The sequence below is a fragment of the Lethenteron reissneri genome, chromosome 59 (assembly GCF_015708825.2).
Source record: "Lethenteron reissneri isolate LAM-NWPU_2019-01 chromosome 59, ASM1570882v1, whole genome shotgun sequence".
Taxonomy (NCBI): domain Eukaryota; kingdom Metazoa; phylum Chordata; class Hyperoartia; order Petromyzontiformes; family Petromyzontidae; genus Lethenteron; species Lethenteron reissneri.
The window spans coordinates 208,783-280,274 of record NC_083837.1 but is presented as its reverse complement, the minus strand read 5'-3'; the positions used below and the strand labels follow the sequence as shown (position 1 = coordinate 280,274).

Here is a 71,492-nt window from a genome sequence, read left to right as displayed (position 1 = left end):
TGTATTTAATGAAAAAGACTAACATTTAAGGACTGTATTGAATTTATTTAATCTAAAATGTTGAATCAGCACTTTGATGTCGGTGGGATGTGTGCACCTTGGCAAAGCAACGTAATGAAGCTGTCCATGGGGAAAAAACACAGATTCGTGGAGATAAAAGTCCAACATGCTCAGAACGTTGCCCTCGTGACGTATTGACAGTGATAGCAAACGCAGGACGACTGATTGGAAACCGTCTTCGCTTCAAAGCAAATGGAAAATTCACATCAGACGGTGGCAGATCAATTCTGGGAATGAAGACTCCATCTGCACGAGTGGATTCCGAAATGATTTCAGCCACAGCGACATGGCGGTGCATTGCACGCACCACCAGACCGCGTGCCATTGCACAAGTCCCTTTTTGGGGGTTGAGATTTCGAATCGGCTATGACAATGGTTCCTTACAAATACAACAATTCATGAGGTGGCATTGCCAGATGGTGTTTATAGCAGCCTGGTGTAAGAAGTGAGACTGGATAATGAGTGGCGTCGCTCGGATCCACGTCGCCTTACCCAGCCAGCAGCGCTACAGTGGCAGGCGTTAGGCACGGATCACCAGAACTATCGTGTTCAAAAACACGTCGGCAGTATGAAGATGCATTTCTAGATGTATCCATATGTGGGGACGTCAGGCGTCCGTGAAGGATGCCCAGGTGCAGTGCTGAAGACGCGTCTGCATTCCACGCGAGCAGAGGGCGCGAGCTCTCTCACTCTCTCTGCCCTCACTCTCACTCTCTCTGCCCTCTCACTCTCTCTGCCCTCTCACTCTCTCTGCCCTCTCTCTCTCTCTCGCTGTCGTCGGTTGAGAAGGAGGGTGAGGATGTGGGAGAGGAAGAGCCGTTGGTTTAAGCAAGGGAACGTGAAAGCCCGGACAACGCGCACACCGGACACTGACTGTGACGCGGTGGCGATGTGTTGCGTGACGATCAATGCAGTGTATGTTGTTGCCATAAAGGCATGTACATTGATTTGAATGCACGGAAAGTTTCCAGCGCAATTGGCGCTGGTGTAATAAAGTTTTAACAAGTCAAAAAAAAGTCTCTCTCTCGCTCTCTTTCTCTGCCCTCTCTCATTCTCTCTCGCTCTCTCTCTGCCCTCTCTCTCTCTCTGATCTCGAGTGCGAGACGAGAGCTCGCGAGGCCGTGGAGAGCGCGAGGCTGCGTCCCTGTGACGCTCGCGATTCTCACCGCGAGCGTCACAGCCCAGCAAGGTCAAGGGCGAGCGACAAGAGCTGTTCATGCCACCATCACCACCATCACCACCATCACTACCATCATAATCACCACCATCACCACCATCATAATCACCACCATCTCCACCATCACCATCATCACCATCACCACCATCACCACCATCACCACCATCATAATCACCACCATCACCACCATCATAATCACCACCATCTCCACCATCACCATCATCACCATCACCACCATCACCACCATCATAATCACCACCATCTCCACCATCACCATCATCACCATCACCACCATCACCACCACCACCATCACCACCATCACCACCATCACCACCACCATCACCACCATCACCACCATCACCACCATCACCACCACCACCATCACCACCATCACCACCATCACCACCATCATAATCACCACCATCACCACCATCACCACCATCACCACCATCACTACCATCACCACCATCATAATCACCACCATCACTACCATCACCACCATCACCACCATCACTACCATCATAATTACCATCATCACCACCATCACCACCATCATAATCACCACCATCACCACCATCACCACCATCACCACCATCACTACCATCATAATCACCACCATCACTACCATCATTACCATCACTACCATCACTACCATCATAATCACCACCATCACTACCATCACCACCATCACCACCATCACTACCATCATAATCACCATCATCACTACCATCACCACCATCACCACCATCACTACCATCATAATCACCATCATCACTACCATCACCACCATCACCACCATCACTACCATCATAATCACCATCATCACTACCATCACCACCATCGCCACCATCACTACCATCATAATCACCACCATCACTACCATCATAATCACCACCATCACCACCATCACCACCATCACTACCATCATAATCACCACCATCACTACCATCATAATCACCACCATCACCACCATCACTACCATCACCACCATCACTACCATCATAATCACCACCATCACCACCATCACTACCATCACCACCATCACTACCATCACCACCATCATTACCATCATAATCACCACCATCACCACCATCACTACCATCACTACCATCACCACCATCACTACCATCACTACCATCACCACCATCACTACCATCATAATCACCACCATCACCACCATCACCACCATCACTACCATCACCACCATCACCACCATCTCCACTTGAGCTATCTGAGGAAACTGCTGAGGATCAATTGGCAGAATCCCTGACACGGAATTCCTCAGAAAGGCCAATATCCCCAGCATCCACACCTTGTTTGCGAAGGAACAGCTTAGATGGACTGGCCACGTGACCAGAATGTCCTGCGCGAGACTGCCAGAACAAGTCTTATTTGGCGAGCTGAGGAATGGCAAGCGAGCACAATGTGGCCCCAAACAGCGCTACAAGGACACCCTGAAAGTTTCCTTGAAGAGCTTTGGATTCGACCTGAAAAGCTGGGAATCCCTAGCACAGGGCCGACCTGCCTGGAAAAGAAAAGTCCAGGACGGTGCAGTCCTCTGTGAGAGCGGGAGAAGCTCCTGTGCCATCTTGAAGAGGCAGCAGCGCAAATCTACCAAGCGAGGACTTGTGGCTGCACCTCAGAGCTCTACATCCTCCCTGACCTGTCCAGTGTGCCACAGAGAATTCCGGGCTCGGATTAGCCTGTTCAGCCATCTGCGCACTCATCAAACCCAACAAAATGACAAACGTTCCATGGTCATCATCAACTATGATGGATGAACAAGAGAGAGTGTGGATGTGTGTGGGTGTGTGTGGATGTGTGTGGGTGTGTGTGTGTGGGTGTGTGGGTGCGTGTGTGGGTGGGACCTTACCATCAGCCCCACCAAAACTAAGCACCTGCCTGGGTATTTTGTACCATCGGACACTCCACCTCCACAACTCCCAATCGGTGATGGGGCAATTGTGGAGAGAGTGGAGAGTTTCCCATACCTGGGCAGTGTGCTTATGATCGGCTCCAGTCTAACAGCAGAGGTCTCACTCCGAATCAGTCGAGCGGCAATATATTTTCATCGGTTGTGTAACGATGTGTGGAAGCTACCTGGTCTGTCGCTCCGCACGAAGCTTCAGGTCTTCTCGGCCACGGTCATTCCCTCCATTCTCTACACTTGCGAAACGTGGACCCCCCTAATGGAGCATCTGCGCCGGTTAGAAACATTTAGGCTGGCCTGCCTATGATCCATCCTGGGTTTAACCAGGCTGGATTGTGTGAGGAGCTCAGAAATCCTTGAAAGATCTTGGCAAAGTCTCATTGGTGAGCTCCTCCGGCAGGCAAGGCAGCGTTGGCTGGGTCATGTATCCCGCATGCCCAGCTACCGCATGCCTAAACAGCTATTGTTCGGCCGGATCGAGGGGGCTAAACGGGCGCGGCACGGGCTAGAGAAGAGATGGAGTGATGTGGTACAGGAAGATGTGGAGCTGAGTGGACTTGCCGATGACTGGTAACCAGCGGTGTCAAGATCGGCCTCTGTGGAGGAGGCTCGTGAAGGACGCTACTGGGCAGTTGGAGGCAGTCGCCCTCCAACAACAACGGAGGGCGGAGGAGCGACGCTCACAACAACGAGCGAAGCGCCGGGTGGTAAAGCACAGCAAGTTGGCACAGTAGAGGGCACAGGTGGTGCATCAGCCACTCGTCTCGGTCATCTCAGTCAGTTGACCCGTGGCACCTGGGTCTGCCCCGTGACCTGCCAGCGGGTGTTCGACACTTCACGTGGCCTCAAGGTGCACATGGCCTGGCACAAGCGTCGTGGGGACGTCACCGCCACTTAGTGGCGAATGGCGGTTGTTGTTGCTGTTGTGTGGGTGTGTGTGTGTGTGGGTGTGCTGCTTCTGAACATCGATGGGGCGTCGTGCTACTGCTACTGCTGCTGCGTGACAGCCCCCGCCGTATGAATGCGAGGATCACGAGACCGGAGCGCACAAACATCGCCTCCGGCACCGTGGTGGCTAGGAGATGTTAACTATCTCGCCTGGTCTGCAGGAGGTCGTGGGTTCGATCCCGACCCTGACGATGCTTGCTGCTGCTGTATATTTGGAGTTGGCGTGCCTCTCTTTCTCTCTCTCCCCGTGGTCGCGTGGCGTTTTCTCCGGGTCCTCCGGTTTATCCCTCCACATATAGGTTCAACGTCACTCGTTTAGAGTATTTGGCTGCTTTACATTTCCACGCGATGATGATAAGCAACTTCGCTGTCACGTGTGGCCAGGTGGCTTCTGAAAACGACTGATGTAGCTCAGTGGGCCTGACCTGGTAAAAAAAATAGTTGAGTAAAAAGACGCGTAAGTCCGTCAGGGCGTGCCGGGCGGGACGGGATGCCCGGCACGCACTGCAAGTGTCTGTCACGTGGCTCTGTTGCTACGTGGGCTCACGTGCACTTAAATCGAGATAGAACATCGACAAGCAGACGGATGTCACGGACTGTATTATTTATACAAGAGGCACCACGCTGGTGTGACGTGTGCAGAAGGTCGGGGATTCCATCCCGACCCTGGCGCCTCTTGTATATTGGGAGTTTGCGTGTCTCTCTTTCTCTCTCTCCCCGTGGTCGCGTGGATTTTTATCTCCCGGGTCCTCCGGTTTTTTGCCTCCACATTTATCAACACGCATTGAGACAAATTTAGATTATTTTGGCTGCTATGAATGTCCAAGTAATGGGCCACTTTGTTGAGCTATCATTTGTGGCCAGGTCGTTTCTGAAAAATAAGTTAATACCTGAGTGGCCTTTGCCTCGTGGGATGGGGTTAATTGTATTTGTGTGTTTGGGTGATGTGTTTACCTTTCTTATACTTGCACGCCTGTTGTGTTTGTGTACTGTTTGTTGTTCTGACGTTCTTACCCCGTGCCCCTCCTGGACGTGTATGAAAAATATTTTTATAGCTCATCGGATTCCTCCACTATAAATACAATTCGGATTTATCTCACTAATTATTGCTTGTGTGCCTGGTGCTCTAACAGTGGAAAAAAAGTGTCACGTGTAAAAGTATTCGCTACAAAAAAATCGCATTCCACACCGCAGCGAAACTCAGCAGCAGAGCGAGCGGCTCCCAGTCAGAGACGACGCGAGTTCAAGTCCGGGTCCGGGGCTGTTCACTCAGCCCATCACCCTCCGCGGACGACCAAATGGGCACTGCTTCGTGGGGATGTCGGTGGGTTTTACCCTATGGATGGACTCGCCCCCGTCATAGGAACGTGGGAATTTCCACCACCGGAATGAAGTAAACTGTTGAAACGACGGAGCTGAGAATGCGTTTGGGATTTTTATTTTCTTTCCAAAGACGAAGCGAAGCAACTGCCGCTGACCACACCACTCACCTGGGGTCGAACTTGTCGGTGTCAGTCCGCAGGTGGAACTTGAGACGATCACGGCCAACCTCGTCACCAGGTTTCTCCTCCTCCTCCTCCTCCTGCTGCTGCTGCTGCTCTCTGGGAGCTGTGCCACGAGGCGTCTGGCGATGCACGCTCACCCCTCCTCTGCTCTCTGATCTTCCTTCTCTCCCTCTCTCTCTCCTCTCTGCCCTCACTCCACCTTCTCCTGTCCTCTCCCTTGCTCTCCCCTGCTCTCGTCTGTTTTTAGGGTCAGCAAAACGTCGGTTTTACCTTTGTGAACTTTGCTTGTATTCCCCTTTGTGAACTTTGGGTTTATCCCCTCTCCCTCCTCTCCTCTCTCAAGTACCACGAACTCTCCCTCCTCTCCTCCCCCATCATCTTTTTTCATCTCCCCATCCTCTCCACTCACTCCACTCTCAAGCACCACTCACTCTCTCCCACTCCTCCCCGCCTCCCTCTCTCTCTGGCTGTCTCTATGGTTTCGGGTTGAGCGTCGGTGGTGTCACGACCGATGAGGCAACATGCGTGTGTGTGTGTACGTGTTCGCCACTAAGTGGAGGTGACGTCACCACGACGCTTGTGCCAGGCCATGTGCACCTTGAGGACACGTGAAGTGTCGAACGCCCGTTGGCAGGAGGTCACGGGGCAGACCCAGGTGCCACGGGTCGACTGACTGAGATGACCGAGATGACTGGCTGATGCACCACCTGTGCCCCCTACTGTGCCAACTTGCTGTGCTTTAGTCACCCGGCGCTCCACTCGTTGTTGTGAGCGTCGCTCCTCCGCCCTCCGTTGTTGTTGGAGGGCGACTGCCTCCGACTGCCCAGTAGCGTCCTTCACGAGCCTCCTCCACTGAGGCCGATCTTGACACCGCTGGTACCAGTCATCGGCAAGTCCACTCAGCTCCTTGTCCTCCTATACCACATCACTTCATCTCTTCTCTAGCCCGTGCCGCGCCCGTTTAGCCCCCTCGATCCGGCTGAACAAAAGCTGTTTAGACATGCGGTGGCTGGGCGTGCGGGCTACATGACCCAGCCAACGCAGTCTTGCCTGCCACAGGAGCTCACCGATGGTACTTTGCCCAGATCTTTCAAGGATTTGTGAGCTCCTCACACAATCCAGCCTGGTTAAACCCAGGATGGATCGTAGGCAGGCCAGCCTAAATGTTTCTAACCGGCGAAGATGCTCCATTAGGGGGGTCCACGTTTCGCAAGCGTAGAGAAGGAGGGAATGACCGTGGCCGAGAAGACCTAAAGCTTCCACACAGCGTTACGCAACCGATGAAAAGATATTGCCGCTCGACTGATTCGGAGTGAGACAATAAACAACACACACACAATCATAAACAACACTCACACACAATCATAAACACACTCACACACACAACACAAACCAACCATTCATTCGCGTCGTGGTGGACACTCCAGGTACCACTAAACACGCCTTCCACAAACATCTCTTCCTCGACGGAGTCGAACAACAGCACACATTTCGCACATCCCATCAGCGCCACGGCCTTTCTGGGAGTCTTCGGCAGCGATGGCTCAGCACGACCGAGGTGTGGCCCAGTGTCGCCATGCAGCGTCTCGTCATCTCTCCAACCACGCGAAGGAGTCCCAGGGCCCTGGCCCATCCACCCTGGCAGGTCGCCAGCATTGCTTCAAGCAAGTCGCGTTTGGCTGACAAGACACCGATTGTCGAAACTGATCCAGAGTTGTGCTCGTCTTGAATGCTTGGGTCGTGTGTTGAACCGGGTTCGCACCGTGCATAGCCAACCGTGCTGATCGGATGTTGGTATTAGCTGATGGGATGCGTGAAGCAATATGTGTATGTACTCTACTGTATATACTTACGGAGAGAGAGGAAAGTGATGCGCATTGTGCGCGCATGTTGCTGTTTAACAGATATGCACGCGCGTGTGTGTACTGTATTGTTTAACCAGACTGGATTGTGTCAGGAGCTCACAGATCCTTCAAAGATCTGGACACAGTTCCCATCAGAGTGCCTCCGGCAGGCGAGGCTGCGTTGGCTGGGTCACGTAGCCCGCATGCCCGGCCACCACGTGCCCAAGCAGCTTCTGTTTGACCGGGCGCGGTACGGGCTAGAGAGGAGATGGAGTGATGTGGTACAGGAGGATGGGGAGCCGAGTGGACTTGTCGATGACCGGTACCACCGGTGTCAAGATCGGCCTCTATGGAGGAGGCTCGTGAAGGACGCTACTGGGTAGTTGGAGGCAGTCGCCCTCCTGCAACAACGGAGGGCGGAGGAGCGACGCTCACAACAACGAGCAGAGCGCCCAGCGGCTAAAACGCAGCGAGTCGGTACAACGTTGGTGCACAGGTGGTGCATCAGCCAGCCATCTGTCAGTCAACCTGTGGTACCGTGCTGGGTCAGCTCCGTGGCCTGCCAGCAGCGAGCCTTGGACATCTCACGTGACGGCCTCAAAGTGCACCTAGCCTGGCACAACAAGCGCCGTGGTGAACGGGCTGCGGCTGCTGCTGCTGTTGTTGTTGTTGTGTTCACGCCGCTGTCAATCTCCAATCTCCGCGCCCTCGCGAGGCGCGCGCTCCGCTTGGGTCCTCGGGCGTCGCGGATTTCCCCTCCGGGCCGGCAGCAGCCCCCCCCCCCCCCCCCCCACTGCGACTCTGTGTGCACTTTACCCCCCTCCACCCAAACATTTGTTTTGATCTTCTTCGCTTGAAAGGACAAAATAGCGATTAATGCGCGGCTGCTTCTGTGTTTTACGACTCGTTCCGTGGCTTTGGGGACATTTTCTCGGTGTCTTACTTTGTCCTCAAAGACACTTTGGGAAGCTGAAAAATGCGCGTCTCATATTCTTTGGGTCACGTAGTCGATGGTTCAAAGAAAATAACCAAAAACTACGACGTTTCGATCACAACACAAGCGATCGTCATCAGGATGACGACGTTTCGATCACAACACAAGCGGTCGTGTTGTGATCGAAACAAGCCATCATCGTCATCATCACGTTTCGATCACCACACAAGCGGTCGACGATCGCTTGTGTTGTGATCGAAACGTCGTCATCCTGATGACGATCGCTTGTGTTGTGATCGAAACGTCGTAGTTTTTTTATTATTTTTTTAACCATCTACGTGACTTTGCCGAAAGACCCAAAGAATATAAATTCCTGCAGTCACGAAAGCTTAAAGTCGAGATTTAATGCGCGTCGCCTTTTTATGGACAGGGCTGAGTGACAGGCCGGGTTTACTGCCTGCGCGGTACACGCATTGTGACGTCTGTCCGTGCACGTGGCCATGCGTCAGAGTTCGTCTGTGCGTGTGTGCGTGTGTCTGTGGGTCTGTCTGTGTGTACGTGTGTCTGTGGGTCTGTCTGTGTGTACGTGTGTATGTGTGTACGTGTGTCTGTCTGTGTGTACGTGTGTCTGTGGGTCTGTCTGTGTGTACGTGTATCTGTGGGTCTGTCTGTGTGTACGTGTGTCTGTGGCTCTGTCTGTGTGTACGTGTGTCTGTACGTGTGTCTGTGTGTACGTGTGTCTGTGGCTCTGTCTGTGTGTACGTGTGTCTGTACGTGTGTCTGTGTGCACGTGAGTCTGTGGGTCTGTCCGTGTGTACGGGTGTCTGTAGGTCTGGCCGTGTGTATGGGTGTTTGTAGGTCTGGCCGTGTGTCTGTGGGTCTGTCTGTGTGTACGTGTGTCTGTGTGTACGTGTGTCTGTGTGTACGTGTGTCTGTGGGTGTCTGTCCGTCTGTCTGTGCGCGTCTTTCTGACTTTGATTAAAATTGGTTCTCAAGTGTAATGATCTAATTGGCTCAGCTCGCTCACCAACAACTTGCTCAACGTTTATATAAAACGCTGCCTTTTCGCCGCTTAACTGTGCTAACTTCCAGCTCTGAGAGTTGACCAAAAGGACGATCATCAGTTCGCTGTCTCGCGAAGTTCATTAACAAACCGCCCTCTGGCAGGGCGCCTGAACAGTGCAACTGGCGCCTGGGATCGGGAGCGACTTTCCCAGCCGAATGCTTTTCGATGTCGCCTGCTGGCCAAGTCGCCCTTGACAAAGCTCAGCGGCGTGGGGCTTCTCCCCTCGGGGAACTCAACTCCGCGATCCTGGAGGGAGGCAGCGACGCGCAGCGAGCGGCTTTGCTGCGACGCTGCGACAGCGCCCTCTGCTGCTGCCGCTGGGCAGCGGTCGCGATCGCAGCCGGGAGCGGCTGCCGCGGTTGCCACCTGTCCCGGATTGTCCAGTTGAGTGAGGTTGGCCGTCTTGGGAAACCCGTGAGTGAGTGCGTGAGAGGGTGAGTGAGGGGGTGAGTAAGAGTGTCAGTGAGTGAGTGAGTGCGTGAGAGGGTGAGTGAGTGGGTGAGTGAGTGGGTGGGTGAGTGAGTGGGTGAGAGGGTGAGTGAGAGGGTGAGTAAGAGTGTCAGTGAGTGAGTGCGTGAAAGGGTGAGTGAGTGCGTGAGAGGGTGAGTGAGTGGGTGAGTAAGAGTGTCAGTGAGTGAGTGAGTGCGTGAGAGGGTGAGTGAGTGGGTGGGTGAGTGAGTGGGTGAGGGGGTGAGTGAGAGGGTGAGTAAGAGTGTCAGTGAGTGAGTGAGTTGCGTGAGAGGGTGAGTGAGTGGGTGAGTGAGAGGGTGAGTGAGTGCGTGAGAGGGTGAGTGAGTGAGAGGGTGAGTGAGAGGGTGAGTGCGTGAGAGGGTGAGTGGGTGAGCGAGTGAGTGCGTGAAAGGGTGAGTGAGTGGGTGAGTGAGTGCGTGAGTGAGAGGGTGCGTGAGTGGGTGAGTGAGTGCGTGAGTGAGTGCGTGAGAGGGTGAGTGAGTGGGTGAGTAAGAGTGTCAGTGAGTGAGTGAGTGCCTGAGAGGGTGAGTGAGTGGGTGAGTAAGAGTGTTAGTGAGTAAGTGCGTGAGAGGGTGAGTGAGGGGGTGAGTGAGTGGGTGGGTGAGTGAGTGGGTGAGAGGGTGAGTGAGAGGGTGAGTAAGAGTGTCAGTGAGTGAGTGCGTGAAAGGGTGAGTGAGTGCGTGAGAGGGTGAGTGAGGGGGTGAGTAAGAGTGTCAGTGAGTGAGTGAGTGCGTGAGAGGGTGAGTGAGTGGGTGGGTGAGTGAGTGGGTGAGAGGGTGAGTGAGAGGGTGAGTAAGAGTGTCAGTGAGTGAGTGAGTTGCGTGAGAGGGTGAGTGAGTGGGTGAGTGAGAGGGTGAGTGAGTGCGTGAGAGGGTGAGTGAGTGAGAGGGTGAGTGAGAGGGTGAGTGCGTGAGAGGGTGAGTGGGTGAGCGAGTGAGTGCGTGAAAGGGTGAGTGAGTGGGTGAGTGAGTGCGTGAGTGAGAGGGTGCGTGAGTGGGTGAGTGAGTGCGTGAGTGAGTGCGTGAGAGGGTGAGTGAGTGGGTGAGTAAGAGTGTCAGTGAGTGAGTGAGTGCCTGAGAGGGTGAGTGAGTGGGTGAGTAAGAGTGTTAGTGAGTAAGTGCGTGAGAGGGTGAGTGAGGGGGTGAGTAAGAGTGTCGGTGAGTGAGTGAGTGCGTGAGAGGGTGAGTGAGTGGGTGAGTGAGTGGGTGGGTGAGTGAGTGGGTGAGAGGGTGAGTGAGAGGGTGAGTAAGAGTGTCAGTGAGTGAGTGCGTGAAAGGGTGAGTGAGTGCGTGAGAGGGTGAGTGAGGGGGTGAGTAAGAGTGTCAGTGAGTGAGTGAGTGCGTGAGAGGGTGAGTGAGTGGGTGGGTGAGTGAGTGGGTGAGAGGGTGAGTGAGAGGGTGAGTAAGAGTGTCAGTGAGTGAGTGAGTTGCGTGAGAGGGTGAGTGAGTGGGTGAGTGAGAGGGTGAGTGAGTGCGTGAGAGGGTGAGTGAGAGGGTGAGTGAGAGGGTGAGTGCGTGAGAGGGTGAGTGGGTGAGCGAGTGAGTGCGTGAAAGGGTGAGTGAGTGGGTGAGTGAGTGCGTGAGTGAGAGGGTGCGTGAGTGGGTGAGTGAGTGCGTGAGTGAGTGCGTGAGAGGGTGAGTGAGTGGGTGAGTAAGAGTGTCAGTGAGTGAGTGAGTGCCTGAGAGGGTGAGTGAGTGGGTGAGTAAGAGTGTTAGTGAGTAAGTGCGTGAGAGGGTGAGTGAGGGGGTGAGTAAGAGTGTCGGTGAGTGAGTGAGTGCGTGAGAGGGTGAGTGAGTGAGTGGGTGAGTGAGTGGGTGAGTGAGTGGGTGAGAGGGTGAGTGAGTGGGTGAGTGAGTGAGAGGGTGGGTGAGTGGGTGAGTGTCGGTCACTTTGCGGTGAGGCTGACATGAACCAGTCAGTCCGGACGTACCGACTCCTCGACGTGGGTAGAGAACTCAATTGAGTTGTAGCGATAAGGAGCGACGGGCTTGAGGCAGCGACAGACATTCCACATTCCTACGGTATGAATCAGTCGCATCTCTCTTTAACCACCACCAAAGACAAATACCACTCACTCACCTACCACTCACTCACTCACCTACCACTCACTCACTCACCTACCACTCACTCACCTACTACTCACTCACCTACCACTCACTCACTCACCTACTACTCACTCACCTACCACTCACTCACCTATCACTCACCTACCACTCACTCACCTACCACCCACTCACTCACCTACCACTCACTCACCTACCACTCACTCACTCACCTACCACTCACTCACTCACCTACCACTCACTCACCTACCACTCACTCACTCACCTACCACTCACTCACTCACCTACCACTCACTCACCTACCACTCACTCACTCACCTACCACTCACTCACTCACCTACCACTCACTCACTCACCTATCACTCACCTACCACTCACTCACCTACCACTCACTCACCTACCACTCACCCACTCACCTACCACTCACTCACCCACTGACCACTCACCTACCACTCACTCACCTACCACTCATTCACTCACCTACAACTCACCAAGACAAAGACCCCCGTATAGCATCAACAGACTGTTGGGGCAAGTGCTGTTAGCGAGCAGCACCTATGAAGACTGGCACGGTACACGAGGGGGTGTGTGGCCAGCACCACGCCCGGCCACCTTTGTCTCCCTAGTGGCAATTTTCTTTACACATCGCACCAGGTACTAATTTGAGGCCGAGTCGACCTAGAAAAGGCCCAGGACCGGTTCAGATCATCGTCACTGGTGAGGTCCACTGGGCCTCAAAGTCGGCGACCACCAAAGGTGGCGACAGCCGCCCCCCCTCGCACGGCCAACTCGTTCCCCGTCCCGTGCAGCGGTTGTCACATCACAGACTCGCGATCGATTCGTGACAACCGTTTGCTCTCGATTGGAGCGCCCAATATGCCGGCACATTCTAGGAGCGGCCGCTGTTACATGGCAACCCGTCATCTTAACGCGAGTCCCAGTTGGCAGCCGTGTCCCTGTGCGTCACGTGTCCCTGTGCGCCACATGACGCTCCTGCCCGCATCCTCCTCCGTGCGCACCGCGTCTGTGTCGCTCGCTCGTTCTCTCTCCGAGCCCCTCTTCACTGGAACAAACTTCCCCTGGACGTCAGACAATCGCCCTCTCTCGCGACCTCCCCCTCTCCTCTTAAACCCCCACCTCGTTCTAAATTTCCCCCGCCTTTCCCCCCCTGTTGGCGGTCTCCCCACTCGCACTACCGCCGCCTTCCCTGTCCCCCAACTCCCCATGGCCACTCATCACCAAACCCCTCGTCTCATTTCCACCTTCGCCTATTCCACGCGTTGTCACCACCACCTCGTTTCACGCAAAATCCCATCCACCCATCTCGCTTCGTCTCGCCAACCACCCTGTACCATCGTTAGTTCACTCGACAACGCCTTGGTTAAGGCGGTACACCACAGGCGGCGTGTGATAAGTTGACACGGCACCTCGGCCTGCACACGGACATCGGTCCGCCAGTGGGGGGGAGCTTCTGGTTCCTCGCGGAGGAGACGCGGGGGGTGCCGCCTGCGGGCACGACGATCCCAGAGCCACGCGTGGCAGCCGCGGGCGATGGTGGACGGCACTGGCGACACTGATGATGAGTCCCAATAAGAGACGCCCACAACCCTCCAACCCTGGGTCTGACCTACCGAGGAATATCCTCCTCGAGTCGAACTCCGTGGACCATGTGTGGACAATGTGTGGACCATGTGTGGACCATGTGTGGACAATGTGTGGACCATGTGTGGACCATGTGTGGACATTGTGTGGACAATGTGTGGACAATGTGTGGACCATGTGTGGACCATGTGTGGACAATGTGTGGACAATGTGTGGACAATGTGTGGACCATGTGTGGGACATTGTGTGGACCATGCGTGGACCATGCGTGGACCATGCGTGGACCATGTGTGGACCATGCGTGGACCATGCGTGGACCATGTGTGGGACATTCTCCACGAATGGGAATGAACGAGTGACCCGTTCGTGGCTGTGGTGGCGTTGCGACATCTCGTAAACGGACTGCCCCAATCGGATCATTCAACGGCGATCTGAAAGAAAAATCCACGCGGCTACTCCTGAAGCAGTCGGATGGAGATTTCAAATCACGACATCAATTTGCAATCTGTTGCAATCCCCAAATGCCATACGGGACAAGTAGAAGAAGATGACGAAGCAGCAGAAGCAGCAGAAGTAGAGCAACAAGTCGAAGAAGATGAAGGGCGACACTGGCTCCCACCGCTGCCTGCCTGGCATCGTGCAGTCACATTCACTCAATTTATTGACGGCGACTCGACGCAAGATGACCAACAATGCGCAGTTCTTCAGGAAGCGGTGGTTTTGCACGGTGCGCGAGGCTGAGAGAGCCTTTGTTCGGGTCTGTGCGATGTTTATCCTTGTTGCTCTATACATCACATATTATTATCAGACTCATGAATGATTCTTGTTAGAATCAGTAATTATAATAATTAAAATCACATTCTGGTCGAGCGGCCGCGCAGTGTTGAGCACGCAGTGATGTGAAGCCGGCGAACGGAGTTCGACTCCAGGCTCGGGCGAGCCTCAGTGGCGAGTGACATCGGAGCTGCTCAGCGCCGCTGGCTCCGCGTCTCCGACTCGGCGGCCCTCGTGAGCCGCACGGCCTGGCGCTGGCTGCCTCTGGGATGTGTTATCCACGAGATGCTGCTACGCGACCTGGACGAGGGGGAGGGGGCGACATGGGGGGGGAGGGGGCGACACGGGGGGGGGGCGACACGGGGGGGGGGCGACACGGGGGGGGGGGCGACACGGGGGGGGGGGGGCGAGAGGCGCGGCCCGTAGGCGGTGGGGGAGGGGTCCAGCGAGGAGACCCTCCACGAGAAGTGTGTGTGCATACCTGTGTGCATACCTGTGTGTGTGTGTGTGTGCATACCTGTGTGTGTGTGTGTGCATACCTGTGTGTGTGTGTGTGCATACCTGTGTGTGTGCATACCTGTGTGTGTGTACCTGTGTGTGTGTGCATACCTGTGTGTGTGTACACCTGTGTGTGTGTACCTGTGTGTGTACCTGTGTGTGTGTGCATACCTGTGTGTGTGTGCATACCTGTGTGTGTACCTGTGTGTGTGTACACCTGTGTGTGTACCTGTGTGTGTGTACCTGTATGTGTGTACACCTGTGTGTGTACCTGTGTGTGTGCATACCTGTGTGTGTGTCTGTGTGTGTATACCTGTGTGTGTGTTTATACCTGTGTGTGTGTGTACCTGTGTGTGTGTGTGTGTGTATACCTGTGTGTGTGTGCGTACCCATAGGAGCGGGTGTTTTGTATGTGAATATTTGTACTGGTTCTGGGCGTCCGCGAGGTCGACTCAGCCTTAAATGAGAACCCGCTATCGGCACTGGGGAGACAAAGACGGCCTTTGTTCTCTCTCTCTCTCCTAAGCCCTCTGTGAATGTCACCCCCAGCCTCTCGCCCTGCTGGGTCTATACATTGCCTCGTCACAACGCCACGCTTCTCTCTCTCTCACCTGAAGACGAGTGTTGTTGTTGTTGCGATCGAAACGTCGTGATCTATTCTTTATTTTACTATCTACCTGACCTTACCGAAAGAACCAAAGAGTACAGTCGTTGTTACTGACTTGCCCGCGGCTTAATTTGTATTTTCGATTTACCTTCCAAAAGACACCTGGACATGTTCCCATCGCACCCGCAGTGGAATGCGAGATGCACCCCCTCTGTTTAATTAAGTGGAACACGTGTCGTCTATATTTATTTAAAGTTGCGCATTTTGATGCGACGTCACATTTCTCAGACCTCCCCCACCGTCACACATCGTCACAAATGTCTGACCCGCCCCCCCCAGGTGCGTGACGTCATTTATGGACGGCCCCATATCACATGGCGGGGGGGGGGGGTTTGAGAAACTCGCCCCCCCCCCCCCCCATTGTTTCAACTTTCCGCGCGGGGAGATGTCCTCCTCGAGGCGGGCAACTTCTGCGTTCCGCGTGCGGCGGGGGGGGGCTCGCTGGCCGAGCTCGCCACTGCCCCCCCGGGTTGTGTTTCAGCTGAACAGATTCCACGCACCGCGTTTGTTATCGTTAGACTTCGTTTCTTCTATTTGTGGCAAACCTGGTACTGTATTTTCCGGTATTTTCACGCGGTTACCGGTTTTTGCACGGACACCGATTCCGGGGAGAGAGATCCGCGAAGTTAATTTCTCAGCGCTGCCACGACCCCTCCTCGCTCGCTCCCTGCGCCTCGAGAGAGTGGATGGGAAACCGCCGCGCTGTGTGGCAAAGCGTGAGGGCGGGCGGATGAGTGGGTGAGCAGGTGAGTGAATGGGTGGGTCAATGCGTTGAGTGGGTGAGTGAGTTGGTGGTGATTAAGTGGGTGGGTGAGCGAACGAACGGTGCGAGTGGATTGGTGGGTAGATGAGTGAGTGAGTTCGTGGGTGACTGGGTAGGTGGGGTAGCGGGTGGGTAGTGAGACGAGTGAGCAAATGAGTGCGTGAGCGGGTGGGTGGTTTGGTGCGTTGGTGGGTGGGTAGGTAGGTGATGAGTGAGTGATTGTGTTAGTGGGTAGGTAGGTGATGAGTGAGTGATTGTGTTAGTGGGTAGGTAGGTGATGAGTGAGTGATTGTGTTAGTGGGTAGGTAGGTGATGAGTGAGTGATTGTGTTAGTGGGTAGGTAGGTGATGAGTGAGTGATTGCGTTAGTGGGTAGGTAGGTGATGAGTGAGTGATTGCGTTAGTGGGTAGGTAGGTGATGAGTGAGTGATTGTGTTAGTGGGTGGATAGGTGAGTGAGCGAGTTAGTGGGCAAGTAGGTAGGTGGATGGCTAGGTGGGTGAGTGGGTAGGAGAGTTCGTGAGCATGTCAGCGAGCGAGCAGGTAGGTGGGTGGGTAGACAGGTGAGTAAGCAGGTAATTGGGTGTATAGATGAGTGTGTGTGTGTGCGGGTGGGCGAGTTGGTATGTAGATGAGTGGATATGCGGGTGGGTGAGTTGGTATGTAGATGAGTGGATATGGGGGTAGGCGAGGTGGGTGAGTTGGTATGTAGATGAGTGAACGGATTAGTTGGGAGCGCGGGCGGCGAGGTGAGCGAGCGGGCGGGTGGGTGGGTGGAGTTGGAAAATAATCTCGCATTTCTGGAATAACTGCTGCTGCCGCTTGCGCAACGCCGCCGCCAAGGCGTTGTCCCTGACGGCGCGGGACCCCCCGAGAGGAGGAAGAAGTCCGCTAGAGCCACGGCGAGGACGCTCCGCTCCACAGCCACACGACCACGACGACGACCCCAGGACGTACGTACAGCGACAGGCGCCTAAACCCCCCTCCTTCCTCGCCTGTCGCCTTGTTGCTTGTTGCCGGCCGCTCGGCGTGTTGTGGCTTTAAGACTGGTGTGTGTGTGTGCTTAGTAACTCTGTGAAAAGCAAAAGGCATTCTTGTACACGCGTCACAAAGTCCAGGTGTGCAATCCGCTGCGATGGTACCTGTGTGTGTGTGCCTGTGCGTGTGTGTGTGCCTGTGCGTGTGTGTGTGCCTGTGTGTGTTTGTGTGTGCCTCTGTGTGTGTGTGTGCCTGTCGGAGTGTGTGTGTGTGTGCCTGTCGGAGTGTGTGTTTGTGTGTGCCTGTCGGAGTGTGTGCCTGTCGGAGTGTGTGTTTGTGTGTGCCTGTCGGAGTGTGTGTTTGTGTGTGCCTGTCGGAGTGTGTGTTGGTGTGTGCCTGTCGGAGTGTGCGCACGTGTCGGTGTTTGGGGAGCGGTCGCCTGTTGAAGGCTGCTAAGGGGTGGGGGGGTCTTGGTGGGGGGGGTCTTTGTGTGGGGGGGGGGGGGGTCTTGGTGTGCGAGTTCGAGTGGCGCTCTCGACCCATGACGGCAGCAATCGTGTGGACCGCTCCTGGGCCTCGAAATCGACTCGGCCTCAATCGAGTAACTGGTTGTCGTGTGTAAACATCAGTACTGGGGAGACAAAGGCGGCCGGGCGTGTTTTTTTCCCCCAGGCCACCCCACCTCCCTCGAGGGGTGACACTCGCTAACAGCACTTGCCCCCTCAGCCTTCAGAGGGCGTCAAGGCCCCCCGCGCGTGCCGTGCCAACGCGGTGCCCGTGGCCGCGCGTTGCCTGCAGAGGTTCGCGGTTTCGTCGCGCGGGGTGGGGGCCCTCACAGCCAGCGGCAAACACAAAGGACGTTAAAGACCTCGCGACGTCATTCGCAAGAGTCGAGGCCATCGCGTGATTGCGTTATGGTCCAAGTTCTGGATCAAATCTTGGGAGGGAAATCAAACCTCCGGCGCTGTGATGATGTCGGGGGATTCCACGCAGCAGCAGAAGCGTCGCACCCGATGTGCAAATCGACATTGGCAGGGACCCCCCTCTGAGTCGCGAGGTCTGGTGAGGCGTCGTGACGGTGAATAATAAATTGTGTTACGAGCGTGAGACGTGCCCCAGCGGGTCGATAAAACTGAGAACCAAAGCGGCTTCCTGCTCGGCAAGCTCCTACAAGCACTCGAGTATTTACGACCACACAAGGCAGCGGTGGAAATTCGGCATTGCTATGACAGAAGCCGCGACTACAGCACAACGCTTCATTGTGACGATGTAGTGTTGCTGTTGATGGTGTGAATTGCACGTGATGATGATGGTGATCGTGACTGATGATGATGATCGTGATGATGATGGTAATCGTGACTGATGATGATGATCGTGATGATGATGATGATGACAGCGATGATGATGATGGTGATCGTGGCAATGATGACGGTGATTATTCTTGTGATGCAATTAATGATGGCATTGATGACAGTGATGATAGTGCCGATGATGCTGAAGTCACGACAAACCACTTATTAGCCGAGTTGTCTGTAGTAAAAATGACACCTACAAATACAATAATAACAAATCCCTTTATCAGACACAGCCTCAATGAGTTTCCAATCGGGATGTTTGGCCATGAATTTCCATGGTGCGTGATGAGCGTTGGCTTCACGTGTGAGGAAGCCGGAGGAAACCCCTGCAGAGCAGAGGGGGATAGAGAACACATACACTACACACACAGAGAGAACACACACACACAGAGAGAACACACACACACAAAGAACGCACAAACTCCACGCACACACACAGAACACACACACAGAACACACACAGAGAACACACACAGAGAACACACACACACACACAGAGAACACACAAACTCCACACACACACACAGAACACACAAACTCAACACACACACAGAACACACAAACTCCACACACACACAGAACACACAAACTCCACACACACACACAGAACACACAAACTCCACACACACACACAACACACAAACTCCACACACACACACAGAGAACACACAAAATCCACACACACACACAGAGAACACACAAAATCCACACACACACACAGAGAACACACAAAATCCACACACACAGAACACACAAACTCCACACACACACAGAGAACACACAAAATCCACACACATACACACACAGAGAACACACAAAATCCACACACACACAGCACACACAAACTCCACACACACACACAGAACACACAAACTCCACACACAGAGAACACACAAACTCCACACACAGAGAACACACAAACTCCACACACACACAGAACACACAAACTCCACACACACACAGAACACACAAACTCCACACACACACAGAGTGGCGCCCCAGGCGGGTATCGATGGATCTGCCGACCTTCTAATGTGGATGCCCCGCCCGTTGTCCGTGAACTAACGGGAGACGCCGGGGTGTGCGTGTGTCGGGTTGTGCGTGTGTCGGGGTGTGTGTCGAGATGTGTGTGTGTGTCGGGGTAGACGCGGAGGTGTGCGTGTGTCGGGGTGTACGCGCAAGGTGTGTGTGTGTCGAGGCGTGTGTCGGGGTGTTCAATCCCCGCGGCGAGACGCCTCTACCCCTCTGTTGTCGCCAGCTTGGGCTCAACCGCAGGGGCACAACTAGGAGGGGGTGGTGGTGGGGCTGGCCCGTCACTCGGTGCGGCTGCTGCTGCTGCTGGTTGTTGTTGAGGTGGTGCCAGGGGTGTAACGATGGAGGGGAGGGGGGGGGGCAGCTTTATGCAACGTATAGGGGGGGCCCAATCGACCACGAGGGGAACCCCCCCCCCCCCCACTCAACAGATACATAAGTTAACACAATGTAAACATTTGTTATTAATTAATGTTTATTTTTTATTAAGAGTTTAATCAAATAAATTGAGAAATAATAAATGAAAGTACATTTGTATTCACTTAAAAAAAGGATTAGCACGGTTGGCTACGTACGGTGCGAAAGAAGTTCAACATGCACCATCTTCACCACCACCATCTCTGTATCATCATCATCATCACCACCACCATCATCTGTATCATCATCACCATCTGTTCAACATACATAGATACATACACCATCTTCAACACCACCATCTGTTCAACATACATACATAGATACATACAGCATCATCACCACCACCATCTCTGTATCATCATCACCACCACCATCTGTTCAACATACATAGATACATACAGCATCATCAACACCACCACCACCATCTCTGTATCATCACCACCACCATCTGTTCAACATACATAGATACATACAGCATCATCATCACCACCACCATCTCTGTATCATCACCACCACCACCATCTGTTCAACATACATAGATACATACAGCATCATCATCACCACCATCACCATCTCTGTATCATCACCACCACCATCTGTTCAACATACATAGATACATACAGCATCATCATCACCACCACCATCTCTGTATCATCACCACCACCACCATCTGTTCAACATACATAGATACATACAGCATCATCAACACCACCATCACCATCTCTGTATCATCATCACCACCACCATCTGTTCAACATACATAGATACATACAGCATCATCATCACCACCACCATCTCTGTATCATCACCACCACCACCACCACCATCTGTTCAACATACATAGATACATACAGCATCATCATCACCACCACCATCTCTGTATCATCACCACCACCACCATCTGTTCAACATACATAGATACATACAGCATCATCATCACCACCACCATCTCTGTATCATCATCACCACCACCATCTGTTCAACATACATAGATACATACAGCATCATCATCACCACCATCACCATCTCTGTATCATCACCACCACCATCTGTTCAACATACATAGATACATACAGCATCATCATCACCACCACCATCTCTGTATCATCACCACCACCACCATCTGTTCAACATACATAGATACATACAGCATCATCATCACCACCACCATCTCTGTATCATCACCACCACCACCATCTGTTCAACATACATAGATACATACAGCATCATCATCACCACCACCATCTCTGTATCATCATCACCACCACCATCTGTTCAACATACATAGATACATACAGCATCATCATCACCACCACCATCTCTGTATCATCACCACCACCACCATCTGTTCAACATACATAGATACATACAGCATCATCATCACCACCACCATCTCTGTATCATCACCACCACCATCTGTTCAACATACATAGATACATACAAGGAGCTTCGTGGAGTTGACGTACCCGGCAACTCCACGGTTGTGGCAAGAATTGAATGACACGCTGGCCATGCTGACCTATTGACCGTGACCTCTGATCTTGTTTTAGCAGGCGCATCTCTCTTCTCCATTCGTCTGGAGCGAGCGAGTGAACGAGCAATGGATGTGCAGCTTCGTAAAGACGTGCCCAGGTCCCAAAGACCCCGCTCGACTATCGGCCTGTTGACCTCGGGTACGTGTGTGTGTGTGTGTACACGTGTGTGTGTGTGTACACGTGTGTGTACACGTGTGTGTGTGTGTACACGTGTGTGTGTGTGTACACGTGTGTGTGTGTACACGTGTGTGTGTGTGTACACGTGTGTGTACACGTGTGTGTGTATGTTAAACTTCTTTCGCACTGTACTTGGACAACCGTGCTAATCGGAGATGTGGGGTAATGACGACAAACTAAACACAACCAGCAGTTCTAAAGAAGTTAGTTTTCAATCTCGATTTAAGTGTACAGCTCCCAGTGGCTTCTAATATCGTAAGGAAGAGCGTTCCAGACGGCCACAGAAGTGCATCCGAATGCGGTGCGATGCGGTGACCGTCTTTGTTTGATGGCTGAGCCAATAGCCGCTACTGCTGCGAGGATGAGCGGCGGAGTTTGCGTGATGATGGGTTATTATCGCTGACAGCACTTGCCCCCAAATCCCATGTGGGCTACACGGGGCACCATTGTGTGTGTACTGTGCGTGTCTCTGTATCAAACGATGATCGTCACAATCGTCAGACACTTTGTTGTGCGTCGACTTGAATGTGGAATGTCCACGAGGACTCGGCGGGGCTGGCTTGAGCAGGAAGCGTCCGTCACTGCACGGGTGTAGTTGGCGATTGTGATCTCTGCTTGCTGCCTTCTGTGTCTGGTGCTGCCGCATATTTGTCCAGGAATGTGTGCGTGTGTACAGAGCGTGCGTACAGAGCGTGCGTACAGAGCGTGTGGGAGCGTAAGTGGGCGAGTCGGTGAACAAGTGAAGTCAACGAGTCAATAAACGAACGAGTAGCCGACTATCCAAGTAGCTGAGTGTTTGAGTGAGTGAGTGTTTGAGTAAGTGAGTGAGTGATCGAGTGAGTGATCGAGTGAGTGAGATGTTGAGCAAGCGAATCAGAGATGGAGCGAACGACTGAGCGGCTGAGTGCGCGAGTGATTGAGTCGTTGAGTAAATGGGTGAGCTCAGGCTTCGAGTGAGCGACTGTTGGGGCCCGGCTCTCGACTCTTAACGCAGAGTCTGATTCCTCGTGCACCAAGTCCTCGTTCAACGCGGTAGATGCGTTCCTGCAAAGTGCGGCGAGACACCACCACGTGAGATGCCACCACGTGAGATGCCACGCACACCGCGCAGTGACAAGGCGGGACAAGTAACTGGGAGTACACCGCCACCGCCACGTTACCGTTCCACTCCGCGTTGTGACGTCACACTCCAGGCTCGCTCACGCGTTGTGACGTCACACACCAGGCTCGCTCACGCGTTGTGACGTCACACTCCGGGCTCGCTCACGCGTTGTGACGTCACACTCCGGGCTCGCTCACGCGTTGTGACGACACGCGGGTTCCGCGTCGTGTGGAAATCGTTCCCTCGTGGTAGAACTGTGCACAGTGGAAACGCTCTGTCGCGTGAACAGCGGCCACTCGTTAAGCGAAGTCCATTTGCGAGGATTTCGTGCGTGCCGGTGAACGTCGTGGCTGGGGCGTCCCGCATGCTGCAGGTGGTGGTGGAGGAGGAGGAGGTGGAGGAGGTCGAGAGGGGCGGGTGGAGCGCTCCGACGTGCTCAAGGACACGGCGATCCGCGCGTCGGTCCGCGACGACCGCAGCTGGATCCGCAACATGGGCGGCTACGACAACACGGACAGGTACAACCACACCGCCCCGTCACACCGCCCCGTCACACCGCCCCGTCACACCGCCCCGTCACACCGCCCCGTCACATCCTCCAGCCACACCGCCCCGTCACATCGCCCCATCACATCGCCCCGTCACATCCTCCAGCCACACCGCCCCGTCACATCGCCCCATCACATCGCCCCGTCACATCCTCCAGCCACACCGCACCATCACACCGCCCCGTCACATCGCCCCGTCACATCCTCCAGCCACACCGCCCCATCACATCGCCCCGTCACATCCTCCAGCCACACCGCACCATCACACCGCCCCGTCACATCGCCCCGTCACATCCTCCAGCCACACCGCCCCATCACATCGCCCCGTCACATCCTCCAGCCACACCGCCCCGTCACACCGCCCGGCCACACCGTGCCGTCACACCGCCTCGTAATCCCAAGCCTCGGTCACCACACGCCACTCACCACAATACTGTCACCACTCCCCACGCCGCACTCCACTTTCAAAACCATTCGCCAAACCACACTCACCACACCACTCTCACCACAATATATTCACCAATCTCCACTCAATACACACTCCCAACAGACCACTAACCACGCTCCACTCACCACACCACTCGCCACGCTACACTCACCACGCTACACTCACTGCACCACTCACCACACCACACCACTCACCACATGTATGCAAATAAAATTATCCCTCGCGCGACCCTCTTCACGAGAGAACGGCCCGCAGAAGTGGACATCGCAGAGCGACTTCTGAGACCCCCTTCCCGTGCCCCCCCCCCCCCCGGTCCACACGGCAGGGGGCTCCGCACTCCCTCGCCGGCTGCACGCAGAGTGATGCTCTCCGCCCCGTAGTGGCAGTAAAACCGAATGCATTATTTTAATTCTCAGAGCTGGAATCTTAATTGACTCGAACAGGAATTTATATGGAGAAGTGATCTGAGTTAAATATTAACTCTAAAACACGAAACGCCTCGCGTCGATGAGATCAAACGGAAGACTCCGAGCTTCGATTCGCCAAACCCCGCACTGTGACCAGCGTGGCGAAGTATGGTCAAACAACGCCCAGGGTTGACGTGGCACGGGAAGGGCTTCATACAGCAGTGGAATGACAACGGGCCGTGAGTTGTTGTTGCTGTTGTTGTTGCTGGTGCACGGCGATGGTTTGCGATGTTGGGGATGGTTGAAGTCACTAAATGAATAGGCAGACGATCATCCTCCTCCTCCTCCACATCTGACCCCCTCCACATCTGTCCCTGTCTCCTCGGTCCAGTTAGCAGAGTGGTGCTGGATAAAACCACATTTGCGAATGCGATTTGCGACATTGATGCTTAACCGTGTATCGGTAGTTCGACTTCAAGTTGCTATATTATTGAGGTTGCCGTATGCTGTTGTGGTGAGGTCTAGGGGCTGTTGTTGTTTTGCGGCCTCGCCCAAGCTTCAGCTTGCTGTTGAGACACCGCCTAACGCCATCATCACGGCCATCATCACGGCCATCATCACGGCCATCATCACCGCCATCATCACCGCCATCATCACCGCCATCATCACCGCCATCATCACCGCTGCTGCTGCCGCTGCCTTCCTGCTGCTCTGCGGTTCCTTCTCCTGGCGCCTCCAAGTCGCCCCCCCTCCCCCTAAGTCGCCCCCCCTCTCTCCCCAAGTCGCCCCCCCCCCTCTCTCTCACCCCAAGCCCCCCCCCCCCTCTCTCAACTCTCCAAGTCGTCACCGAGGGCCGCGTGGTGGCGAGTGACAAGTTGACGTTTTCTGCACCGTTGACACAGAAATCGTCTCTCCCATTGCCGACATAACACGGGGGAGGTGTTTTAAGATGTTTCAAACGCCAAATCGGCACACGCCGCGATCGCAAGGCATCGTTACGTCTGTGTAGTAGGTTCAAAGAGACTTGGACGACGTAGTCGGATGCACACTTATTTATTAACCGTTCCACTCTATACAGGCCAAGGTATACAACACTCGAAGGGGTATCGGCCCCTTCACCCGTCTAACAGGGGGATCCCACTATCTCTAACCCGGCTAGCCTACTCCCAGGTCCTCCACTACAGAGCTAGGGGAGGCTAGCTGACCCAGCTCTGGCCAAGCTGGGATCACGGCACCCTGAGTCACCAGACTGGCTCTTCAAGAACATCGGCTCTGGGCTCTCGGGGCCACGCCACTGGCTTGCCCTGGTCGGTCCTTAGAAGGACGGCGATCCAGGGGAGTCCCAGGGCCTATCTAGCCGGTCTTCGCTCTTCACTGGTTTAAGCTGAACACTGAACCCCGAGCCCACCGGCTCACCGCCTTATATAGCAACTCCCCCCCCGAGGGGTGGGGCCGTGGGGGATCACAGCGCCGTTTCAGCCTCCCAGGCTAAACGATGCGGACGTGGATGTAAGCATCCTTCCGCGTGCGGGCATAACCACCCCTGGTGTGTTTGTTCGCCCTCCCGTAACACCTCTACATCTGCATTAACCACCACGCATCGTCACGCTCGTGCTGAAACATGCCAACAAACTCGCTCCCGTAACAAATGTAACGCATTGCCTTTGAAACCACTTCACACCCTCCTGTGATATTGCCGAAAAGGGGGCGAAGCCGATTGATGTTGTCATCGCCTTGATGCTACGGTGAATCCTGTACGTCCTAAATGCGTCTTATTATTTCCAGCGCTTCGAATGGAAGGAACCTCCTCGGAAGAAGATCGCTGACTTTGCCCGCCCACCGGTAACTCCTCCGCCTTTGCTAAACACGACGGCTTCGGGAAAACTCGACGCTAATTTTGCTTTTGCAACGTAATCAACGGCACGTGGAAGGGAGAGCGGCTCGCAATCCTCAGGTCCGTGAGTTCGAATCCTGCTTTGGCTGGTTCACTCGGCCAATCCTTGGAATGTCTGGCCAACAGCCGGTTCCACGACGTGGTCTTGTTTAGCTACGGGAGGAGGAGGAAACCAGAGAACCCGTAGGCGAAACCCCACGCAGAGCAGGGCGAGAGAATACAAACTCCACTCACTCTCACTCTATACAACAGGGTGAGATCGTACAAACTCCACTCACTCTCACTCTCTATACAACAGGGTGAGATCGTACAAACTCCACTCACTCTCACTCTATACAACAGGGTGAGATCATACAAACTCCACTCACTCTCACTCTCTATACAACAGGGTGAGATCATACAAACTCCACTCACTCTCACACTCTATACAACAGGGCGAGATCATACAAACTCCACTCACTCTCACACTCTATACAACAGGGTGAGATCATACAAACTCCACTCACTCTCACTCTATACAACAGGGTGAGATCGTACAAACTCCACTCACTCTCACTCTCTATACAACAGGGTGAGATCGTACAAACTCCACTCACTCTCACTCTATACAACAGGGTGAGATCATACAAACTCCACTCACTCTCTCACACTCTATAGTCTATACAACATGGCGAGATCATACAAACTCCACTCACTCTCTCACTCTGTACAACATGGCGATATCATACAAACTCCACTTATTCTCTCACTCTGTAGAACAGGGGAGATCATAAAACTCCACTCACTCTCACTCTATACAACATGGGCAGAGATCATACAAACTCCTCTCACTCTCACACTCTGTACAACATGGCGATATCATACAAACTCCACTCACTCTCTCAGTCTATACCACAGGGGCAGAGAATACAAACTCCACTCACTCTCACACTTTATACAACATGGCGAGATCATACAAACTCCACTCACTCCATACAACAGGAGCAGAGAATACAAACTCCACACAGAGGCGCCCAAGTTTGGAATTGAACCCAGGCCCTTCTCGCTGTGAGGCGTGGATGTTACCACTGTACGCCAACCCTGCCGCCCAGAAGCCAGTGTGTGGTCCAGCCATGAATTAATGTTACTGGGAGAGGGCGGTTGAGATGGTTCCTTGGTGGTTTGATAACTCGACGTTTATGAAACTCCAGTGACGGTAGCGGGGACGTGTGGTGCCTCGTGCGCGTGCGAAAGAGAGATTCCGCGTCGTTGACACTTCGCTGATGAATTGAATCCTCAACGGCGACAGCAGGAGCTCGGAGGAGCGATCTCTCCCGGAGAGGTGCGAGTCGACCGACAGCTCCGACGACGAGGCAGGCTCACGCGCTCCAACGCGGTAAATAGCATCAGCATCAGCAGCATCATTAGCATCATCATCATCCACAGCAGCAGTTGTGGCAACAGCAGTAGCATCATCGTCGTCGTCGTCGTCATCGGCGATGAGCGACTTGTGAACGTGCGGTGACGCTGCCTGGTTGTTTTTGATTGCTGCAGCATCTACTCGGTGGAGGGCACCCAGAAAAAAATCGCAGGAGGGCAGCAGCTGCAGCAGCAGCAGCTGCAGCAGCAGCAGCTGCAGCAGCCACCCAATGCAGTGACCACAAGTGGACAGAGGTGAGAGGGTGTTTGTTGAGGTGCTCACAATGGCCATGCAGAGACTCTGAGGGTGTCGAGCTCTGGGCCTGGGTGCGTGCCCCTCGCTTCGAGGGGTTCACAATGGCCACGCTTCTTCCATAAGTCGCTTCAGAAATGGGTGCGACTCCGTGTGGCACGGTGCTCTTGCGACGCACGGGCTCGCTGTGCAGCTCGCAGGAAGCCACCTCCGCCACGCCGCGCGCTCCGGCACGGTTTCAATCCCACACGTGGACAGACAATTCGGCTGTCGTGCCCGATCGCTACTGCATTTGCTTGTGAGAATTCTTCTTTAACTCTGTGCGAACTGAAACAATCAAGTCCATTGTCCCATTCAGCGCTCGTGCAGCACGTGGCCATTTGTTTAGTTTCACCTCTATCGGGTGGTGGAGGGCTACACAACACAAATCTGGTGGATCGTTACTCCGTGGACTAACCCGAACACCGACGCTGAATCGTTACTGCCGGTGGTGGTGGTGGGCGTGTGGTGGTGGTGGTGGTGGTGGTGGTGGACGGGTGGTGGTGGTGGACGTGTGGTGGTGGTGGGCCTGTGGTGGTGGACGTGTGGTGGTGGTGGTGGGCGGGTGGTGGTGGTGGTGGTAGGCGTGTGGTGGTGGTGGTGATGGTGGTGGGCGGGTGGTGGTGGTGGTGGTGGGCGGGTGGTGGTGGTGGTGGTGGGCGGGTGGTGGTGGTGGTGGGCGGGTGGTGGTGGTGGTGGGCGTGTGGTGGTGGTGGTGGTGGTGGGCGGGTGGTGGTGGTGGTGGTGGGCGGGTGGTGGTGGTGGTGGTGGGCGGGTGGTGGTGGTGGTGGGCGTGTGGTGGTGGTGGTGGTGGTGGGCGGGTGGTGGTGGTGGACGTGTGGTGGTGGTGGGCCTGTGGTGGTGGACGTGTGGTGGTGGTGGTGGGCGGGTGGTGGTGGTGGTGGTAGGCGTGTGGTGGTGGTGGTGATGGTGGTGGGTGGGTGGTGGTGGTGGTGGTGGGCGGGTGGTGGTGGTGGTGGTGGGCGGGTGGTGGTGGTGGTGGGCGTGTGGTGGTGGTGGTGGTGGGCGTGTGGTGGTGGTGGTGGTGGTGGGCGTGTGGTGGTGGTGGTGGTGGGCGGGTGGTGGTGGTGGTGGTGGACGTGTGGTGGTGGTGGTGATGGTGGTGGGCGGGTGGTGGTGGTGGTGGACGTGTGGTGGTGGTGGTGGTGGTGGGCCTGTGGTGGTGGTGGTGGGCGGGTGGTGGTGGTGGTGGGCATGTGGTGGTGGTGGTGGTGGTTGGCAATGCTGCGCTACCAACCCGGCGACCCGAGTTCGATTCCCGCTCACGGCCACCAACACCGGTGACGATTATCTGAACCGGTCCCGGGCCTCCCTTATGGACTCGGCTTCAAATGAGTACCGCTGTCGCTGTGTGTAGTAAACATCTCCCCCTCGTGCGCCACAGCGCCGGCCTTCACAGGTGCTACTCGCTAACGGCACTCGCCCCAACAGTCTGTTGAGGCTTTACCGAGGGGGGGGGGGTCTTTGTTTGGTGTGTGGTGGGCACGTTTTTGTGGCGGGCAGCGCAGAAACGGAGGCCGACGTGGCGGACGGGCAGGAGTCGCGCATCTCTCCCTCCGTGACGCGCGCTCGCTTCCACAGGTGACGGCACGCCCGTTCGCGATCGCGATTCAATTAAAACATCGACGGGACGGTATAAACATCGTTCGTGCCGCGGCGTCTGCGCCGCTAATATTGTCACCGTAGGTCTGTTTTCTAAACCGACTGTGACCTCGTCGTAACCGGCGGCTCGGATCCGTTTACAAACACTCGGCCCGAGGCGAACTTCGCGCTGCAGGGAAGTTGTTACTTGACGTCGACTTGCGTCTTGCAAGATTGTCTCTTTCCCCACGTGACGCGGATGTTTTTTTGTTCTAATCGCTGTTTTCTGTGTCGTCGTACTTTATTTTCTATTTTTAGTTTTTAGCTTTTTGGTCATTTGGTAAAACCCACCCAGGTTCGCTCTGGCAAATGGGGATTCCCATCCAGGTCTTTTGAACTCGACTTGACCCGGTTCGTCTTTGTTCGTTCCCGTCTCGGGCGAGCCCCGTGTCCTCCCGCGCCTTGTCAAGCACCGGTGTTGACCAAAACATCCCAAATATAGGTCCACAGAGCTCGGGCAGTGGTTGCCGCCGGTGCCGGCTGCCTTGCCGCTCATGTGCGGGGGTTCCCACGCCTCACGCTCTCCCCTTTGTGCAGCTTCCAATTTAGAGATTATTATTTTATTTGCAAAGTCTGGTCTTATTCATGCAATCAGTTTTGTCTGAACTGTGTAATTGAGTAGCGTCTCCTCCGTACTATCTATGTCTTCTGCTCTGCCAGTCTGCTCCATGCTGCCTGGTCTCGTCTGCACTCGTGGTCTGTTGCGTGTGCTGACTCGTTTCTGCATTTTCAAGTAAATTGTCTGCGCTGTTCTGTCCCGTTCCATCCATCTTGTTTGACACGCAAAGACAAAGATCCTCCGTGTAGCCTTAACAGACTGTTGGGGCAAGTGCTGTTAGCGAGCACCCAGTGAAGGCCGGCACGACACACGAGGGCCAGCAACACAACCGGCTGACTTTCTCTCCCCAGTGACGAGGTTTACGCACCGCACCGGGTAGTCGCTTGAGGCCGAGTCGACCTAGAGGAGGCCCAGGACCGGTGCAGGTAATCTAACTGGGGCGTGTTCGTCTGCGCCACCCCTTGCCCCGTTTGCTCGCCGCCAGCAGGCCGCCGTCCAAGAGCAGCAGCCTGCCGAGAAGTCTGATCCCTCCGGGCGGCGCCAGGGGCGGCTCCGACAGGTGCCGTCACGAACGCTCTTCAACCCGCGCCGCGCCGCACGCACGCAGACTAAGGCTCCCCGTGCGCCCGCCAAGGGTGGCACGGCGCGCGAGGGGTGGGCGATGTTTGCACACGGCACCGGGTACTCGTTTGAGCTGATTGGACTTGCCTACGACTGGTACCAGCGGTGCCAAGATCGGCCTCTGTGGAGGAGGCTCGTGAAGGATGCTTTTGGGTCATAGGATGGAGCGACAATGAAGGGCAGAGGAGTGGTGCTTGCAACAACGAGCAGAACACCGGGCGGATAAAACACGGTAGGGGGGGCACAGGTGGTTGCATTTGGAAGTCATCTCGGTCAACCCATGGCACCTGCTTCTGTCCGGTGACCTGCCAGTGAGCCTTCGATACTTCACGTGGCCTCAAGGTGCACTTTGCCTGGCTCAAAATGCCGTGGTGATATCATCACCTCCTATAGTCTGTAAAGGCTATACGGGGGGGGGGGGGTGGTCGTTGTTTGTGTGTGTGCCTTGTGTGTAGCCGTGTGTAGCCGTGTGTGTGCCCGTGTGTGTGTGTCCACGTGTCTGTGTCTACCCGTGTCAAATCGCAGCAGCCTGGGCTGTATGTCACTTCTGCGAGTCCTTTAGGCAAGGAACATGGGGCAAGTTGTAACAGTGATCGCTGTTCGGCATCTCTGCAAGCGAATGACTTGTCTCGATAAATCACTCCGTGCATTCCTCTCCGAACCTGTTGGGTCCGGAGGTAGGAGGAGGAGGGGGAGATGTACATTCGTTGGCATGAACTCATCACCGGTCGTTTGCATGCAACCACACTCTGCGAGAGATCTAAATGGAAGATGTTAAACAAATCTGAAAATAATATGGCGATGTGATCACGGGGACGAGCAGGGTTTAGGAGGAGCTGGGCGGGTGGTAGAGTTGCAACACTCGTGCCTCGCAGACAGAAGGGCCTGGGCTCGATTCCTGACCAGGGCACCTCTCTTTGTGGAGTTTGTATGTTCTCGCCCTATCCTGCAGAGCGTGAGTGAGTGAGTGTGTGAGTGTGTGTGTATGTTCTCCCCCTGTCCTGCAGAGTGTGAGTGAGTGTGAGTGAGTGAGTGTGAGTGTGTGTGAGTGAGTGTGAGTGTGTGTGAGTGTGTGTGAGTGTGTGTCAGTGTGTGGAGTTTGTATGTTCTGACCCTGTCCTGCAGAGTGTGAGTGTGAGAGTGTGAGTGAGTGTGTGAGTGGGTGGAGTTTGTATGCTCTCCCCCTGCCCTGCAGAATGTGAGTGTGTGAGTGTGTGAGTGTGTGTGTGTGAGTGGGTGGAGTTTGTATGCTCTCCCCCTGTCCTGCAGTGTGAGTGAGTGAGTGTGTGTGTGAGTGTGAGTGAGTGTGTGAGTGAGTGTGTGAGTTGGTGTAGTTTATATGTTCTCTCCCCTTGTCCTGTATGGGTTTCCTCCGGCTACTCCGGTGACCACCCATAGCTGAAGAATACACAAAACCTAACGAGTGTTGAGCAAATATCCCAATGAGAAAAACAATTACTCAATTAGGGTCACGTGCAGCAGGCAGGCACGTCGCCCACGACTGTGGAAACTTTGGCAGCCGCCCCTCGTGAGAGCGGCGAGCCTTGAGATGGGTAATCCAGCGTGGGACATCTGTGATCGAAAAAGAGCTTCATAGCTCATCGGATTCCTCCAGTCTAATGATTCTGATTCTGATGTTAAACATTTTTGTGTGTTTCTCTGCTTATTGGTGGCCCTCCAGACCATGAAACGTGGCAGGTTGTTGATGCTTCACCACAGGAATGACTTTGCGAGGTGGCGCGTTTATCAACGCAGGGTCCTGGACTGAGAGCTCTTCTGGACCCCTCTCCTCCCCCGCACTCCCCTTTGGGAAGTTGCTCAGGTCGACCTCGGATAGATCTCCTCGGCCCCCTGCCACGGAAATGTGGAATTTCCATCGCAGGGCCACCAATGTGTCTAACTCACGGCCCTAGCTCCTCGTTTTAGCCGTTAGTTGAATTGGCTTGTGATTGACGACCGTAGACAAAGCCAACATCGGTTTGTCGTGAGTTTGCAGTGCTTGGGGGGGGGGGGGCGTGTTCCCCATAAATCTATGGAACGTGTCTGGACGCGTCGAGCATTTGATTTACCATTACTATTATAATATTCCATTTACTGCAGCCAACGGCAACACAAACTGGTTTTGTCAGTCAATTGGTCTGGAGGGGGGTGGGGGGGTAGACGATGAGATGCGATGGCAGAGGAGGGGCGAGCACACTGGCCCTGCCACCCCAGAGGTCACCGTAAGGAACTGAACGATGATGTAAGGGTCCTAAATCCTCCCCGTCACCACCACGTCTCTCCACGCAGCAATCAACTGGCACCGCACAATCGGCTGTGAAGTGCGGTGAGGTGTGAGTACGCCCTCCTCTTGCGAGACACGGATGTACAATCGACTCTCGATTATCCACATGCGGTTTATCCGCTTTGTGGATTAGACGCGCACCAAAGATTTTGACGTAAATTAATAACTCGTGGATTTTCCCTTAAGCCCCAAATTAATAATCTAAGAATAGTTGAACGTTGTTATTCTTGGAAATGTGTATCACAAGTCATGTGCCTAAACCGAACAATAATGGTGCATCTGGTTAATCCGAAATCCATGTGATCACCCCTACAGTACAGTAGTTGCATATATTTACAACAGTGGGCGGAGTTTGATGTTGATTGGCGTGGCTCTGCTGTCATCCACTGAGTGGGTCGAGTCTTCTGGACTTTGTTAATAAGATCAACACATTCTTGACTACAATTTTTTATTTTGTTCGTTAACAAACTAAATTTTCTTAACTTAAACATAATTTATACCTACACGAGTCCTTTTTGGCATAGAGATCCACAGAAAATGTTTCTATTTATGAATCGTCTGCGATTTTAAATTATCTGCGGCCGTCCTCCCCATCATTAGCGCAGATAATCGAGAGTCTAAATGTTGTCCTTCTTTGGCACCGTGCATAGCCAACCGTGCTCATCAGAGGATCAGAGGCGAGCTGATCGGTCTGGGCGAGGAGAGCGCTGGACAGAGATTCAGCCGGCGGGATGGCCTCTCCCGGCTCGAGGGGCATCAACACCCAATGCCAAATTCACTTCCTGAATCGTTCAGAATCCATCCCTCTTGCTGTACCGCCATACCGTAGCTTAGTTCAAGGTACAATAAAGACAATGACAAAGATCTCCTGTATAGCCTGTAACAGACTGTTAGGGGCAAGTGCTGTTAGCGAGTAGCACCTATGAAGGCTGGAACGGCCCATAAGGGGGGTGGGTGGTCAACACCACGCCCGGCCGCCTTTGTCTCCCTAGTGGCGATGTCTACACCACTGCTACAAGCCGCTGGGTCGCGGGCCGCTGTGACTGGCGCCTTGACGGACACTGCTGCCCACTGCACTGCAGTAACACCACGGGGGCAGTCGACTGGGGGCTCACGAGGGGGGGCGGGGGGGGGGGGGTCACATGGGGTGTCACGTGGGGTCCGAGGAGCCTGTTGGAGTGGCTGGGAGAATCGGCTCGCAGAGACATTGTGAAGAAGCCCAGATCGTCGAGATGACGGAGGTGGCAACAAGAGATGAGAGTGGAGATGAGTCTCATTCTCTTGTATTTAGTTTGGTGTCCCCCCCGCGCACCTCCGGTTAACGCGGTTGGCTACGTACGGTGCAAAAGAAGTTCTACATCCATACATAGTAGTCACATGTACACACGTTAATTAAACTTGTGGGCTTTCGCAACCAACATTATGTATTGGAAAGTATTTTGGGTTAGCTCACGTAAATATAATTGTGTCGTAAACTCCCCTCCACCCGACACAACCAACTCGTACGGTTTGTCACGTGAACAAAACGTGCCAATTCGTGACTGCTTGAGCACACCGCTTGTGTGCTGGAGAGTAAACCCACAACAACATATCCAATTTGAGTTAACGACGTTTCTATGGCGATTAACAACAACAACCAGCCTCATTGCACGTCATTAGCCATTAAACTGGTCGCCGTTTCTAAAGTGGAATTTTAATCACGAAGGCACCGAATGCTTCGTTTCTCATTTTAAACGGCAAAACGTTCACGTGCGCTCACGCCAATTTTTGAGGTGGAGCGGCCTCCATTAGAGGGCAGAGCAAGAGGGGGTTGCATCTTCGTGGTACTGACCACACACCTCCCTCCTTGCCTCCTCCCTCTCTCCCCTCTCTGCCTCCTCCCTCTCCCCCCCCCGCTCCCCTCCCCACCTCACTCTGTGTGTTGTGATGCAGCCCCGATGCCAATGTGGTCATCCAGAAGAGGAGCACCAGCGTCCTGTCGTCGTCATCGGCGGCAGCGATGCCTCCGGCTCACGGGTGAGACGCAGCGGCTCCTCACCGCGTCGGGGCCACGTGCCGCTCACTCGCGTCATGGTGGTCGTGGTGGTGGTGGTCGTGATGGTGGTCGTGGTGGTCGTGGTGGTGGTCGTGATGGTGGTCGTGGTCGTGATGGACGTCAGTCGGAGAGGTACCAGAGAGGTCTGGTGCCGCGTGAGGAGACGCCGCCCCCCCCCCCCACGCCAATTCTGCCAGAGCAACTCGATGTAGCGCTGCGATTCTCCCCACTACCTTCCCTTCCCCTGCTGGGAGCGAGAGATACGCGCAGAACTGGACTGGAGTAGGGATTAGGAATGATGATCCTAACAACGGCCGATATGGAGCCCTCCTCCCACTGGCAGTTTTCCCATCCATACACTCAACAGGTGTAAACACCCCAGGTGTAAACACCACAGGTGTAAACACCACAGGTGTAAACACCACAGGTGTAAACACCACAGGTGTAAACTCCACAGGTGTAAACTCCACAGGTGTAAACACCACAGGTGTAAACTCCACAGGTGTAAACTCCACAGGTGTAAACACCACAGGTGTAAACTCCACAGGTGTAAACACCACAGGTGTAAACACCACAGGTGTAAACTCCACAGGTGTAAACACCACAGGTGTAAACTCCACAGGTGTAAACTCCACAGGTGTAAACTCCACAGGTGTAAACTCACCAGGTGTAAACTCCACAGGTGTAAACTCCACAGGTGTAAACTCACCAGGTGTAAACTCCACAGGTGTAAACTCCACAGGTGTAAGCTCCGCTATCAGAGCTCCAGTGAGGCGGTGGACGCATTCACGGCGACTAATATCACGTTCATCTCCCCGGCGTGGCAGTGTGTGGGGAAGGGGTAAAGTTGTCCTTGTTACCCCCCGTTCCCCCGTGTCCACCCAGCAGCGCGTGTAGGTACACGGCAGTCGATGGGGCAGGCTGCACGTGATGGGATAAAGTGTGGGGACTCGGACCCCCTTTCCAAACACGTCTGGCTGGTGTGCGAGAGTTCAGTAGAACCCCTCCTAACGACGGCAATTGGTTCTGTGAAACCGGCCGTGAAGTGATTTGGTCATTAAGTGATTATACTAAATACACGTTAAAGGCTTAATTCGTTCCGATAGCATCAAAAGTTACAATTTTTCACCCAAAAAACGTACTTTATAATATTTAAACAATGGATATTACATAAAGATGCTAGTAACATTATAAACACATAATATTAAAATAAACACGGTTATTCAATGTGTAGAGGTGATACGCGCTGGGATTAAGGATCGTATGCACAGTGTGTGATGATTGGCTGTGTAGGTGGTGACGCGCGCTGACGGTGGAGGATCAGGGGTCAGCGCGGGGTCGTGGGTTACGGGGTACTGATTGGCTGTGGACCGGTGACATGCTGAGAGGGAGTGACCGGGTGGCAGCGCGGTGGGATTGGTGGAGGAGTGTTAACACGCGCTGGGGAAACCGGATCGTAAAGAGAGTGCGTCGTGATTGGTTTATTAAGGAGCGATGCTCATGCTGAATGTACGCATCAGCTCCGCCTCTCGTGAGCAGGGGCTATAAAAGGGGATGCACACAGGCGTAAGGGCAGTGTGTAACCAGCGAAGAATGAAGACGGGGATGAAGACCTAGAGCCCTGCGGTACCTAGCCCCGCTGTCCTAAGGGGACCGGGACTCTGTGTAACTCAGAGGCGAGTGTAGTGTGTGTAGCCATAGGTCTACACGAGCCGAATGTACTGTTGTGTAGCCAGAGGCATAGGGCTTACACGAGTCGAGTGTATAGTGTAGCCAGAGGCATAGGGCTTACACGAGTCGAGTGTGTTGTGTAGCCAGAGGCATAGGGCTTACACGAGTCGAGTATATGGTGTGTAGCCAGAGGCCTAGAGCTTACACGAGATTAGTGGAGTGTGTCGGAGGAAGAAGGAAGACCACACGTTGTATTGTGATACCTGAAGGATTTAATAAAAGTGTGTTACCCGTCAAGAAGTTCCTGCCGTCAATTCGCATACTTCAAATGCATTAATTCATATTCACTGTACCTACAACAGCCGTCATTAACATGGGAATGGTCAGTAGCGAACACATTGGGCACTATTGAGGCACTACACTACACTATACACTACACTATACACTACACTATACACTACACATTGGGCTCTATGGAGGCACTACACCATACACTACACTATACACTACACTACTATACACTACACTATACACTATACATTACACATTGGGCTCTATTGAGGCCCATAGTTAAGCGATTAGTCGTTAACAGGGGGTGGTCGTTCAGAGGGGTTCTACCGTAGACTAAAATTCCCCTCCCAGAGCTCCCTCAAGTGAAGGCCGCTTCTGCCGGCAGTGGCACGAGCGCTCGAGCGGTGGCACGAGCGCTCGAGCGGTGGCAGGGCTGCGCCTTTTGCTGCCGTTTGCCACCGAGCTGGCGGTTGGCGAGGGAGGCTTGTTATGATGGAGGGGGGGTCAAGTGTGCGGTCAAATCTCGACCGAATACCGACACGGAAAATCAGGTGTTTTGTCGGAATTTCAGAGCTTGTTATTTTTTTAAATTGTTTACGAGACACAATTTCAATTATGTTGGTCAGTGGCGACCCAAGCGGCTCTGAGATCAGAAATACTGAGATGCTGAGTTCGTATCCAGGTTTTAGCCACTGGATTCTCAAGAGGAATGGGTTGATGGTCTCAGCCTGGCCACCAGTGACTTTCACACGGACCCATATACTTTATATATTAGAGGACCCACAGACTCAAACATAGAGACCCCGTAGACTTGCGTAGAGCCTAGGGGGTGGTTAAACTGGGCCTCTACGAGTATCTTCCCCTTTACAAAGTCCCTACAGACTTACATGGACATCTATAGACTAATGCAGAGCTGCACAAACCTGTATTGACTCACAAAGAGAAGGATAGATTCACCAAGATGCACATGCACTCGCACCCAAGGGCCGAGAGGTTCCCGTGGGCTGAGCTGTTGTTATGGGGAATTTGTTGATGGTCTCAGTCCGGCCGCCAACTCCTGCAACAAACAAAAGAACATCGCGTTGGGCGGGAGGGTCGTGGCACAGTGGTAAAAATTGCGCCTCGCAGCGAAAACGCCTGGGTTCGATTCCCGACTCAGGGAGTTTATATTCTCTCCCCTGTTCTGCTCTGGGTTTCCTTGGGGGTTGAACTGGTGAACAACGGACAGTGTTGAAATGGCAACATTACAGCCAGTTATGACTTAAATTGGTTGATAACGTCCTTGCAGTGATTGCTCACTCTGTACCTATCTTCTCGGTTAAAATTGTGTTTATGTCTGTATATATGGATGACTTGTTGATAACCCCCCATCGCATTAACATAACCTTCTCCGCCCTACATGTGGCCGCCTACCGTTTTTAATCCCTGACATTAACATAAGCTCCCCCGCCCATGCTGCCCCAGGGCCCTTGTGCCCCGCCCACTCCATTCTCACACTTGGGCTATGCCCATTTTAACCTTTATAAACAGTTTGCCTTTAGAGACCGCCCCCTCTTTCTTCTCCACCTGATGGCGACCGTTTGTGTTGCCACCGAAACGTCGTAGTTTTTTGTTATTTTCTTTGAACCTATCTACGTGACTTTACCGAAAGACCCAAATAATATGAATTCCTGCAGTCACGAAAGCTTTAAGTCAAGATTAATAATAAAAACCGTGTTCTGCTCGCAGTATTTGGCTTTATAAGTGTAACATTTGAGCAGCAAGGGTGGCTGGTTAATTTAGCAGCTGATTTTACCGACTCATTGTTTGTATGTGGAACTATGTTTGTTGAGCTTATTATGGACCGCACGTAGCCAACCGTGCTAATTGGAGGTGCAGGGGGAAGAACGACAAACTAAACACAAAAAGCAATTGAAAATAAATTAGTTTGTAAATCTAGATGATTTAAAAGTGCACAGTCTCCCATTGGCTTCCAAATATAGGAAGCAAGAGAGCGTTCCAGTCAGGCCGCAGAAGCGCATCTGAAAACGCCGCGTGATGCGGTGACGACCGTCTTTTGTTCGACGGCTGAGCCAAAAGCCGCTGCTGCTGCGACGATGATGACCGGAGTTCGTGTGACGACAGGTTGCATGGCATCATCAAGTCTGCATTAACCACACACATCTTCATGCTTTGTAGTGTAACATGCAAGCGAATTCGCTCTGATAATTGAAACGCATTGTCTTTCAGACCGATCTTTGAAACCGATTGAACATCTTAACATCCTCCACTGTAATATGTTTTCATCACTTTGATACCGGCCAAAAAGATATAACTATTCAATCCCCGAGCTATTAACACTTTGATATTTTGCTTTGCCTCTATGCCGCTCGCGTTTTGGTATTGTTCTCTGGTGGTCTAACACCGGCGGTGAGACACGGCAGTAGAGGAGGCTGCGGCCTTGGCGTAGGCCAATCGGTTGTCATGACAATACATTACATTATTATGAAAGCGCGTTTGTTTGCATGTTTTACCATGAGCATGATGTGTGGTTAATGTAGACTTGAAACATCTTAAAACACCACCTGTGTTATTGCCAGAAAGGGTTCAGCCGTTTGTTCTTATTTATAAAAACTTGGCACACAATCGGAGCTGGGCCAATCGGCGGATTAAGTAGATCGATCGACAACAAACGTTCAGCAACGAGGATAGGTGGTCCACCCGCAAACAGTCTGGGGAGGTTACGTGGGCGGGGGCACCTTTGTCTTTATCTTTATCCCCGTGTGGTTTTGGGGCACCAGGAGCAACGCCTGGCGGAAGTGCTCTCGTTGCGGCTCGTCGCTCGGGAAGCGCACGGCCTTCATCCTCGAGTACCTGGGCCTCTACTACCACGAGGAGTGCTTCAAGGTGCTTGCAGGCAACACTCGCAGGCACTAACACACAGAGACTAACACACAGAGACTAACACACATAGACTAACACACACGGGCACTAACACACAGGCACAAACACAAAGACTCGCATCAATACTTGCTCTCACAGACACACAGACAACATCTTCTTGGTTCTTTCGGTAAAGTCACGTAGAATGGAAACAATAAAAATAATAAAATAAAACATAATAAAATAATTCTCACGACGTTTCGGCCACAACGCAAGCAGCCGTCATCAGGTGAAGACCAGGTCTGTCGGGGAGACAGCGTCTGCAGCAACATTGGTTCAACACGGGCAAATTCTGGACCAGTTTCGACATTCAGTGTACCATCAGCAGTTGGGCTTGCCCAAGCCCTTGCTCGTAGACAGACAGTTATTTTAAGCTTTCGTGACTGCAGGGATTCATCTTCTTGGTTCTTTCGGTAAAGTCACGTAGAAGGGAAGTAATAAAATAATAAAAATAAAACATAATAAAACAATTCTCACGACGTTTCGGCCACAACGCAAGCAGCCGTCCTCAGGTGAAGAATGAGACAATGCCAAGCTAGGAGCTTATATATAAGCTGCGTTGGAGGTGGAAGAAAGAGCGCCTTAACAAAAGAATGTGCATATGAAGAGGAATTTAGCATATACATGGAAAATGCGTAGGAGGTGGGCGGGGGGGTTTCAAAGTCATATTATGCCCATGCATTATGCAGGATCAACAGCACCAAGGGGGGGTGCAGGGATTAGCAGTAACAAAGGAAAGGAATGTTAATGATATGTAGCTGCAGTTACTCAACAACCACGTAGAAAACTAAAGTATAAACTACATCACCTGAGGACGGCTGCTTGCGTTGTGGCCGAAACGTCGTGAGAATTGTTTTATTATGTTTTATTTTTATTATTTTATTACTTCCCTTCTACGTGACTTTACCGAAAGAACCAAGAAGATGAGTTATTTTAAGGCAAGAACATATCAAAACCAGAGTTCTGCTCCCGTTGAACCAATGCTGCTGACAAAATGCACTCCCAGAAGGCCATGTGGCTGATGGGATGTGTCAAAGTACCCTTGTCTAGCGGCACAACTGCGGCAAGGAGGAGACTCGTCTGCTTATTTTGATATACAGTGAGCCCCTTGATTTACGATGCCATCGATTACGGATATTTCGATCACGGTCCGCCTCCCATAGGGTCCCATTGTTTCTTTTAACGATTCATTTTCGTTGAACGATGTGTTTACAATATTACACGACCGGCAATTTTGGCCAATCGGAGCATTCCTAAGTGAACTCTGCAGCATTCCTCAGCCAATCAGCGACGCCCTTTTGTGGGTGTTTTGGGGGCAACTGGCTGCTTGCTCTTCAATTCTAGATTTGAAGCTTTCGTGACTGCAATGATTCATACTCTTAGGTTTTTTCGGTAAAGTCACGTAGGTAAAAAATAAAAAATAAATAATAGAAATAATAGAAATAAAATAATAAATCACGACGTTTCGGAGGCAACACAAGTCTCCGTCATCAGGTGGGACCGTCACAGCTGAATTTACGGTCTCAAGTGAGCGCTGCTCATGGCAGCAGCTCTCTTGAGTACCTAATTATTATTTTATGTTCTTGGTTCTTTCGGTAAAATAATAAAAATAAAACATAATAAAATTATTTTATTATGTTTTATTTTTGTTATTTTATTACTTCCCTTCTACGTGACTTTACCGAAAGAACCAAGAAGATGAATCCCTGCAGTCACGAAAGCTTTAAATCGAAATTTATTATTTTATGCTATATTCATGCACCTTTTTACGCTCTTTATTCACTATTTATCCTTGTTTTTATTAATATTAACGCTTTAATATGTTCTTTAACGTTTACTCATTAAACTTGCATGTTTAAATATTATAAACTATGTTTTTAAGGCGACAAAGGTTAACTTCGTCTTGGAACAAATGAAGCCCGTAACAAGTTTTTCTATATTCGATTAACGATAATGTCAATGAATGATGGTTTTTGTGAAACCAAATTAATATCGTTAACCGAGGGAGCATCGTATTTATGCTCATAATTATTATTATTTTTATTCCCAAATCCATAACATTCCCACCTCCTCGACCCCGATTGGTCAATCAGTGCGCCAGCTGCAGCTGTTCCCTTGGCCACGTGGGTGACGGTCACAAGCTGCGCATCGTGGCCAAGAAGGTCAACTGTGACGCGTGCTACAAGAAGAAGATGGGTGAGTGTCCGGAGGGGGGCAGCCGTGACGGCGGCGATGCTGCGCACGTGCCGTGTGACACGGCACATTAACGGTTTAGCGACTCTGGTATTCGCGTCATGCTCGCAGCAAGCAAGGGCTATTGTGAAGGAAGGCACTCCAGTGGTCCCTCGGTCAACGATATCAATTGGTTCCACCAAAACCATCGTTCATTGAAATTATTGTTAATCGATGGCATTGTAAATCGACGGACCACTCCACTGTGTTTTACAGTCTGTAGTCGTTTTTGCAGTTAGGGGGGCGATTTTATCCTGTGTTATGCCAATTTGAGTATTTTCCGTGTAATTTTCAAAATGTGTCAAATTTGAACCGTGACGTGGGCACAAAATGGCTTCTCCGCTCTCGCGAGCGACTCCCCGGGAGCTTTGACTGATGCCCACGTCGTGTTCTACCGTCCATGCACCGGCAGCGTTAACCAGGGGCAGCCCACGGGATTGGAACCGTGAGCATCTGCCACAATCGCGAGAGTTCTTTTGAACATGCTTACAAATACCGTTTGTCGCCGAGGTCTGTGAATTGAATGTTATCCCAATTATTTGTTGTTGTTGCAGGTCTGTAAAAGCACTAACTTCGATGCCAAAATCGCCCGTCATCGAACGAGAACCCCGCATCAACCCACCGCCTGGCCACAGTCCAGCTTGCGCACATGGGTATTCACGTAGTCGTTGGGGGCCTACATTAGCACAATTGAATTATAACGAGGTATTCGAACATGCTTTAATCGATTAACATAACGTCTTACTTTTCATGACGCACGCATCGAATTGTGTGCTAAGGTTAGGATTTTGTCACAGAGGTCTTGGAGGTCACTGCTGGTCATGGAAATCGTAAAGTGAAGTGAAATGTTGGTTCGTGGCTGCAGACGCTCAGTAGATTTGGGTGCTTGATTCTTCTCAGAATTTCTGCAACGTCACGGAGCTGAAACCGGTACCGGTGCTGCTGTGGTTGCAATGGGAGGGGGTGTGGGGGTGGAGGCGGCTAGTGCTGTCCCTGGCAGGGGAATGTCATTCAACCACCCACCCACTCAACCACTCACCCACCCACTCAACCACTCATCCACCCACCCACTCAACCACTCATCCACCCACCCACTCATCCATCCACCCACCTACTCAACCACTCGCCCATCCACTCAACCACTCACCCACCCACTCAACCATCACCCACCCACAACAACCACTCGCCCAATCATTCACTCACTCACCCACTCAACCACTCATCCACCCACCCACTCTATCACTCATCCACCCACTCAACCACTCACCCACCCACTCAACCATCACCCACCAACTCAACCACTCACCCACCCACTCACCCATCACCCACCCACTCAACCACTCGCCCAATCATTCACTCGCCACACTACAGGTCCCACCTCATTCTCTCCGCATCTTCCCTCACACTGCTCCACTGTTGAAATTCCATATCCCGTCACCACCGTCGTCTCTGTCCCCCACAAGCTCCCACAATACCGACCTCGGCTCGATGCAAGAAAACGCGTTGCATTCTTTACCCCTTGACAACTCTGATAAAATAGTCCTGCTTGATGCCGACCGAGTTGATGTTTTGGACGTTTGTTCAGCAACCGTTAAAAAAATATAAAGACCGCCCACTCGAACTTTCAATTCTATTAAATCGATAAAACCATAACAAATAAGCCACTTGGTTTAAATTTGTTGAACTTTGAAACAGTTATGTTATTTTTTTACTTGATATACATTTATACAATTTGTGATTATCATTTTTAAGCAAGGCACCTTTCCCATTTTTCTGGGAACAATTTAATTTTTCCTGCAGCTTAGCCGTGGAATTTTAGGAAAATAAACCCCCCCCCCCCCCCGTGACAAAATCACATTCTTAGCGACGGTGTATGGAAGTGAAATGCTCGATGAGAAGTTGCCGTCGTGTCATATTTAGGGCCGCGTAGCAAGTGGAACGGTTTCAATCAGATGGAGTGCAAATAGGAAAACAACTATCTGAGCGAGAGTGAGTAAAAGACCGAGACGAAATGTCGCTCCCTAAATGTAACCGTGATTGCAAATCGTGACGACAAATTTGCTTGCTGGGGTGCGTGCAACGGTGATCGTGGCTAATTTTGAACGACAATTCACATTCTAATTGTGTAAAGTGTGAATGTCTATGACTCGCTCATTCCCTTCAGAGCGCCGAGTTGGTCGCTTCAATCCGACCGGGGTGGCCCAGCGGTGGAGCCAGGGGCTCCCAATCAGAAGGTCCGTGAGTTCAAATCCTGGTTGGCTGTTGATTTGGCCAATCATCCCTGGCCTCCTGGGGTCGATAAAATTCCGAACCACTTTGTGGGAAAGAGCAACACAGTTCTGGTTTCCCTATAGACTGGCGCTTGCCATATGAATATGGAATGTGCATCGCTGTGCTGTGACTCGGAGGTGCGCACTGGAAGCCTCGATGTGCATTTATCCAGGCAACCACTTTGGCTTTTTTTATGACGTACGTAGTCGGAGGGTCAATCTCGAGTGGAATCGTCATGCAATGTCAGTCGGTGGGTCTCGGCTCACTTCTCGGACCTTAGGCCCAGATTCTGTGTTGCTTGCGGGGAAACTAAAACTTACAAAAACATAAATATTAATATTTTTCCACCTTCGAGAGAAATGCCAAAGGATTATTTAATGTCAGATGTGTAATTATTGAGCAATTTCTAGCATAAACATTTGGCACGTCATGATGAATTCAATCATTGAAGTTGATTCTAATGGTTGTGATGCTTGCATTGATTCGTGCGTCAAAGTAGATTGTGGACCACTAATCCAGGTTATATTTGCGCGCTATACGCGTACGCGCAGTGACTTTCGGCTCGTGGAGCAAATTCAGCGGTACAAACGAGACGATACAAACGAGTCGGACAATCACTGATGGTACACATGAGACCGAGAATTCCAATGAGATGGTATCAACACAACGGATGGTACAGAGGGAATGGACGAGACCAGTTACACCGACCAGTACGAATGAGACGGTCCATATGAGACGGGCAATATAAAGAGAGACAATGTAAAGAGAGACCATATAAAGATAGACAAAGATTGTCAACCTATGAATTATATATTCTTAACGGGATTTAGTTTCGAGCAAATCAAACGGAATCACAATTGATTGAATTTTTAAATGCTTGTGGCTCTGCAAATGTAATCAAACGCAATCATTGTTACCCGCCCCACTAATATCAGAAGGGTTATTTTATGTATAGTGCAGTATCTTGGTGCTTTCAATTTTATTTCTTTCATATTAATGGTACAGATGGCATGAAATGAAGGTGGCCCTTGCATGGTTATATTGCCAGTCCCATTGCCACCATCAAATCCAGGTATTATCTATCCCGTTTCTGTGGGCACGACCACAATTTATCGCCTCTGCCTTTTCGATCAACGCACTCCCCACTTGCTCTCCAAGGTCGATGCGTTATTTTAAGCGGAGAAAGATTTGCGTAATCGTTCGTGTAAGTTTATCATTAATCTTGGTGCATATGGTGTCGCAGGGAAGGCGCTGCTGTGTTTTGCAGTATGGGGCTGCTGCTGCTGTGTGATCCCTAATTGAGTAATTTTCTGCGTCATTTTTTAAAATTGCTACATGTTGAACGTGACGCCGGCACGCGATGGCCAACTCGGTTTAGTCGGAACGTCGTGGGACGCGTAACGCGCTCCACCGCTGGAGACGACGCGGCACCCCGTACCTTGACCGCTTGGCACGCCCGCAGGGACAACCAGGGCACCCTGCTGGATTTGGGAACCGTGATCATGAATTGGCTCTCTTCTATTTCCCTTGGCCATAGTGTGCCGACCAGGCAAGGATTTCGCGGTAATGGAGAAATGCTCACGATGAAATGCCACGCAGTGTCCGGACGTGCTGGGACACGCGGCGCGTGCCACGTGCGCCGGGGGCTGCGTGCCACGTGCGCCGGGGGCTGCGTGCCACGCGCGCCGGGGGCTGCGTGCCACGCGCGCCGGGGGCTGCGTGCCACGCGCGCCGGGGGCTGCGTGCCACGTGCGCCGGGGGCTGCGTGGCGACGCTGTCGCAGCCTTTGGACCTCGTTCCCGGGGAGCGTTGCAGCTCAGCCGCAAAAAACAACAACCCTCTGCTGCCTGGTTGTTAAGAAATGCTATTTTGTTTATAAAATTAGCTCCGTAATTGTTCTCTTTGCCTTGTAGCGCACGGTAATATACAATACAGGGTTTGCTGTTGTGGGCAGTTTTGTGTCGTGTTCATTTTTAGATTAAGAGCCGTTTTTAAATCTCACCATTAAAAACGCTTTACATCGACAACGAAATACAGGCCACGATTGAAGAACCTCACGATGTAGGCTGCGTCGCGGGGCTCAAGATAAACGAGAGAAACAAAAGCCACCACGGTTACGGCAAGTTCGCAAATAAAAAAAAAGGGAAAATTCTTGTCGGAGCTCCTCCACTGGAACACACGGCCAGATGCACGCATCCACAACAACATCATTTACCATTTGAATTAACGACGTTTCACTGGCGATTAACAACAACCAGCCTCATCGCACGTCATCAGCGGGGATATCAAATTGTAACTTAAACTGGTCACCGTTTTTAAAGTGGAATTTCAATCACGAAGGCATCGATTGCCTTCGTTTCTCATTTTACACGGTACAAAGTTCACGTGCGCTCACGACATTTTTTGGCGATGGCCAGAATTTTGGAGAACTGTTTCTATTTTAAAGATCACTCTATTTGGCGTTACTCTTTGAAGCAATCATCATCATTGTTATCATCGTTCTTGTTTTCATTGCCTTCGGGGAGATGGTGGACGAGAGTGCTCGGGCAATGCTGGCGAGAAGCGCGGCGTGGTAACGAAGAGCAGCGAGAAGCGCAGGGGGTGGGGGCTGAAGAGGAGAGGGAGACCGAGCAGAAGCGACAGACTCGTGCATCGGCGCAGGTAGCCTCGGGGAATGTGGTCCCCCCTTTTAAACCGGAACACCTGCACCTGGGCCCGCAACTGCACGTGCGTGGAGAGGTGGGGGGGGGGGGCACCCGTGTCACGGGCACGGCCGTTTTGTGCCTTGCCGACATTTGTTCAGCTGCCGCGTCGGTGGAAAGTTTGCCGTGCGAGTGCGGCCAGCGGTTTCCACGACGCGGAGCGGTGGTGTGGGAAGATGTTTTGTAGCGCATGCCGCTCGTCGTGGTCTGTCCCCGGCCTGCCGCGCCCCAAACGGGCACAAGGGGGGGGGGGGGAGCCGCTCAGCTCGTGCAAATGAGGGGGCCTGCTCCTGGCGTCTCGAGTTCTCGGCTGAAAATGATTCGCCTATGTTTATGTCGACGGGTCTTAAACCGACGTATTAGTCAGGGTCTCTCCGAGGCTTGGTGTAGCGGCGGAGAAGGGCAACTGGGGCATTTAGACCAGGGCCAAACACTCCAGCGGGGCATCTGAAAGTGGCCCAAACCAGTCACGCGGTAGAGATGAGGCTGATCCGCCAACCCTCCCCGAAACCCTGAACGTTGTGCGTGGTTCTTTCGTGATACGTAACCAGAGAAAACGCTCCACCCGATGCAGCCAATTAGTAAGGTTTGTCACGTAAACAAAACGTGCCAATTCGCGTCATTTGTGGCCAGGCCGCTTCTGAAAAACAGCAATTGGCTTAGTTTAGTGACTAGTTCTGCACACCGGTCGTGTGTTTGAGAATAAACTCACAACATTTACAATTAGGATACTGTAACGTTTTTCCGGCAATTATGACCAGCATCATCGGGCTATAGCAAAAGCCGACGTGTGAAATGCAAAGTGCTGTCACTGGGTATTCGCCAAACAGCCCCCAATACTGAAAGTTGCCTCCAAATCACGAAACTGAGATTACATCAAGCGGCAACATCGGAGCCCTTTTGCAAAACAAACAAAGTCATTGTCAGGAACCTCCTGAAAAAGTCTTGAGACTTTCCTGGGTAAATGAGCATTACATTTTTGAATATATTCATATTCCAGCCAGTGAGGGTTGTGGATTTTTGGTGCACATGGGGAGTGGTGGTGCAGTGGGTCGGGACACTGCTATGAACCCGGTGGCTCGAGTTTGATTCTCATTGACAGCCAACATCAGTGGTGATTATCTGAACCAGCGCTGGGCCTCCTCTCCATCGACTCGGCTTTAAATAATGATTGGTGCAGGGTAAGGTTCAGCACAGGAGACCGACGTGGCCGGACGTAGCGCTTGCTACACACTCCCTCCCTCGTGAGCCATGTTGGCCTTCGTTGGTGCTACTCGCTACCCAGTCACTCGCCCCGCCAGCACTCGGTGGAGGATATGCGAAGAGATCTTGCGAGGAACTTTCAGGTATCTTTCTGTTTTCTTCGGTATATGGACGTATTGGCTGTACACCGGTGCAGCATAACACACCGGTCATCATTAAAACCGTCTGATGATGTCGCTGCTGCTGCTGCTGCTGTTGAGTGAGCTGCAGACTGTCCATCAGAAGTTGCCTTCGATTCAGCAGCCGCTGTCCCATTCGAGCGTGTGGTGACACCACGAGCCGTCGTCTTTTGATGCCACCGTCCACCAAGAAACGATTCTGGAAACGAATCAAGGAACCGTCCGACCAAGTCTCGGGCACGAGGAATCAAATCTTGGGAAGACGGAGCATCCAATCGTCAACGTGGCTGAGTGCTTCGTGTGACAGACACTTGTATCAACGTTCGTCTTCCGACCACTGTGAGGTCACGCGAACTGATTTTGACGCACCACCACCACCCCGCAAGATCTTCTGACGGGGTTGCGAATCGCAGGATAAATAATTATTCTGAAAAAATTGTTTAAAAAAGAATAATACCACGCACCACCCTCAATGCGTCCGTGTGGACCGTGACGCTGGCACACGATGGCCTCCTACGAGCGACGTCACGAGATCCTCGAGCGTTCACCATGAAGCGCGTACTGTTTCCGGTTTTTACAACCGGCAGTATTAAGTAGTGCAGCCAGCACGATCCGAACCGTGAAACTTCGCCGCGAGCTGTGAACGCGCTCCGGCGGGTGCCACGTGTCCCTGCGTGGCCGAGCCGGGTCGCCGGGACCGTCCTGCCGGCGACGCGACAGGGCGAGAGACCGAGCTCTGAGCTGGGCCTGCGTCCTTATCGTCTGCTAGCTGCGTGTGTGGGCACCTGTCCAGATCTGTAGAACTTTATTGACACTGTGCGCACGTCTGGCATGCGTCTCACCTTTTGGACTGTGGGAACGTGATATTACCCGTATTTGTTCTGGGCTAATCTTTCTCGCAGGATCCTCATAATGGACAGGAAGTGTGAGCAACGAAGATCACCCAGGTGGCTCAACGGTGGAACGAGGAAAGACTTAATTTCACCGGCTGCAAGGATAACATCGACGCATCATAAATGCACCAGTTCTCAATTTTGTGCGAATGCAAATTTACCTCCTTGTCTCAATTGCGACGCGGCACGTGCGGTGCACACATTCGCGGCTTGCTTTTTTCCGTTGTTTTTGGAATTCCTGCACCGTGGCTTTTTAAAAAGAATTTTAGGGCATCCTGATAAATTGGTGAAGATTGCCGCCGGCATGCATGTTTTTGTTCCGATAAATGTGTCTTGGAAAGAAAAACAAAACCCCACTTCCTTGCAAATATGTTTCCTCCAAAGCCAAATTTTTTTTGTGAAATTTAATGTAATTTAGTTTTCCTGTTTTTGTGTACTCTGCAATTCAGAGGTGGCCGGTTCAATCCCTGGTCCTGGTGGAAACAATGGAGCAACTTTCTTAAATCACTGTCACCTATAGATCATCACAGGTGGCTTCATCCGGTGCGAAAGACGTTCAACATACGTACAATAATGTTGCTGGTTCCAGCGTCTGTCTTTCTCTCTAAGACGGTTCAACATGGTCACGTCAGAGACCCTGTTAGCCAACACCACTGGTGCCATGGTCTGGGCCTGAGATTCTCGCAGGTTTCTCACAATGGCCGTGATGCAAACACCGAGATCCTGAATTTGAATTTCTGGGATTGTGCTTGTAGTCCAGAAGGGTGGGGAACTTAATTTTACTCAAAACCAAGGTGGTTAAAATCGTTATTTTTGTGGATTCCCAGTAACCGAATGGAAAAAAAATGTGGAATAAAGTGGTTCAAATTATTTTTCCGCACGTGCGTAGAAATGTCAACCGTTTAGGCTGAGAAACAAAGGTGGAGCTAGTTCGCACAGCGGACTTGCCCTTCATACATTTACACAACAAGTCCGCCGTGAGACGAGAAATCAAATTCAAGAGCGTGTTGGTTCACAGGGTAATTCAAAATAAACTCAACTGAACTGCTTCGACTCTGCCTCCTTGCACGGCAGCTGACATCAGCTGTCGCCGTTGTGATGTCCACCCAACGCCGTAAATGGGTTTCACGGTCGTGTGTCGTGTGTCGTGTGTGGGTATCAACTCTAAGCTAATTTGTTTTGCCAGGTAAGGCCCACTGAGCTATGTCGCTCTTTTTCAGAAGCGACCTGGCCACAAATGATAGCTCAACGAAGTGGCTTATCATGTGGAAATATATAGCAGCCAATTACTCTAAATGCGTGATGTTGATTCTAAATGTGGAGGGAAAAAACGAAGGACCCGGGAGAAAAATGCACGCGACTATGGGGAGAGAGAGACGCGCAAACTCCAAATATACAGGCGTCGGGGTCGAACCCACGACCTCCTGTATACCAGGCGAGGTAGTTAACATCTCATAGCCGCCGTGATGATGATGACAGAGAGAGACTCAAACTCCAAATAGACACCATTGGAACCTCATTTGCCAGTAAAAATAAGATAATTGTTTTTTTACCCTTCTATCTGGCAACAAAACTGACACCTTTTTACAAGGAGTCATGTTTGCATAGACCACAATACCTGCAGTCATAATGCAAACAAAAAACACAACTCTGATAATGTGCACTGTCCTTGAAGTTGATTGGTCCACACCCGAGACAGCTTTTCTTAGAGCCTAGTCTCACATGGGTTAGACAGCAGCAGCAGGCATCGTGAGGGTCGGGATCGATCCCACGACCTCCTGTAGACCAGGCGAGGTAGTTAACATCTCGCCACGACTATTAAAAACACGCAATTAATCAATTGTAAGTGGGCAAGGACACGCCATGGGAACAGCTGATGCAAGACGAAACCAGCTTGCGTGAGAGTGGAGGAGGCAGAGAGAAGGGAAGCGAAGCGGAGGGAGACAGCGGGAGGAGAGACGGGGGGGGGGGGGGCAGTAGCAGCAGCGGCAGTGGGGAGGGGGTGGAGGGGAATGGGGGAAGCCTCTGACAACCAGAGACTCACACAGAGACCCATAGACTCGCAAAGAGGCCCATACACTTGTAATGACAGTCGTCAAACTATGGTATGAGGGGACTAGTGGCCACGGGAGGTAATGACAGGGGAGTCAGCTTGCAGTACGAGTGGACTGGTGGATGTGAGAATGATCGATAGACCCATAGACTAACAGAGAATCAATAGACTAACAGAAACCTATAGACTCAGAGACCCATAGACTCACAAACCCCTAAACTCAGACCCATAGACTTACACAAAGACCCACAGACTCACACATAGACCCATAGACTAACACAGAGACCCATAGACTTACACAGATGCCCATAGACTCACACAGAGACCCAAAGACTCACACAAAGAACCATCATATCACAAAGAGACTCAGACTTATAGAGACCCACAGACTCACACAGAGACCCACAGACTCACACAGAGACCCACAGACTCACACAGAGACCCATAGACTCACGGAGGCAAGCAAGGAATGGAAGAGAATGGGGATTGCTGTGCCCAGCAGCGGGGTGTTACCGGCTGGCAACAACAGCGATAGCAACAACAGCGATAACAACAACAGCGATAACAGCGATAATAAACACACGTGCATAGTGACAATTATGTTTAGAATCTCTGGCATGTGTTTGGGTTCGCCACACGCGGCACATTCCACCCGTCACCTGAATTGCTGCCTCGCAGCAGCAGCAGCAGCCCCAGCACGTGTGCCCGTGGAAAAAAATATTGGTTTTAATGGATTCTTATCTCCACGGCAGAGCCGGGTAGCGGTTTCACCTCTGTAACCACCAGACAGGGCTTACAGGAAAAGTCGAAAAAAATTAGCCCAGCAGTGGAACAATTTGGTTGAGAATTTATACATTATATACCTCTATATATATATGCATACACACACGCACACGCACATAGGTGCGTGTGCCTCCGGTTCACGCGTTTTCATCACTCCCGTTGCAGGGGCCTCTGGGCGACGCGGCCCTGGGACCCTCGCTGGACGTTTTGGCAGCCGACAAAGCGGTCCAGGGGGGGAGGCAGCGATGGGTTTGTTGCTATGGGGACCGCAGCTGCTGCTCGTCTACCTGAACATCCAAGCAGGTACAGTCCCATGACAACCGAGCGAGAGAATCCCGGTTGTTTGCGTCGACCCCTGATGGACATCCTGACTCCCGCCGCGGGAACGTGGAGTTTTCACCGCTGTGTCAAGGACCGCCGATGGAGATGAGTGCTAGCCCCCCCCCCCCCCCGTGACGCCGTTCGAGAAACGAGTGCACACCGTCTGTGTGCCTGTCCCATGCTCCAAGTATGCCAGTTGAAAAATGGTTCCTGATCACGGAGTACGTTCGGTGTTTTGCAACAAAAGGAAGGCGCTGCTGCTGTTGCTGCTGCTGCTGCTGCCTGCTGCTGCTGCTGCCTGCTGTGTTTCATGCACAGTGTGGAGTCATTTCACAGGAGCATGGCAATGTCCTTGTATCTAATTCCTCATTGAGTGATTTGCGAGTGATTTGGTTTTTAATTGAGGCAATGCGCGGGCCCGTTGCATCGCGTCGTGACACGCGCACACCGTCAACATAAACTAAACCAGTTGTAAAAAGCAGGTGATTGAAAGATGGGGAACGAACCCGCTTCCCCATGCGGGTGATTTTTTTAATTTGGCAAACTTCACAATTGAGTTTACACTCGCGGCAAACGTAACCCCTGCCAGCAGAGTCGTGTTCAGTTGCAGTCCAGGTTCTATGGTGGCCTAGAATTCTTAAAATAATGACTCACAATGTACCTGAAAGTGACTCGTGGGATTACACACAGCAGCTCCGCTGCCCTTTTACTGCTGAACCTTGGCAGGGACTTTCACTGGACTCGGTGAGGTTTTTCTGAGCAAACTAACGGAATCGTAACGATAATGAATTAACGTGTCATGGCAACGTCACAACCCCATTGACGCGTATCGCCGCGTTCTCCTCGGCTTCCACCGGCTGTTCTCCGTGCCCTAGGAGCGACCGCCCTGGGTCCTCTGACTCTGAGCACCAGGGGGGCCGTGCGGAAGGTGGGAGAGGACCTAAATGTGATCTGCAAAGTCGCCAACGAAGATCGCAGGGTCAGCCTGGAGTGGACGCTGAATAAGGTGACAACGTCTCGCCACCGGTACCTGGGCGAACGGTGACATCGGTTAACGGGTTTTCGGGTAACGTTTCGCCTCTCATTCAACTTCACGTTAACGTTTAGATTCCCGGCACGTTACGCACGCGGGCACCAATTTCAGCCAATCCGAGCGCTCGCTAAGTGGGCTGAGCCATGCCCTCAGCCAATCAGCGATGCCCATTTATGAGCGTTTAGACCTCGACGAGCTTTGTTTACATTACGTTTTTTTTTATTTAAAGCTTTCGTGACTGCAGGGATTCATATTCTTGGTTCTTTTGGTAAAGTCACGTAGAAGGGAAATAATAAAATAATATAAATATAAAACAACAAAAAATGATCACGACGTTTCAACTGAAACACAAGCAATCATCATCAGGTGTGAAGTCCACAGAAAGAAAATTCATTGGATTTCACACCTGATGATGATTGCTTGTGTTGCAGTCGAAACGTCGTGAGAATTGTATTTTATTATGTTTTATTTATATTATTTTATTATTTCCCTTCTACGTGACTTTGCCGAAAGAACAAAGAATATGTTACGTTTTCTGTTTTGGCAGTGGAAACCGCTCTCTTGCAGACTTAGTGATTTTTACTAATTTTTTCAACTCATAAGTGAACTTGATTAGCAGTCATTTTGGTGGACAGTAGTTTTCGTGGAACGGATTAAAAGCATTCTCTCGGAGATTACTCTACTCTTGAAGTCATTGCTGCACTTTACAGAGAGCCAGTGCACGGAGGAAAGGAAGAGGAACGATGAAGTCGCACGATTTAGACATGGGGTAAAACCCCGGGCGACCGAGTTGGGAGAAATGTGATCGAATTGTGTGAAAGTGCTGGATGGACCATTGCGTCGCAAGATCCTGTGAGGTGGCGGTGGCTTGGGGAGGCCTTTGTCCAACAGTGGATTGACCGCAGCTGATGATGACCACTTTCTGTACAGAATCATACATCTTTATTTAGACTGGAGGAGGAATCCGATGAGCTATGAAGCTCTTTCTCACAGAAATCCAGTAGGAGTGGGTCAGCGAGTTACGATAGAATAAAAACCGATAGAAGTGTAAAATAGAGAAATGGTGAGTCAGGGTGAATAAATAAAGGCATATAAGGGTTAACACGTAGCCGGCTTTCGCGACCAATATCGCCCATAATAGATGCGTTATTTGGTTAGATGACGTAAATATAAATGTGTCATTAAGTCCGCCAACACCCGCCACAGCCAATTAGTAAGGTTATGTCACGTGAACAAAACGTGTCAATTCGTCACTAGTTCAGCACTAACCGATGTTGTGGAGAATATAAACCCACAACATTTACAATTAGAGCACTCTGACGTGTCTGGCCTCATCACCACACTGGTAATTCTGTTTACGTATCGTGTATGCAATTGTATTGTAAGTGCATTTGTATCGGGCAATTGTTTATTGAGGAGAGCATCACTGGCTCTCATGACGTCGTCGTGAAGTGTATGTTGAGGTCAATACCAGCCACATTGTGCGGTGGGTTTTTAGCAATGGGAGGACAAACGAGGGCGGCAGAATGTAGAAGCTGCACGCGGCAAGGCACCCCGAGTTGGGAGTCGAACCCAGGCGCTTGCTGGTGTCTCGACACGAATGTCGCCGCTGCACCACCACCTTGCCGCCGCCGCCCTGTAGTTACGTTGCAGGGAATGGCCGATAATGTTCTTTCTCTCTCTCTCTGTGTCTCTCTCAGCTTCCTCTGAACGAAACCACCGAGTACTCGCACCGCTCCGCTGGCCAGTTCCTCCTCGAGCGGACGCTCGCCCTCGGTCCCCTGCGGGTCGAGGACTCGGGAGAGTACTCGTGCCAGGCGGTGTCCATGACGGCCTCCCTCAACGAGTCCCTTTGGCTTCGCGTGGTCGGTGAGATTTTCTTGCCAACGCTGGCCGCGCCGAACTCGAGGGCGGCGACGTACCCGGTGGGAAGCGACGTTGGGGGGGGGGGGGGGGGGGGACGTGGCCCTTTACCCGCTTGTTCCGGAGTTTCATCGTTCGAATCAGGCAGTCACCCTCGGTGAACATTGCCGCGCGTATTCACCATCAACGTGGTTGCGTCTGCTTTACAGCTGGCGTTAACGATCCCCCTGACGTCATTTAAACTAAACTCTAACAAACACTGTTTATTTTACCAGGTAGGGCCCGAATGAGCTGCATAGATCTGTATAGCTCAAATTTATAGCAGCCAAATGCTCTAAACACGTGACATTGATTCTAAATGTAGAGGGAAAACCAAAGGACTCGGAGAAAACTCAACACGACCACGGGGAGAGAGAACACGCAAACTCCAAATATGCAGGCGTCAGGATTGAACCCACGACCTCCTGCATAGCAGGCGAGGGAGTTAACATCTCCTAGCCACCGCAGCCCCTTTGAAATGTGTAGGGCGTTGTGTGCCGGCGTCAGGGTCCAAATTTGCATGGGTGGAAAAAGCCCGATTTTTCCAGCGGCAGGCATCGGGTTTTTTCTTTAATACAATTAAACCCGATTTCTGGGAATTAAAACCTGGTTTAATGAATACGAAACTCTGATAGGCTTAGGCTGCTTCCTCGTCGGTGCTGCTATTGTACTCGGGGCCATCGGGCACGGGGTAGTCATAGAATGCGGCGGGCAGGTTGGTCGTGATGAACACGAGCTTCTCCTCCACAATCGTGGGCGCCAGTGAATTCCTTAGCTTGGAATGGATGAAGCCCATCGTTGAGAAGTTGGCGAAGTGCGGTTCTGCAATTAGAACCAATTAAACCGGATTTCTCCCAATCTCAGATGATCGGGTTTAATTTAAAAAGACAATTAAACCCGATTGTAAAAAAACCCAACTGTGCCACCCTTGCAAATTTGTCACTCGATTAGGGATTTACAAATTAGAGAGGTGGGGCCTTCCCCTACAATTTATCATGGATTTATATATGTATTACTGTAGTTATTAGTCATGGATAATGTATAAACGTGCAGTATTTACATCGTTTAATTGTAGTATGTAGTGTATAAAGTCCTGTATATAATATTTGACATTGAAATCGAGCATTGCTACTTTTTTTGTCACGCACACAAGGCCGATCGCCGGACTGGTTACAGCCAGATAATATTGAAAGCCGGATAATCTCACACCAGATAATTGATCGTCAACTGTATTATCCATGAGAAACGCTGCCCTGATGTCGATGCGACCATCCATCTCCACCTCCTCTCTCTCTCTCTTTGGGCGCGCGTGCGCTCAGAGAAAGGTTACGTGGCGCTCAGCGTGGAGGGGCCCTGGGAGCTGCAGCTGAGCGAAGGGGAGACGCTCCGGATGAAGGTCGCCATCGACTCCTACCCTCGCGAGACCCAGCGCCAGTGGCTGCGCAATGGCACGGTGATGCTCGACCACGGCCCCGGGGATTTGTGCAACAATGAAACCAGGTGCTGCTGCGCCGTCCCACAGACGAGTCGGGGCACGTGTGTGTCAGAGGGTTTTGATGTTTACGCATTTGCTAAGCACAGGGCCCCAAAGACCCAAAATGTCGAGTGTATGTATGTTGAACTTCGTTCCCCTGTACGTAGCCGACCGTGCTAATCTGGAGGATGACCGGCGACGAAGCAGCTCCGTCAAAAGTTGTAATAGGCAAGAGGGTAACACGTTTCTTGGGTTGGGCAAAGCTTGTTGTTGTTACAAGAGCTTGGCAAAGAGATATAAACTATCTATTTGTTTAACCAGGTAAGGCACCACTGAGCCATAAAGCACTGTTTTCAGAAGCAACCTGGCCACAAATGATAGCTTAACAAAGTGGCTTATCGTCATCATGTGGACATTTATAGCAGCCAAATGCTGTAAACGCACATGGATTCTAAATATGGAGGGAAAAACACGGAAGACCCAGAAAACGCCAAATATACAGCAGGCGTTAGGATCGAACCCACGGCCTCCTGTATTCCAGGCGAGGTAGTGAACATCTCCCAGCCACCGCGGCGTGGAGTGAGGGTCGTCTCCTCGCGGCGTGCCCACTGACATCGCGCGCCTTGACTACCACCGCCCTGACTACCACCGCCTTGGCTACCACCGCCTTGGCTACCACCGCCTTGATGACCACCGCCTTGACTACCACCGCCCTGACTACCACCGCCTTGGCTACCACCGCCTTGATGACCACCGCCTTGGCTACCACCGCCTTGACTACCACCGCCTTGACTACCACCGCCTTGGCTACCACCGCCTTGACTACCACCGCCTTGACTACCACCGCCTTGGCTACCACCGCCTTGATGACCACCGCCTTGGCTACCACCGCCTTGGCTACCACCGCCTTGGCTACCACCGCCTTGACTACCACCGCCTTGACGACCACCGCCTTGACGACCACCGCCTTGACGACCACCGCCTTGACTACCACCGCCTTGGCTACCACCGCCTTGGCTACCACCGCCTTGGCTACCACCGCCTTGACTACCACCGCCTTGACTACCACCGCCCTGACTACCACCGCCTTGACGACCACCGCCTTGACGACCACCGCTTTGACGACCACCGCCTTGACTACCACCGCCTTGACTACCACCGGGCCCACCCACTGGTTCTGCTGGGCCCTGAGTCCGACTCAGAAGTCTTGGGTAGTCTGCGCATGAGGGCTCGGCTCTGGCTTGGCACAGCAAGAAGGCGAGTGGGAAAACTCACCCGTACCATTCTGGCCCCATTCTAACTCGGCTCGGATTTGCCCATGAAAAAGTGTTATGAGTGACTAACGATTTGATTAGTTCATTCACGTGTAATGTGTAGCTGCAGGTGTGATGATTGTTTAATTAATTCACCGATTCTCTAATTTATTGATATGTGTAGCTACCATGTGATGGTCGTGTAATTGATTCATGTGTGTAGCTGCACGGCTGATGGTTACTGATTGACTGATGAATGCGTGGAGCAACAGGTGTGATGGTCATGTAATTAACTGACTGTCTAATTGGCCAATGTGTTGTAGCGACACGTGTGATGGGAGAGTCATTCACCGAGTGTCACCGGAGGATGGAGGTATCTACACGTTCGTCGCGAGGAACGAAGACAACGAGACGTCTGTGGACTTCTTTGTTCACGTTAATGGCAAGGAACAACACAACCCTCTCTGCTATGGCTCCCACCACGGTTGCCGTTCCTCAAGAACGTCGCTCGTTCATTCCTCCACCCGCGTTGAGGGCTCTTGCCATCCACATTTTTCAACGACCACCACACTGCAGGTCACGACAAACACAGATTCCCCCGTATAGCCTGTAACAGACTGTTGGGGCAAGTGCTGTTAGCGAGCACCTACGAAGGCCGGAATGGCACACGAGGGGGTGGGTGGCCAGCACCACGCCCGACCACCTTTGTCACCCAAGTGGCGATGTTTACACACCGCACCAGTACTCATTTGAGGCTGAATCGACCTAGGGGTGACCCAGAAGCAGTTCAAATAATCGTCACTGGTGTTGGCCGTGAGCGGGAATGGAACTCGGGCCATTGGGTTCGTAGCGCAGCGCGCTAACCGCTACACGACAACTCAACTCATTCACCCTTTCACTCGCCGCACTGCGGGTCACAACAATCCTTCTTGCGCACGACAACACTTTGGAATTCCCTGGAGGGCTGTGCCCGCTGATGGTGAAATCATATTCGAGGCATTCAATCAAAATCTTGAAGTTTAAAGTGTCGAAGGTCGCAGGCATAGAACTGCTGTCGAGAGAGGAGAGGATGTCTTAACAAGTGCAGCCGCGGTCGAGCGAGCCGCGCAGTAGACAGACTGCAGGCGACAGAAACTGGAAGCTAAAGTGAACCACACTTTGATTCTGACAAGGGCGGAGTGCTACAAAGAGGTTGGAGATGGTTGATGAGTCAGCGATGGGGCGGGGGTGGTCGTTTGCAGGGTCCTGGGGGTCACTTGGCCCAATTTAAGCGAAGGAAGGAAAGCACCGAACTGAAAAGAGGCGTTCACAACGTGGGAATTCATCAGTGCAATGATTGGAGGCGCTGGCTGGTAGGGAATCCAGATGAGACGTTTGTGACCGTGAGAGTTTAAGATTAGTTTCAGCACCTATTGTAGTTTAAGAGGTGAGAGGGAGAAGTCGTAGAGTGCGTGGCATGATAAGGAATAGGCGGGGCTGATCATGACCCTCTGAAAGAGATGCCCTGATGGTGACGAGATGCTGGTAAATGTAAAAATAATGTATTACATGGGTCTTTATGTAAATATAAATCTATGGGTCTTTATGTGAATCTGCGGTTCTCTTTGTAAATCTTTGGGTCTCTATTTATATCTTTGGGTCTCTTAAACGTCCTTTCCTCCCCTTTCCCAGGGAGCGGCTTGGAGAGACCGGTTGTGATCCAGAGCGTCGTCAAACTGTCCGGCAAAGAGAACAATTTTGTCGAGGTGACGCTCACCCTCTCGGTGTTCCTCGTCTTCCTCATCTCCCTCTTCATCGTCTTCCTCTACAAACACAACCAGGTGCGACGCCGGGGATTGGTCGCCGAGAGTAAAACACAAGCAGGTGCGTTAGTGGAGATCGGTACTGAAATCAGAACACGAGCTCCAATTGACATCGTGATAATCATCGCGTCGTGAAATGCAAGCAGGTTAATGACATCACCCATGCCGGCAATCCAGCACTGGAAGCAGTGAGGAGGGTTGGTGGACCACACAGATGTCCCCAAGCTCCACCCTTCCCATAGGTGTTGTCGATGTGCCCGTACCCTGGCACTCAGCACAGCAAGTGCGACTAATCTCCATCTATTACATCTGACTGGGATAGTGTCGCCCCCGTGAACATTTCCCAGGTCCTCCTACACGTATGATCATTCATCATTTAAAATACCGAAGGTCAAGTACAATAATGGGAAAGCAGCCAAGGGATGGCACTGAATGCATCTTCCGAGGAGACGGAGCTATGAAGTGAGTTTGTGTGTAGGCGCAGGATTGATTGTGTTATCCCAGGATCGTGAGAGATGGTGACAGTTTGGGGTAGGATTTCGTCCAGCAGTGGATTGACCATGGCCGAGGGCAGCAACGATAATGATGATAATCGTATTGTGAATTGACATTGCAGAAGCCTCACTACGAGATTCGGTGGAAGATCATCAGCAGTGTGAATGCTGAAACCAACGAGTACATCTACATCGACCCGTCCACTCTGCCCTACGAGCCCGTGCGCTGGGAGCTCGACCCCAGCCTCCTCACTCTGGGTGAGCCCGTCGCCAGCGGTGCAAGCGGACGAGAGAATCGGATTACATAGAGATCTATAGACTTACACAGAGACTCGTAAATTTACATAGAGATCTATAGACTTACACAGAGACATATACTTACATAGAGACCTTATACAGCCTTATATAGATTCAGACTTGCATATAGAGCCATGTAGACTTACAGACGTAAAGACATAGGCTGACACAGACTTGTACAGATCCATAAATATATACTCACATACATATGCATCATTAGACCATGTATGTATATATAGATACAAAGACAGAGTGTATTTTTATATTAGACTTAGGAGGCAACGCATTTTATTAAGTTCTAACACACGGGGCAACGTCCCCTTAACAGAATAACAACCTCGGGTGGTGACCACCCGGCTAACGATACTAGTTACTAGACTAGTTACTACACTAGTTACTACACTAGTTACTACACTACTACACTAGTTACTACACTAGTTACTACACTAGTACACTAGTTACTACACTAGTTACTACACTACTACACTAGTTACTACACTACTACACTAGTTACTACACTAGTTACTACACTAGTACACTAGTTACTACACTAGTTACTACACTACTACACTAGTTACCACGTAACTGTTGCTACGGACCCGGGTCTACAACATCTGCCCGGGTCCACGTGCTCGTAGAACAAAGATCGCAGACGAAGGGTTCTTTCCCGGGATGAACAACAACCCCCGCGGTCCTTCTCGGGACCCCGCTGATATTCTCTGTGGGCGTGACCGGCTCCGCCCTTGGCCACGCCCACCTTCTAGCACCCTCGGGAAGGATCTGGGTCCCAATCACGTGACCCCCCCTAGCCCCCTCTGGGGGCCTCTCTGTCCACTTAATCGGTCACGTGCCCTCCCGGGTCAACCAGAGTGTCATGGCCTCACACGACCCGATCCATCGGTCGGCACCCACACACCCTGTCCCGTAGGGTCGGCACGGCACCAACAGCCTGGTGCCATCCAGCGCTATGGTCCAGCGCACACCGTGCCCCTCCAGGGCCGGTACTACACCCACAGCATGGGACATCCAGCGATGTCACATTAGTAAAAGTTCATGTGTATATATGTATCGTGTTAAGTTGTGGGGAGAGCGGTAGTGTCGCGGTTAGCGCGCTGCGCTACGAGCCTGGCGACCCGAGTTCGATTCCCGCTCACGGACAACACCAGTGACCATTATCTGAACCGGTCATGGGTTTCCCCTAGGTCGACTTAGCTTCAAATAGGTACCTGTTGTGGCATGTAAATATCACCACTGGGAAGACAAAGGCGGTTGGGCGTGGTGCTGGCCACCCACCTTATCGTGTGCCGTGCCGGCTTTCATAAGTGATACTCGCTTACAGCACTTACCCCATTAGTCTGTTAAGGCTGCACGGGGGATCTTCGTATTTAGTATGAAGCGTGTGTGTATATCCGTGAGTGTATTTGTGCGTAGCGCTACGAATCCGGTGACCAGCTGATTCCCGCTCACAGCTAACAACGGTGGTGAATAACTGAATCTGTCTTGGGCCTCCTATAGGTCGACTCAGCCTTTACACGAGTACCTGGGTGCAGTGTGTAAACATAAGAACGAGTGAGACAAAGGCAGGTCGGGGCGTCGGTTGCTAGGCACACCGCCCATCCCGGTTGTGTGCCATGCAGAGGCGCGACTCGCTCCCAGCACGTGTTGTGTACGCTACACGACGTCCCGTGTCTGTGCCTTGTGCAGGGAAGACGATCGGCTGTGGCGAGTTTGGGAAGGTGGTGGAGGCCGAGGCCCACGGGATCCCGCACCAGGGCTCCGTGACCCGCGTGGCCGTCAAGATGCTCAAGCGTGGGTTCCCATGACCACCACTTGCATCTCCACGTAATTCACATGGCGCCTTCGCTTTACAAACCATTAACAACGGTACTACAACATGTCCCCGTGTCGTCTTGCCTGCGCAGCCAGGGCACACCATGCGCACAAAGAGGCGCTGATGTCGGAGCTGAAGATCATGAGTCACCTGGGACGCCACCTCAACATCGTCAACCTGCTGGGAGCGTGCACGCGTGAAGGTGCTGAGTGACGGGGGTGCCGGGAGTGGATGTTTTTCCCAGGTTGTTGGTAGCCTGGCATAAGCACCAGGCGAGTAGCCACAGCCAGAGTGGAATGTTTACACCTGATGTGGTGAACCGGATGCAAAACAAATTTCCGGGTCGCCTAGCCAGAGGGACCTGGCTTAATTTAAGCCCAGCGACGGTGATGATATGATGGTGATAAAACTGACTGTTGTGCTCACAGTGATGATGTTGGTAGTGATGATGGTTGTGGTTATGAAGATGACAATGATGGTAATGATGATGGTGATCATAATACTCATGATCATCACTACTATCCTTACCTCCACTATGGTGATGATAATGATGACAACGACGATGCTGATTTTAAAATTCTCATTACAGATCCCATTCTGGTTATTACGGAGTACTGCAATTACGGAGATTTGCTGAATTATTTACGGAGAAAGTGGCATATTCTGAACAGTACTGGAAACAACGACGACGCCACCAATTATCAAAACCTGACCATCGCCAGAAGGTTTGCATCCAGCCTGTATGTACGTGTGTGGGTGTGTGTTGAACTTCTTTCGCACTGTACGTAGCCAACCGTGCCAATCGGAGGTGCAGGGGAAGAACTCAACGCAAAAAGCAGCAGTGTTAAAGAAATTAACTTTCAATCGAGACGATTTAAAAGTGCACAGCTCCAGTGGCTTCCTATCAGAAGGAAGAGCGTTCCAGACGGCTGCAGAAGCGCATTCGCAAGCGCATCGCGATGTGGTGACCGTCTTTGTTCGATGGCCAGCCAGAAGCCACTGCTCTTGCAAAAATGACCGGAGTCCGCATGATAGCCTAGCACCAACCGTGACAATACACATCTTCGCATGTGTATGGAGCTTGCTTAAATGCCTCGGCAACTTTTTAAAGGACCTTGCTCCAGATCTCGTCTCAAACATTGAGACAGGGCATCCCTAGTGGCAACTGTCCCCGTGCGGCATAGCGAATCAGCACCTGCCTGTTAGGCTAACAGCAGGGGGAGATGGTCGCTATGTGCAATGTAATTGTGTAATACCAATTGAGTATTTTATGAATTTGCGGTGTAATGTTTAGAATTTGGTACATTTGAAGCATGACACTGGTACGTAATGGCCTCCCTTTTTCAAATGATAAGAGTATCATTAACATCCATCGTGAAGCAGATGGCATGCAACATCGATTAAGGTTAGGGTTATCCCTCGCATGATCCCATCCCTAACCCAATGTCTATTAGGGTTCGGGTTATCCCTAGCAGCATGATCCCATCCCTAACCCAATGTCTATTAGGGTTCGGGTTATCTCTAGCAACATGATCCCATCCCGAACCTTAACCCAATGTCTATTGGGGTTATCCCCAGCAGCATGATCCCATACCTAACCCTAACCCAATGTCTATTCACCGCAAACTTCTGGAACAAGTTGACGGATCGCCCTCATTGCTTGGGTCAATTCACCCGTGCCCGGTGATGTGAGATGAGACGCAACAGGAGATGAAAACAATTCCCTTTTGTGGATTCAATTTAAAAAGTCGAACATTTTCATTATAAGGAATTTACAAAATGAAGGTGAATGGCTGCTGCTCACAGTGATGGAATGGCTCGCACACCGGGCTTGCAAGTCAGGAGGTCGCCAGTTGGATTCCACATCCGGGCGTGGAAGTGGTATGAATTGGTACAATCACAGTGGTTCGGTGGGTTGCATGTGGTGGGGTAAAGTGTGGGTAACTGCCACATCTTTGTGGTGCTTTGAGATCCTTGATGAAAAGCGCTATATAAATGTTATTATTTTCTTACAAAACTTCTGCTGGCCTGTGTAGAATAATAAACGCGAGGTGGCACAGGTGGGGAGCGTGGGTAGGTCGCATGCTCAGCCACCGCATGCCCAAGCAGCTTCTGTTTTACCAAACAGAGAGGCCTATATTCGCGTGGCACGGCCTGGAGAAGAGATGGACTGATGCAGTACAGGAGGATATGGAGCTAAGTGGACTTGCCGAAGACTGTTACCACTGGTGTCAAGATCGGCCTCTATGGAGGAGGCTCGTGAAGGATGCTATTGGGCAGTTGGAGGCAGTCGCCCTCCATCAACAAAGGAGGGCAGCGGAGCGATGCTCACAACAACGAGCAGAGCGCAGGATGGATAAAATGCAGCAAGTTAGCATAGTAGGGGGCAAAGTTGGTGCATCTGCCAGTCATCTCAGTCCGTCAACCTATGGCACCCCAGGGCTCTGTCCCGTGACCTTCCGCCAGCGGCGAGCCTTCCACACACGCTACACGATGGCCACAGAGTGCACCTAGCTTGGCACAAGTGCTGCGGATGACGTCGCCACCACTTGATGGTGATGAGTGATGTACCGTTGTGGTTTGTAGAATGGAATCGACCCAGGTTGTGGTTGGAATTGAAGAATACAGTCTCAAGGCGGCGCTTATGAATCAAGCGGAGCGAGGATTTCTTCATGGGCACAAAGGTATCGGCGGTACTTTGCATGCACACACTCCCTCCCCGCACCTCCGTGGAGCACGGTTGGCTATGTACGGTGCGAACCAAGTTCAACATACATCATGAGGCCTCCTTTGCCAGTACCAAAATATACGAATAGGGTTTTTCCCCTTTTTTTCTGGCAACAAAACTGCCACCTTTTGCAAGGAATCATGTTAACATTAACCACAATACTTGCAGTCAAATGCAAAAAAACCACCATCGAACACCATATGAGACTAGGCTCTAAGAAAAGCTGTCTCTGGTGTGGACCAATCAGTTTCAAGGACAATGCATAAATTATCAAAGTATTGTTTTTGTTTGCATTTGACTGCAAGTATTGTGGTTAATGTTAACATGATTCCTTGCAAAAGGTGTCAGTTTTGTTGCCAGAAAAAAAGGGGGAAAATCGCTATTAATATAAGTTCAACATACAGTACATACATCTTGTGTAATGCATAAGTCACCTTGAATAGCTCCACCTACACATAACGTCTATCAATCTTTCGGCCCATTGGGCCTTCCAGACTGATGTTTGACCCGGTAACTTTATTCACAAATGGCAAACTCTGGATTGGTTTCACCCCTTCTGTGGAATCATCATCTGAATGAGGTGTACTCAACAAATACTGTTGGGTTTCTGCCAGATGTTATTGGTAGGTGCCCTCTCACCGTACCGTGGGCCATCACAGTCACACAGTAATTTGGAACACTACACCAAATGTGGGCAGGTAGTGGCCTAAATTAAATGACAGTTAATATCGATTATCCGGTGCACGATTATCCGGTGCGCGATTATCCGGCTGCTGCTTCCAAAATAATCCGGCGGTCCCGGGCCGATCCGGGGAAGCCAGTCTGGTGATCGGCACCGTGTGTGACGAAAAAAGTAGCTACGCTTGATTTCAGTGTTAAATATTACATACGGTACATTACACACACTACATACAACTTAAACAATGACAATACTGCACGTATATTCATCACCCTATGCAGAGTCTTCGAGATTGGAGTGGTAAGTATTGTTCAGTAAATAATTACATTTTACAGTAGGATATTTATTTTTGTGTATTTGTATATTTATTTATACCAATTTCATATAGTAAACTAATTTAAAACACAAAAAAAACATTCACAACATTTAAAAACATGCTATGCAATAATGTGCAAAAATTAGCTATTTAAATGACTACGTAGTGAATGTTTAAAAAATTGCGCGCCTCCTTCCCCCCCCCCGAAGCCGCCGGATAATCGATGATCTACTATCGATACTCTATAGTTAGGGCATTTCGGAGTCGTCCGGGCCTCCTTGTGCGCCGCAGGCTGGGACGCGTCGTCGGAAGAGGAGAGAGAAGCGATCGCGAGCGACGACTCCACTCCGTTCGGGGTGGACAACCTCCTGAGCTTCGCGGAGCAGGTCGCGAGCGGTATGGCCTTCCTCGCTCACAAGAACGTGAGTCTTTGAGAGGGGTGACTCAGCAGTCAGCCTCTCTCATGGGTTAAACGAGTGGTGGGGCGTAATGATAACACGTGATCAGTTTAACCTGTCTCTGTGTCTCTCTGTATGTGTCTCCATGACTGTCTGTCTCTATCTTTACAGGGCTTTGACCATCTTTAAGAAACTCCGGAAATTCACCTGAGTTTCGATTTGACAACGTGTGACTGCGCGTGTTTAACTGTGTCTCTGTGACTGTGCGTGTGTAACTGTGTCTCTGTGACTGTGCGTGTGTAACTGTGTCTCTGTGACTGTGCGTGTGTAACTGTGTCTGTACGTGACCGTGTCTGTGGTGCACGTCTTCGTTGGCCTTTATGTGTCTGTGTGGGTGGCGAGTGGTCGCTCGGTGGTTAGCTCACTGCGATACGAACCCAATGGCCGGAGTTCGATTCCCGCTCACGGCCAACACCAGCGACAATTATCTGGGCCTCCCCTAGGTGGACTCAGTTTCAAATGAGTACCTGGTGCAGTGCGTAAACATCACTCATCACTACTGGGGAGACAAAGGCGGTCATGCGTGGTCCTGGCCACCCACCCCCTCGTGTACCATGTCGGCCTTTATAGGTGCTCGCTAACAGCACTTGCCCCTACAGTCTGTTAAGGCTACACGGGGGGGGGGGATCTTTGTCTTTTTGTCACTGTGTGGGGAAGTATAGCGGGAGTTCGATTCTCGCTCACGGCCAACATTGGTGACAAATATCTGAACTGGTCCCGGCCACACCCTAGACCGACTCGGCCTTAAATTAGTACCTGGTGCGGCGTGTAAACATCTACACTGGGGAGACAAAGGCGGCCGGGCGTGTTGCTGGGCACCCACCCCGTCGTGTGCCGTGGCCGACCTTCACAGGTGCTGCTTGGTAACAGAACTTGCCCCAAGTTTGTTGAAGGCCACACAAGGAATTTTTGTCTTTTTCTAGTGCATCCATCGCGACCTGGCTGCAAGGAATGTGCTCGTAACGCATGGACGCGTCGCCAAGATTTGCGACTTTGGGCTAGCACGGGACGTCCAGACTGACCCCAACTACGTGGTGAAGGGCAATGTGAGTCCTTCACCTTACTTAGCGTCATCAGCATCATCAGCAGCATCGCCAATGTCATCACCGTCATCGGTATAGGAAGGCCCATCACTTTAATTGCACTCAATGTAAATTTTTTACTGGTAGGAACCTCCTGGTTACACCAGCCCACAGGGGATTATTGTGTCCGTCGTGCAGGGAGGGGCTGGGTGGGGAGGGTGGGGCTGGGTGGGGGTGGGATGGGTGGGGCTGGGTGGGGAGGGGCTGGTTACCCCGTGGTGCCCTTATAAAACTCAACGTTTAACCTACTCACGCCGGCTTGTGCCCGCCCTCACAGTCGGGCATGTTTGCGGAATACACCACGCCGCCGTTGACCCTGCAGGCCATTGACCGAGCAAACCAACGTTCCTACCAGCTCCCTCCGCAGCAGGAATGTGTTTATTTTGCACAGCCCCTAAGAAAACAGAGTGGGGGGTGCTGCCACACACGGTGGTGGTGCGATGGCTCCCCCACCCTGGACTTGCAATCCAGAGGGTGGCAATTGGATTAAATCTCCCTGCTCTGCCAACAGTTTAAAATATGGGGCAATTTCACAAATCTCCCCCCCCCCCCGGTGTGGTACATTATTTAACCCTTCAGGGTAGTGGAGGGCTACATGACGCCAATTTGGCCAGATCAATACGTGGCCTCACGCAAAAACCGTATGACGAATCGCGAAGCATCGCCCTGAACGGAATTTACTGAACGTTATTGTTGTTGTGCTTGTGGCCACGCGGTCATGTCCGTCAGGTGCCTCTGCCTGTGAAGTGGATGTCTCCAGAAAGCATGTTCCATGGGCTCTACACGGTGCAGAGCGACGTGTGGTCATACGGCGTGCTGCTGTGGGAAATCTTCTCTTTTGGTGAGACACTTTCACTTGCCACAAGCATGCGGGGCCCTGAGGACAGAACAGACTGTAGTCTCATCAGATCTCAGGAGCTCAGCTTGCAACGCCAGCCCTGATGGTTACAAATTAATGTGGAGAGACAAACGTTCACTCGTGACGACCAAGACTACGCCTGGCCTCACCGAGTCCAAAGACTTTCATTTTCAGGAGGGTCCTGCCGAGTTCTTTGCAGGAGTAGGGAGGCGATGTAGCTGCTGTGCAGTGCCGGAGAGTAAGCTCATGTGGCCGGTCCACCCTGTCCCCTCCTCCCGCCGGGACAGGCCGGTCGCAATAGCGAACAGAAACACTCTCCACGTCACAACTCCGCAGTTCAATTTCTCAATCCGGAGGTCAGCTCAAATCTAAATTGTGGGCGCTCCCTTGTACTCTACTGTGTACGTGGGGCTCTGGGTCCAATCCCCTGATCACCATTGCATTCACTTAAATCATAATACATGCTCCTGGCTACCCATAGGAAATCAAAGTGCACAATGATACGTGTGATTCATCACAGGCGAGCTCACACCGGCTACACTTACAGCTTAGGGCCTCGCATTATGAGGGGGGGGGGGCTCTAAATACGAAACAATAGATGCGAGGTTTCGCAATGAAGTAATTTGCAGGTAACTTTTTAGCATTGGGATGCTTGGCCAATACCCAGTTACATTGCGATTGTGTGTTTTTTAGTTATGTGAGCAAACTGGATAACCCATGCAGAACAAAGGCGAGAACGTAGAAAACTCCGCAAAGAAAAGTGCCAATCGGATAATGAACCAAGGCCCTTCTTGTTGCGAGGGTCAAAGATCACCGCTGCGCCACCCTGCCACCTGAAGCGATAACAGTTCGCTTAGAATTATGATTTTTTATTTGAGTGTGCACATTTACACGCGATGATCTCATCTCAAGCATTTGAAAATGGCACCCTCAGTGGCAACTGTTCTCTGTGTGGCACACGGTTATTCTGCACCTGACCTGCAAGCGGGCATGATCAGTCTGCTGCTGCGAGGGGACAATGTTTGCTACGAGCAATCCCAATGGAGTGATTCGCAGTGAATTTTGTTTTTACTTGCCAATTTTGGCCTGTGATGCTGACACACGATGGCCATACTTCATTTTAAATAATGTCTTGGGATCGTTTTTATTTTTGTTGTTGAATTTTATCGAGTAAAGCACGAGCCAGTTGCAGTGCACCACGAGACTCGTCTGATCCGACGACAGGTCATTCGAGTGGTGCATTCACAATGCAAACCGGACCATTTATTACGGGGGGCTGACGTGAAGGTGGGAGGCCCGCGGCCCCTCATAAACTGGGGGGGGGGAGGGGGGGCGTTGTGACAGGCGTAGAGTTGAGTTGCTGAAATGGATGGGAGGAGGGGGGGGGTGTCTTGGGATCTGTAACTTCCACACTGAAGCAGACAGAAATTGCCTTTCGCGGTTAATGCACACACACGCCACAGTGATACACCCGGGTGGTGGTTCATTACTAGATTCTAACCACAAATCTCTGCGGCAAGGGGTGACTACACTGCCGGTGGGCTATGCACAAATCCACATTGTTGTTGTAATTGTATTGCTTGTCAGAATCTGAATCTTTATTTAGACTGGAGATATGTTATGAGCTATGGAAGCAGGGGCAGGTTAGCAACTTTTACAACAATACAAAAAAAGGATTAGGAGTGCAAAATAGAGAAAAGGTAAACAAGTCACTAAAAATAGATAAGAATAAATAAAGTTTATAAGCACAAATTGTACAGGTACATGCATTTCTGCGGATTTTTCAACACAATGCAAGCTTGGGCAAGGCAGCAAAACAACAACAATAACAGTCCCAGACCACACCAAGACAACAACACATGGTCCCTCAATAAAATTGCACATTCAAAATTAACCATCGATAACTGGGCGGGTAGAGGTCAACATTATAAATCACACGAGCCATTGTCGTTGTGATCTGCACCACGTCTGTCTTGATAAAGGAGACCTGTGCCTCCTGCTGGGTGTGTGACGTGCCGCTGGGTGTGTGACGTGCATCCTGCTGGGTGTGTGACGTGCATCCTGCTGGGTGTGTGACGTGCCGCTGGGTGTGTGACGTGCGTCCTGCTGGGTGTGTGACGTGCATCCTGCTGGGTGTGTGACGTGCCGCTGGGTGTGTGACGTGCGTCCTGCTGGGTGTGTGACGTGCATCCTGCTGGGTGTGTGACGTGCCGCTGGGTGTGTGACGTGCGTCCTGCTGGGTGTGTGACGTGCATCCTGCTGGGTGTGTGACGTGCCGCTGGGTGTGTGACGTGCGTCCTGCTGGGTGTGTGACGTGCATCCTGCTGGGTGTGTGACGTGCCGCTGGGTGTGTGACGTGCGTCCTGCTGGGTGTGTGACGTGCCTCCTGCTGGGTGTGTGACGTGCATCCTGCTGGGCGTGTGACGTGCATCCTGCTGGGTGTGTGACGTGCATCCTGCTGGGTGTGTGACGTGCATCCTGCTGGGTGAGTGACGTGCATCCTGCTGGGTGAGTGACGTGCCGCTGGGTGTGTGACGTGCATCCTGCTGGGTGTGTGACGTGCATCCTGCTGGGTGTGTGACGTGCCGCTGGGTGTGTGACGTGCGTCCTGCTGGGTGTGTGACGTGCATCCTGCTGGGTGTGTGACGTGCATCCTGCTGGGTGTGTGACGTGCATCCTGCTGGGTGTGTGACGTGCATCCTGCTGGGTGTGTGACGTG

At 51.9% G+C, this 71,492-nt stretch overlaps 3 protein-coding genes across 10 annotated transcripts in view; 2 read left to right on the top strand and 1 right to left on the bottom strand.

Annotated features, from left to right (window-relative positions):
* LOC133357676 (serine/arginine repetitive matrix protein 5-like) overlaps positions 1–5,913 on the bottom strand; it is a 45,089-nt gene extending 39,176 nt beyond the window's left edge. For all 3 annotated transcript variants that reach the window (XM_061575764.1, XM_061575766.1, XM_061575765.1), the window contains exon 1: positions 5,606–5,913. The gene's annotated coding sequence lies outside the window, so the exon portion shown is untranslated. The remainder of the gene's footprint in view (positions 1–5,605) is intronic.
* Positions 5,914–15,943: 10,030 nt separating this feature from the next.
* On the top strand, positions 15,944–46,384 carry LOC133357652 (LIM domain only protein 7-like). Of its 6 annotated transcripts, none has more exons than XM_061575730.1 (13): positions 15,944–16,285; positions 17,144–17,253; positions 21,633–21,755; positions 23,270–23,414; positions 26,085–26,141; positions 27,485–27,568; positions 27,727–27,846; positions 29,408–29,485; positions 30,589–30,663; positions 34,942–35,025; positions 39,787–39,892; positions 42,022–42,124; positions 42,715–46,384. In XM_061575730.1, exons 3-13 carry the CDS (start codon positions 21,683–21,685, stop codon positions 42,720–42,722), a joined length of 933 nt encoding a protein of 310 aa, XP_061431714.1. In that variant the 5' UTR covers positions 15,944–16,285; positions 17,144–17,253; positions 21,633–21,682; the 3' UTR covers positions 42,723–46,384. The 6 variants fall into 6 exon arrangements, with proteins under 6 accessions (XP_061431714.1, XP_061431712.1, XP_061431711.1 ...); XM_061575728.1 differs by having other exon boundaries at positions 15,953–16,285; positions 21,636–21,755; positions 27,482–27,568; XM_061575727.1 differs by having other exon boundaries at positions 15,953–16,285; positions 27,482–27,568.
* A 5,994-nt stretch (positions 46,385–52,378) lies between these two features.
* LOC133357667 (mast/stem cell growth factor receptor kita-like) overlaps positions 52,379–71,492 on the top strand; it is a 22,895-nt gene continuing 3,781 nt past the window's right edge. The window contains exons 1-14 of the mRNA XM_061575750.1: positions 52,379–52,547; positions 53,441–53,571; positions 55,299–55,467; positions 56,820–57,000; positions 58,551–58,669; positions 59,899–60,047; positions 60,646–60,781; positions 62,525–62,629; positions 62,743–62,853; positions 63,241–63,376; positions 65,238–65,335; positions 66,666–66,796; positions 67,756–67,878; positions 68,644–68,755. Of these exons, the coding sequence (XP_061431734.1) occupies positions 52,490–52,547; positions 53,441–53,571; positions 55,299–55,467; positions 56,820–57,000; positions 58,551–58,669; positions 59,899–60,047; positions 60,646–60,781; positions 62,525–62,629; positions 62,743–62,853; positions 63,241–63,376; positions 65,238–65,335; positions 66,666–66,796; positions 67,756–67,878; positions 68,644–68,755 (1,759 nt within the window). The 5' untranslated portion in view covers positions 52,379–52,489. The remainder of the gene's footprint in view (positions 52,548–53,440; positions 53,572–55,298; positions 55,468–56,819; positions 57,001–58,550; positions 58,670–59,898; positions 60,048–60,645; positions 60,782–62,524; positions 62,630–62,742; positions 62,854–63,240; positions 63,377–65,237; positions 65,336–66,665; positions 66,797–67,755; positions 67,879–68,643; positions 68,756–71,492) is intronic.

Coding starts and splice junctions, on each gene's coding strand:
- LOC133357652 (XM_061575728.1), top strand. CDS start 21,683: ATGGATGTGCAGCTTCGTAAAGACGTGCCCAGGTCCCAAAGACCCCGC. Junction 21,756..23,269: donor TATCGGCCTGTTGACCTCGG/GTACGTGTGTGT, acceptor CGCATGCTGCAG/GTGGTGGTGGAGGAGGAGGA. Junction 27,847..29,407: donor GTGACCACAAGTGGACAGAG/GTGAGAGGGTGT, acceptor TGTGGCGGGCAG/CGCAGAAACGGAGGCCGACG.